This window comes from Nelumbo lutea, chromosome 1, assembly GCF_056320005.1.
Source record: "Nelumbo lutea isolate HS-2025 chromosome 1, American lotus-T2T, whole genome shotgun sequence".
Taxonomy (NCBI): domain Eukaryota; kingdom Viridiplantae; phylum Streptophyta; class Magnoliopsida; order Proteales; family Nelumbonaceae; genus Nelumbo; species Nelumbo lutea.
Window position 1 is genome coordinate 180,695,357 of NC_142684.1, and position 72,089 is coordinate 180,767,445.

A 72,089-nucleotide genomic window follows, 5' to 3' on the forward strand; every position below is an offset into this window, starting at 1 on the left:
AATTTATGCAGGTTTTTTGTATTAGAATAATTGATATTTCTTGTCTATTTCAAATGGAAAAAAAAAAAGCAAGGTTGATATACAATTATTTAAAAAATAAATTAATATTTCTATTATTTAACATGTTTTTTCAAGTTCACACTTGTTTATAATTTATACTTTTATAGTCATTTGAACCTCAATTTAAGTGTTACTGATTTTGGGGATTCATAAGCTTTTCCCTGCCTTCCGCCTGAATACTTGGAACAATGCCAAATAACATTTGGCACTCTGGCAACTACTAAAACTATAAGGCAGTTCAGTTGTCCAGACTGCAAAAAAGAGAGAAGAAAATATTGGGGTTGGCCTTCTCTTAGTCACTTCTGCCCTCATTAGAAAAAAAAAATGTAGGGATGATGCAAATAAAAAATTGGAATGCCGCATGAGATAAAAAAAAAAATAATAATAATAAATTTTTATACGACTGCAATTTTCTATTATGACTGATTGCAAACAAAAAAAGAGGCTTTCCCCAACAAACATGAACAATAATTTATGCAGGTTTTTTGTATTAGAATAATTGATATTTCTTGTCTATTTCAAATGGAAAAAAAAAAAAGCAAGGTTGATATACAATTATTTAAAAAATAAATTAATATTTCTATTATTTAACATGTTTTTTCAAGTTCACACTTGTTTATAATTTATACTTTTATAGTCATTTGAACCTCAATTTAAGTGTTACTGATTTTGGGGATTCATAAGCTTTTCCCTGCCTTCCGCCTGAATACTTGGAACAATGCCAAATAACATTTGGCACTCTGGCAACTACTAAAACTATAAGGCAGTTCAGTTGTCCAGACTGCAAAAAAGAGAGAAGAAAATATTGGGGTTGGCCTTCTCTTAGTCACTTCTGCCCTCATTAGAAAAAAAAAATGTAGGGATGATGCAAATAAAAAATTGGAATGCCGCATGAGATAAAAAAAAAATAATAATAATAAATTTTTATACGACTGCAATTTTCTATTATGACTGATTGCAAACAAAAAAAGAGGCTTTCCCCAACAAACATGAACAATAATTTATGCAGGTTTTTTGTATTAGAATAATTGATATTTCTTGTCTATTTCAAATGGAAAAAAAAAAAAGCAAGGTTGATATACAATTATTTAAAAAATAAATTAATATTTCTATTATTTAACATGTTTTTTCAAGTTCACACTTGTTTATAATTTATACTTTTATAGTCATTTGAACCTCAATTTAAGTGTTACTGATTTTGGGGATTCATAAGCTTTTCCCTGCCTTCCGCCTGAATACTTGGAACAATGCCAAATAACATTTGGCACTCTGGCAACTACTAAAACTATAAGGCAGTTCAGTTGTCCAGACTGCAAAAAAGAGAGAAGAAAATATTGGGGTTGGCCTTCTCTTAGTCACTTCTGCCCTCATTAGAAAAAAAAAATGTAGGGATGATGCAAATAAAAAATTGGAATGCCGCATGAGATAAAAAAAAAATAATAATAATAAATTTTTATACGACTGCAATTTTCTATTATGACTGATTGCAAACAAAAAAAGAGGCTTTCCCCAACAAACATGAACAATAATTTATGCAGGTTTTTTGTATTAGAATAATTGATATTTCTTGTCTATTTCAAATGGAAAAAAAAAAAGCAAGGTTGATATACAATTATTTAAAAAATAAATTAATATTTCTATTATTTAACATGTTTTTTCAAGTTCACACTTGTTTATAATTTATACTTTTATAGTCATTTGAACCTCAATTTAAGTGTTACTGATTTTGGGGATTCATAAGCTTTTCCCTGCCTTCCGCCTGAATACTTGGAACAATGCCAAATAACATTTGGCACTCTGGCAACTACTAAAACTATAAGGCAGTTCAGTTGTCCAGACTGCAAAAAAGAGAGAAGAAAATATTGGGGTTGGCCTTCTCTTAGTCACTTCTGCCCTCATTAGAAAAAAAAAATGTAGGGATGATGCAAATAAAAAATTGGAATGCCGCATGAGATAAAAAAAAAATAATAATAATAAATTTTTATACGACTGCAATTTTCTATTATGACTGATTGCAAACAAAAAAAGAGGCTTTCCCCAACAAACATGAACAATAATTTATGCAGGTTTTTTGTATTAGAATAATTGATATTTCTTGTCTATTTCAAATGGAAAAAAAAAAAGCAAGGTTGATATACAATTATTTAAAAAATAAATTAATATTTCTATTATTTAACATGTTTTTTCAAGTTCACACTTGTTTATAATTTATACTTTTATAGTCATTTGAACCTCAATTTAAGTGTTACTGATTTTGGGGATTCATAAGCTTTTCCCTGCCTTCCGCCTGAATACTTGGAACAATGCCAAATAACATTTGGCACTCTGGCAACTACTAAAACTATAAGGCAGTTCAGTTGTCCAGACTGCAAAAAAGAGAGAAGAAAATATTGGGGTTGGCCTTCTCTTAGTCACTTCTGCCCTCATTAGAAAAAAAAAATGTAGGGATGATGCAAATAAAAAATTGGAATGCCGCATGAGATAAAAAAAAAATAATAATAATAAATTTTTATACGACTGCAATTTTCTATTATGACTGATTGCAAACAAAAAAAGAGGCTTTCCCCAACAAACATGAACAATAATTTATGCAGGTTTTTTGTATTAGAATAATTGATATTTCTTGTCTATTTCAAATGGAAAAAAAAAAAGCAAGGTTGATATACAATTATTTAAAAAATAAATTAATATTTCTATTATTTAACATGTTTTTTCAAGTTCACACTTGTTTATAATTTATACTTTTATAGTCATTTGAACCTCAATTTAAGTGTTACTGATTTTGGGGATTCATAAGCTTTTCCCTGCCTTCCGCCTGAATACTTGGAACAATGCCAAATAACATTTGGCACTCTGGCAACTACTAAAACTATAAGGCAGTTCAGTTGTCCAGACTGCAAAAAAGAGAGAAGAAAATATTGGGGTTGGCCTTCTCTTAGTCACTTCTGCCCTCATTAGAAAAAAAAAATGTAGGGATGATGCAAATAAAAAATTGGAATGCCGCATGAGATAAAAAAAAAATAATAATAATAAATTTTTATACGACTGCAATTTTCTATTATGACTGATTGCAAACAAAAAAAGAGGCTTTCCCCAACAAACATGAACAATAATTTATGCAGGTTTTTTGTATTAGAATAATTGATATTTCTTGTCTATTTCAAATGGAAAAAAAAAAAGCAAGGTTGATATACAATTATTTAAAAAATAAATTAATATTTCTATTATTTAACATGTTTTTTCAAGTTCACACTTGTTTATAATTTATACTTTTATAGTCATTTGAACCTCAATTTAAGTGTTACTGATTTTGGGGATTCATAAGCTTTTCCCTGCCTTCCGCCTGAATACTTGGAACAATGCCAAATAACATTTGGCACTCTGGCAACTACTAAAACTATAAGGCAGTTCAGTTGTCCAGACTGCAAAAAAGAGAGAAGAAAATATTGGGGTTGGCCTTCTCTTAGTCACTTCTGCCCTCATTAGAAAAAAAAAATGTAGGGATGATGCAAATAAAAAATTGGAATGCCGCATGAGATAAAAAAAAAATAATAATAATAAATTTTTATACGACTGCAATTTTCTATTATGACTGATTGCAAACAAAAAAAGAGGCTTTCCCCAACAAACATGAACAATAATTTATGCAGGTTTTTTGTATTAGAATAATTGATATTTCTTGTCTATTTCAAATGGAAAAAAAAAAAGCAAGGTTGATATACAATTATTTAAAAAATAAATTAATATTTCTATTATTTAACATGTTTTTTCAAGTTCACACTTGTTTATAATTTATACTTTTATAGTCATTTGAACCTCAATTTAAGTGTTACTGATTTTGGGGATTCATAAGCTTTTCCCTGCCTTCCGCCTGAATACTTGGAACAATGCCAAATAACATTTGGCACTCTGGCAACTACTAAAACTATAAGGCAGTTCAGTTGTCCAGACTGCAAAAAAGAGAGAAGAAAATATTGGGGTTGGCCTTCTCTTAGTCACTTCTGCCCTCATTAGAAAAAAAAAATGTAGGGATGATGCAAATAAAAAATTGGAATGCCGCATGAGATAAAAAAAAAATAATAATAATAAATTTTTATACGACTGCAATTTTCTATTATGACTGATTGCAAACAAAAAAAGAGGCTTTCCCCAACAAACATGAACAATAATTTATGCAGGTTTTTTGTATTAGAATAATTGATATTTCTTGTCTATTTCAAATGGAAAAAAAAAAAGCAAGGTTGATATACAATTATTTAAAAAATAAATTAATATTTCTATTATTTAACATGTTTTTTCAAGTTCACACTTGTTTATAATTTATACTTTTATAGTCATTTGAACCTCAATTTAAGTGTTACTGATTTTGGGGATTCATAAGCTTTTCCCTGCCTTCCGCCTGAATACTTGGAACAATGCCAAATAACATTTGGCACTCTGGCAACTACTAAAACTATAAGGCAGTTCAGTTGTCCAGACTGCAAAAAAGAGAGAAGAAAATATTGGGGTTGGCCTTCTCTTAGTCACTTCTGCCCTCATTAGAAAAAAAAAATGTAGGGATGATGCAAATAAAAAATTGGAATGCCGCATGAGATAAAAAAAAAATAATAATAATAAATTTTTATACGACTGCAATTTTCTATTATGACTGATTGCAAACAAAAAAAGAGGCTTTCCCCAACAAACATGAACAATAATTTATGCAGGTTTTTTGTATTAGAATAATTGATATTTCTTGTCTATTTCAAATGGAAAAAAAAAAAAGCAAGGTTGATATACAATTATTTAAAAAATAAATTAATATTTCTATTATTTAACATGTTTTTTCAAGTTCACACTTGTTTATAATTTATACTTTTATAGTCATTTGAACCTCAATTTAAGTGTTACTGATTTTGGGGATTCATAAGCTTTTCCCTGCCTTCCGCCTGAATACTTGGAACAATGCCAAATAACATTTGGCACTCTGGCAACTACTAAAACTATAAGGCAGTTCAGTTGTCCAGACTGCAAAAAAGAGAGAAGAAAATATTGGGGTTGGCCTTCTCTTAGTCACTTCTGCCCTCATTAGAAAAAAAAAATGTAGGGATGATGCAAATAAAAAATTGGAATGCCGCATGAGATAAAAAAAAAATAATAATAATAAATTTTTATACGACTGCAATTTTCTATTATGACTGATTGCAAACAAAAAAAGAGGCTTTCCCCAACAAACATGAACAATAATTTATGCAGGTTTTTTGTATTAGAATAATTGATATTTCTTGTCTATTTCAAATGGAAAAAAAAAAAGCAAGGTTGATATACAATTATTTAAAAAATAAATTAATATTTCTATTATTTAACATGTTTTTTCAAGTTCACACTTGTTTATAATTTATACTTTTATAGTCATTTGAACCTCAATTTAAGTGTTACTGATTTTGGGGATTCATAAGCTTTTCCCTGCCTTCCGCCTGAATACTTGGAACAATGCCAAATAACATTTGGCACTCTGGCAACTACTAAAACTATAAGGCAGTTCAGTTGTCCAGACTGCAAAAAAGAGAGAAGAAAATATTGGGGTTGGCCTTCTCTTAGTCACTTCTGCCCTCATTAGAAAAAAAAAATGTAGGGATGATGCAAATAAAAAATTGGAATGCCGCATGAGATAAAAAAAAAAATAATAATAATAAATTTTTATATACAATTCCAAAATTACAGAAGGGACCCAATACTCTCACAAACTCAAAAATGAGGAAATGCGCCCCACCATGATCCATCATTATTGTCACTAATATCACCTATCGAGAATCTCCTGATGATGAAGGTCCCTTGCTACCAAGTACCAATTTGATGCTTCACTTTCTCACCTGAGTCGGAGGGATTTTGCCATAGGTATTTGGTTGCCGCGGTTATTGCGACTGGAAGCGTTCATTCATTAGTAATCTGTTGAAGAAACAAAAGAAATGTGCGGATGTAATCACGAAATGTTGTCCCCCATATAGTTGAATACTCTCGACTTGAACAGCCGAGCTAAATCGGCAATTTCAGTCTCCATCTGCACTTTCTTTTTTGTGCCATCAACATCATATTTTTGGAAACCCCTGCTTTGCCGCGACATCCTGTTTACAACATTTATGGTCAAGCTTGTCACGTCTCTACTGCTTGTTAGTGCTCCTAGGACGGCTGCTGAGTAAGCAGGACTTGATGCCAGTCTATTCAGAAGAATCAGTGCTTCCCGCACGAACAAGGTCCTGTACAGGGCAAAACTCAGACTAATAATCAAATAGACATCAAAACATGAGTTACAGAATACTTGTGAGTTGCCAAAAAGATGTGCAGATGATATCCAAACTGAATACCAAAATGGATTTCAGGCACCTTGCCTGACGCTTGGCATTTAGTGTTTTAAGTTTGATTTGGTACAAAATAGCTTTAAAACATGATCTGGAACTAGAAAGACTGTTCAATCTGTGACCCAGTGACGGCAACAATCGTGTCTGGTCCAAGGTTGACGATAAACAAAAAAAAAAAAACAAAAAACAAAAAAAGCACGGGCGCTCATTTAGGTGTAGACCCCTTACAGGAAAAACTTTGGCTGCTTTGAGAGCTTCCTGCACGACACATTACCATGGGTGTCGGGTACAAAAAAATATTTGCAATTTAGCCAAAACAGATAAATAAGGGATTGAGTGGGATAAATATGTGTCATGCAGGAGGAAACTCCCAGACAGAAAAAGTTTCCGCCCTCTTATAACCTAAAGGCATCAGGCATTGTTGAGTGAGGTCTAAGCAACTGGGGCAAGGCCACTTGGCTCCACCTCACCATAATACCTCAGCTTACAGCCTTTTCAAATCATGTTGCATACTGACAACGTTACAAGTTAGAACATTTTATTTCACATTTTCCTATCTCCAATTTTCAACTTCAAAGTCAATTAGTATTTATTAATATTTTCTATTTTATTTTTTTCCCCCAGACTAGGATGGCTTCAAAGTCAGCTCAAGCATATTTTGAGGGCTTCAGATGACTGGAAAAAATTATTAGGTTCTCTAATCATCCATCAACTGGAGAACCCTGAACTGATGATAACATCTTACCCATAAGAAGATATCCTTCAACTAGGGATGATTCCTAGTAGTTCTTAATCGTTTCAATGTCCTCTTTCCTGGAAGACTTTAGTTTCTTAAAAGAATTTTGTTTTTCAGCATTGTTGGTGTCTGTTGAAACCAATCATTTTCTGATTTATATTTCACGAGTGTTCAATTTGGCTTTAAAAAAACAGTATGTAAAAAGAAATCCTTGGGTGTTAAATTAAGATTACCTCTCTCTGCAGATTTCTGGTAGTTCAGTTGATTCTGATTCCTCTGAGTCCAACTCTGATGCCAAAACTCGAATAATCAACTCTAAAAAATTGATCCTTCTGGACATTCCTGAACCCAACAGGATTTCAAAGCCTAATTTTCCAGAAGATGCAATGAAAGCCAAAATGATGACAGCACGCCTACGAAGCTTTAGCTCCTGTAAATTTCACTCATATGTTCAATTTCAGAGATTGGCAAGCATGGTTGAATGTGGATTCTATTACACGGTATACACACTTATGGAAATGCACAGTATACATCATAGTATCATATATATGCATAATACATGTGAATGCATATAATCAGTAGCTGTATAACTAATTTATTGGCAATTATTTTGAGCACAACCTTATTATACTTGTATCAAGCCCTCAAATAGTACTTTTATCATTTTCTTTCTTTTAATGCTGTTTCTACTCCAAATTCTTCAACTAAAATTGTTTAAAATGTATTATTGCTGTATTGCTTAAAATGTATTATGCTGATTCAGCAAGAGGCTGAATCATTTTTCCCTCTGGGTTGCGGATCAGCAGTTCGACCGTCCAGGTCGAATGGGTCAGCACGTGACATGTCATCATATATAGTATACATAATAGTTAAATATACAAAATTATGTATGATGTTCATAATTATATAATTAAATGTATATAATATTTAGAATATATAATTATATTCTGTATATTATATATATTTATTATTTTAGTTTAAGCTTTTTTATACTAAAATTTAAGATTTGAGGCCAAAAAAAGCATTCTTTGGCAAAAAAAAAGTGCATCAAGGCACCTTGCAATGCATAAACCACGAAAAATTACCCAAAATCAGAAAAAGAATAAAGGTCAACCCAAACCAACCACTGAGCACAAAGTTGTAACCTCCAAAAGTTTTCTGATGACACTATAATCCTAATTGCCAATGGAAGTGTTGATGAGATGAGAACTAGAAAAAGGGTTTCATCTGCAAACTGGATCTGGAAAAGACTTGTGATTTGGTTGATTGGGGCTTCTTGTGTGAGGTAATGAAGAATTTCAGGTTTGGTGATAGATGGTGCAAATGGATTTTAGGGTGCATTAAGACTTGCCATTATTCAATTTGGTGAATGGATCCATGGTGGATCACTTTCCGATGTTAAGAAGTCTTGGACAAGGGAGATCCCCTTTCGCTCTTCCTGTTCACACTGATTACTAATGTTTTTAGAAGACTTGTGACTAGGGCTGATAATAGGAACTTGGTGAGGGATGGAGGGTAGGTAGGACTGAAGTGCCTCTTAGTCTTACCCACTTACAATTTGTTGATGACACTATTTTGTTTTGAACAGATGTCTTAACCTGAAAATTAATTTTGATAAAAGTTGCCTTGTGGGTCTAAATTTGGAAGAGGAGATCACAGAAAGTGCTCAGGTTTTGGGTTGTGAGGTGTCTCAGTGATCGTTGACCTATTTGGGCTTACCGTTGGGGGATATTCCAAGAACAAGTAATTTTTCAAATCCTGTGGATGAAAGGTTCACAAAGAAACTGGTGTCATGGAAGAGGAGGAATCATGCTTATCAGGTTTTGATGAGAGACTTTTCTTTGGTGGGAGCCAGGTAAGGAAAAGGACCATAAGAGTTAGGTGGGAAGTGATTAATAGAAGGAAGAAGTTTGGTGGATTCGGGTTAGGGAACATCCAAAAGAGGAATGATGCCTTGTTAGGAAAATAGCTATAGAGATCACCTCTGGATAGAGACAAGCTGTGGACAAAAGTGATCATCAGTATTCACGAGCTTGCGGCTAATGGCTGCGATTACCAGATTCTGATTAGGGCTTCTAGAGCTTCTCCCTAGAAGTCCATCCATGAAATTTTACCTTCTTTTTGGCCATTTGTTAGGTATAGTCCTTGTTCTGGAAATTGTGTCAAATTTTGAGATCATGTGTGGTTGGATAATTTGCCTTTAAAGGAGCAATTTCCCTCTCTCTATGCCATTTCCAATCATAGAGACAAACCTATTCTCTTCTTTCATAGAGACAAACCTTCTAATTCACCATCTGGTTTTGACTGGGACTTTGAATTTAGGAGAGGGTTTCGTGAATCGGAAATGATGTCACACCTGTCTATTCTCCAACAATTGGATTTGGTCCTTTTTTTATCAATAACAAGAAACTTTATTAAAGATATGAAATATGTGAAGCTTAGGTACAAAGGGGAGGTAAAAAGACTTAACTCCCCACCAAAGAATACAAGGAAAATTCATAAATTAGCCCAAAAAGTCGAAACCCTATCCACCCCTTGCTTTGCTAACCCATCAGCAAAAGAATTAGCAGTCCTTTTCACCCAGTTGTAATGAACCACAATATTCCTTCTCAGCCAGTTAAATTTATTCTTCTCATTGTTATAACTCCATAATCCGCTGCCTCCCTCCTTTAGCCACCTAATCACCACCTCCGAGTCACCTTCAAGAACCAAACATCTGATGTTCAACTCCCTTGCTCTTTGGACACCTTCTAGGGCTGCCAGGATCTCAGCCCTAAGAGAGTCTCCTTCCCCGATTGGGCCTGAGAACATAGCAATAATAGCCCCCACCTCATTCTTGAATACTCCCCCAATCCCAGAAGGCTCTGGGTTCCTTATACAACTACCATCAAAATTCAATTTTATGAACCCAGGAGGAGGAAGGGATCACGAAGGACTACAGGTCCTCTAACAGAGGGCAGAGGAGGCTATCTCCTTCCAATTTCTCACCACATCAGCCACAGAATAATCTGAGAGCAATTCCATAGTTTTCAACCAATGTGCCACCCTTAACAGGATTAGATCTAATAAGTTTCAAATGGTTCTTTCCTTATCAGAAAATATTCGTGAGTTTCTTTCTTCCCATAGAGACCAACACACTGCAGCCCTAATGCTTCTCCACATAGTCTTCCCTCTCTTCTTCGGCCATCTGAAAAAAGATGGAGAGAACAAGCTTTGGACACTCCCAGGGGGAATCCAAACACACCCAAAAAGGGAAAAGACCCACTCCCAAACTGATTTAGCAACCGAACAAGTGACCATAAGGTGGTAACCAGTTTCCCCATCAGGGTCTCTTCTTCTGAAGTAGGTCATTTGTGTTAATTCTTTCCAAGAAAGTTTCCCAACAAAAACTACCAACCCGAGGAGAAATGGGCCTACTCCAAATTTCTTTAACCAGGAAAGACAACCCAATGGGATCAGAAGGCTGAGTTAAAATCTCGAAAAATGAGGCACAAGAGAAAACACCTAAAGAGGAGGGAACCCAAAATCTGGTGTCCTCCTTAATGGAATCCAAGAAGACATTTTCAAGGATGGCTAACAAAGACAAAATGTGGTCCAAGTTTGTGACCCTAATTTCCCTTCTCAGCCCTAGGTTCCACCCAAACCCTGAAGGAGAGTCTGAGGGGGTTAAGAAGGAAAAAATTGGTTCATTTTTCAAATCAGAAAGAGCATACAAAGAGGGGAATTGGTCCATTAGAGGTGATGCCCTGACCCAAAGTTGTTCCCAAAATTTTATTTTATTACCGGAGTAAAGGTCATACCTAATACAAGGGGAGAATACTGGAAGCAGTTTGTGTATGGCTGACCAAGGAGAAGTGGTTGTAGTCCTTGCCAAGATTCCAGGTTCCCAACCATTGTCTTCCAACCCATGTATACTAGCCACAATCTTTGTCCACAACTTGTCTCTTTCCAACGGAAACCTCCATAGCCATTTCCCCAATAATGCCATGTTCCTCTTCCTAAGATTCCCAATCCCAAGACCTCCTAGCTTTTTACCTCTAGTTACCACCTCCCAACCCACCGTATGGTCCCGTTTCTCCTCTCCAGGCTCCCACAAGAAATCCCTCATAAGCTTTTCCAATGTGTTAGAGACCTCTGTGGGGATCTTAAACACAAATAGGAAGTACACAGGAAGATTAGCTAGGGTTGATCTAATCAAAGTGATTCTCCCCCCCAAGGAAAGATAGTTTTTCCTCCAAGAGGCAAGCCTTTTCCCAAATCTCTTCACCACCGGGTTCCAAAAGCTTACTTTCTTAGGGTTATCCCCCAGGGGGAGGCCTAAGTAAGCCATCGACCAATCCAAGGTTGCACACCCTAAGACATCTACATACTCTCTAAGCTCCCTCTCCTCCAAATTCACACCCGCCAAACTACTTTTATCCAAATTCACCTTCAGATTGGATACCCGCTCAAAGAGTTGTATTGCCAACTTTAGGTTCCGAATCCACTCAATGTCCCCACCTTCACATAAAAGGACAGTGTCATCTGCGAACTGTAGATGAATAAGAGGTATAACCTCCCTTCCTACTCTCCATCCTTTTATTAAATTCCTTGAATATGCTCTTTAAATCAATCTCCCAAGTACATCAGCAATCAGAGAGAATAGGAAAGGGGATAGTGGATCACCTTGTCTTATTCCTCTCGAGGCAGGGAAGAAATCCACCACAGTTCCATTCACCAAGATTGAGTAGTGGCAACTTCTAATACAACCCTAAATCCAATTACACCAATTGTCTCCAAAGCCAAAATTTTTCAACACCTCCAACAAGAAGGACCAATCAACCAAGTCATAAGCCTTCTCCAAGTCCAGTTTACACACCACTCCTTTCTTCTTGGATTTCCTAAAACTCTCTAGACTTTCATTTGCAATCAAGATTTGATTAGTAATTTGTCTTCCCATCACAAAAGCACATTGGTTAGGTGCAATTATAGAAGGAAGAACCTTCTTTAACCTTAGAGACAACACTTTTGCGATTATTTTGTACAAACTGTTCACCAAACTAATAGGTCTGAAGTCCCTTGGTTGTGAAGCCTCTTTCTTCTTAGGAACTAGAGCAATGAAAGCGGAGTTCAAGCCTGGGTTAATTATTCCCCTTCTGTGAAACTCCTCAAACACTGACCCAATATCTTCCTCCATAATACCCCAACAATCTTGATAAAAAGCCATTGTGAACCCATCCAGACTTGGAGCTTTTGTTCTATCCATTGAAAAGATTGCTTCCTTTATCTACTCCAAATCATATCTCCTTTCTAACCACTCTCTGTTTTTTGGACTTAGAGTCGGCCAATCTAAAACCTCCAACCAGATACTTTCATTTAAAGGTCTTCTGAAAATAAATTTGAAATGGCCAACAAAGGTTTCTGCTATTTCTACCGGGTGGGAAATAATTGTTCCTTCGACTTCCAACTTTGAAATGAAATTCTTCCTTCTTCTACCGTTTGCCACTAGGTGAAAGAACCCGGTGTTTCTATCCCCCTCCTTCAACCACTTGCACCTAGATTTCTGCCTCCAACTTATTTCCTCCTTAATCAAAAGATCCTCCAATTGCTTCCTTACACTCCATCTCCTTTCTCTGTCTTCTTCACCAAAAATACCCCTTCCTTCCTATCCAACTCTTCTATCTGCTCTACCAACACTTGTTTCCTTTCCTCAACTCTCCCAAACTCCAACCTGTTCCACTCCTTTATTTGGGATTTTAAGAACTGAAGCTTTTTATGAAACCTCATTCCTTCCCATTGTACTGGCGGATTATAGTGCTGCCACCATTCCTTGATTTTCTCAATGAAGCCCGGGGGGTCAACCACATGTTTTCAAACCTAAACGGGGCAGGACCATCACCTCTCAAATCCTCCTTACACATTACCATAGGCCAGTGGTCTGAGGTAAGCCTCAAGAGCACCCTAAGGTTAAGTTACCCCAATGTGCCTCCCAATCTATAGAAAAGAGAAACCTGTCCAGCTTAGAGCAAATTGGGCTTGATTGGAGGTTGGACCAGGTGAAGGTATTGTTAAGCATTGGGAGTTCTTTAAGCTCAAACGAATCCACAAGCTGATTGAAGCTCCTCATACTTGTTGTGACTCTCTGTCTAGGGTTGTTGGTTTCCTCTGTGAGTCTCACTACATTAAAATCCCCTCCCAAACACCATGGTCCTTCCCAAAGGCCCCTAATATCACTCAACTCTTCCCACAGCTTCTTTCTCTACCTATAGTCATTGGGCCCATAAACATTTGTTAGAAACCATTCGAAACCATCTTCCACTTGCCTAAACTTCAAAGAAACAGAATGATCCCCTATCAACTCCTCCAGTCCTATAAGCACGTCTTCTTTCAACAAAGTCACTACCACCTGAGACCCCCACAACGGAGCAGCCGCCCACTTAATCCCCTTAGCTCTCCAGACACTTCTCGCCCACCTACAATCAAAATCCATTCTTTTAGATTCCTGAAGTAATACCACATCTGGATTGAACTTCTTAAACACCTCTTTGATTGTTGCTCTCTTTCTAGCACTACCTAGCCCCCTCACATTCCAACTTATGATTCTCATCACAATTTTGCAAGAATCTACCCTATCACCACCAAAATCTACTTGGGCCCTTTCCTTCTGGCCCCTCTGGCCCCAAACTTCTTATCCCCCTCAATATCACTTTTTAATCTCTCAACCTCACTCAATTTTCTTTTCTCTTACTTTCTATCCTCCTTTTTTCGTAGAAATGCTTTTAAATCATTTTGGTTCTTTAGTTTACACCCCTCTCCTCATTCCTTTTCTCTTTCTCTCCACTAGGCACTCTTTCTGTACCATTTGTACCCTCCCTTTGCAAATCATTCCTCTCCACTTCACCCATTATCCTCTCAATGATACCCCATATCCTTTTATCCCTGCCCTGTAATCCTACTATTGTCTCCCCCTCCTCCCCTTGTAATCTCATTGCAGCTTCCTATCCATGGGCCTTTGACTCTTGGTTGGAAAAGGAATCAGGAACAATGGACACAGAACACTCATCAGTAGCACAAGCTGAATTTACAGAGTTGTCAGAGTTACCTGGTTCCAACTGAGGGTTGTCGAAAAGGGGCAGAGGAGGGTGGTTGATTTTCAAACCCTGTAAAGAACAATTGGAGTTTTTCGTCTCCTCGAGTTGGAGGGAACTATTCCCCGTCAACTGGTTTACACAAATACCTTTTTTTTTACCCGTTTGTCCACATCTCTGTGATGTACTCTTGTTCAAATCTGGGTAAGCATGACCTACCACCTTAACAGCTACTTGCAAGGGGTCGAACTTTGTTTAAGTTTACCCTGTTCAAGTTTACCAGAGTCTCCAAATCTGTCTTCAGTACACCCATCGGATTTTCAAGAAAGAGTTGCTCTAAGTTAACTCATCTCTGATCTGTCCTGCTTGGGAATCTTCCTGTGTAGAGCCATCCAAACTTGCACAGTCATCTGAAATCCCCTCTTTTCTGGAATAAGTAAGACGGACGTTTCCTTCTACAGTCGAATAGAGCTTGTCCCGCCCCACGTGATGACTTAAGTCGTCACGTGGTCCACTACAAGTGGTGAGTGGACCAAAAGATGGCTCGGCCAATCTTACACCCGGTTCAGAAGTGGTGGCCCTGTTAAGATGTGCCAAGTTACAATCTCTTCTGGCCACGTCAGCATGGGAAGAGCCACCTAAAACTCTTGAATTTAATTAAAAAAATTGAATTAATTGCTTTCAAAGGAAGGCTTCGAGAGGTGGGAAAGCCCTGCAACTGTTCATTTTCTCTAATTACTCTATCACGCGCAACAGGTTGCTTCTCTACTCCTTGGGTGCCACATGTGCTCCATCCCGCTGCCATGTCATCATCCCCTACCTCTGGTCGTCTCCCCCAACTTCCGCCGCCAGCCAAACCTTATACCAGGCTCCATCTGAAAGAATTTCGAGAGCACGAGGCAAGCTCTCCGGCTTCATCCCTGCAACTCTGATCTCCGCAGCACGCAAGCTTCTCAAGTTCAGCTCCAGAAGAACACCCCCTAGGGCTCTAACAATTCTTCCTAAGGTCTGTTCATTCCAGATATTAAAAGGGAGTCATAAGAGTTTGATCCAGAAGTTGCAGTCCTTTAGCACAACTTCGTTGCACAACGGAACCCATTTTTGTATTTGTATCAGTCCTCCATCTACTTGGACTGTATTGAAACTCGGTTTTTCATCACCTGTATCGAGGATGGCTTTCTTTTCATCAAACGGTAGAACTAATGTATCAACTTCTAAACCCAGTCTTTCTGCAACTACATCTAGCACTTTTGTCCAATCCCTTACAACCCTATCAGCCATTAACACCATTCTGTGTTCCCATTTGCCTCTCCCTACTTCAAGTGCTAACTTTCGGATACCAAACGAACTTGCTATAAAAGTCTCTTGACAGCAGGGACTTTGCTTCTTGCTCTGCTCCGGGGTACCACAGCTTAAAGGAGCATCTTCAACCAATCTGTTATCCAATCCTCCTACAGCCTTCCTTTCAAATTCCAGGAGAAAGGCCTGGATATTATTGGTGAAGGAAGTCCAGCTTTGACCCCTCAGACCTTCCGGTATGCATAATACTTGTTTCTTGTTAGTACCAAAGTACTCTGTTACCATGATAAACCATCCTCTCTCATTCCTTCTCAGAACCGATTCATAACTTTTCCCACAACATACCACTGAGTTTTTCCACCCTTCTACCTTGATAGAGTTTACTGTTCCATCAACAAAGCCTTTCAGCCAGTAGCAAGCCTCCTCTGGTAATAATAGTGTGGCCCTACTACCTTCCCTGATTTTCAGATAAGCCTTACCTCTTGTCCCTCCCTGTTCGAACAGAAAGTGTTTAGCTTCAATGCCCAGCTCCAATCTCCACTTCCCCACCGACCGGAAGTTTCTCTCCTCCCGTTCCATTCTCCTTAACATACCCAAGAAAGTGAAGAGATCTGTCATTCCATCGTGTTCAGTTGAATTGGGTCTTTTTGATCACTCTAAAAGGGATAGTCGAATTTGGAGTCTTTCCTCTTCTGGATCACTTTCATGTGCCTCTTTCTTTTCAGCCTTAGTTCAGCCAAAGGATAGTTTGGGGAGGTTTGAAGCAAGCCTACCCCTCCTCATGTAAGCGCTTTTCACTGGGAAGCCTTTCTGGAGAGATTTAACACCTTTGACCTACTTCAAAGAAAAAAACCTAATTGGTTTCTCATTGTTTAGGTGTAGGTGGAACCCCCCAGGCCCCCACCAAATGTTCGAAGCTTATTTGCCTCTATCTTTGTTAATTGGCCAAAGAAGAGGGGAAGTTCCTTATGGTGATGTACAAGGGCAGTTGTGTGTTGGACAGCATGGGAAGAAAGGAATCAAAGGATCTTTCTTGATTAGGAGAGAAGTAGGGATACCCTAATTGAAGTCATTACAATTAGGGTGATCCACTGGATGAAGCCTCTTGATATTTTTGAGGGAGTCCATGCAGATGCCTTGATGAGGAATTGGAAGGTAGTTGTTGACTCAATGCCTAGCAAGGTTGTGGCTAAACCAATATGGTCTCCACCATGTGGTTTTGTTAAGCTGAATTTTGATGGGAGTAGTGAAGGAAATCTGGGTCCCTCAGGTATTTAGAAATGAGGAAGGAAGAATCATTGCTGCCTACTCGGGATCAATTGGTGCTAGAGATTCTTTGAGGGCTGAAATAATGGTTGTGCTGGAAGGACTTAAAAAGGCTAAAGATCTGAATATCCAGAAGAGAGGAATTCTGGAGGACTCATAGTTATTGAATGGCTGCAAAAGGAAGAGGAGGCTGGATGGTGTTATATAAATGAGAAAAGGTGTAAATGGCTATCTCAAGGAACGAAAATCAATGTGCAATGGGTGAAAAGGAACGTTAATTCCCTTGCTGATACATTAGCAAAGCAGGGGGTGGGAAGGGATCATCTATTTTGGGATGTATCGTAATTATATTGTTTGTACTTGGGAGAGCTAAGAGAGTTTACCTCTCCTCTTTCCTCTCCGTACACTTTCTTTATTAATTTAATAATTCAGTTTCCATTATTCATCCAAAAAATGTTTTCTTACAAATCATAATTTGTAACTCATGACCAACCAACCAGGTCAAGTGGGTCAACATTTTAACTGGGTCAAACAGGTTTTGACCTAATAGTTTAACCACCCGGACCAAAATTAACGCTGTGTGATGGTTCAAATGGTTTGACCACCCAAATCAATGACGGTTTGAAAATACTGCCCATAACAGAAAAATGTATTAGAAATATCAACACCATAAAGTATTCTTCGAAAAAAAATATCAACACCATAAAGTATATATAACATCCCAATATGACACCAAAACTACCGCTGTATATTGTTTAACTACCTCTCCTTTTTCAACTGCAATCACTTCACCCCAAACAAATTCACAGAATTTGGCAGCAAGCAAGAAAATCATTATCAGCTACAACAGTCATACATAGCTGGTTATATCCCTGTCTCCCAAACCAACATCCATGTCTACCACTGTCTACATGTAGCAGGCCTACCAGCCTACTGCAGATGAGTAACAACTTTAGAATTGAAGTATTGCCATATTCTCTTAGAAGGTACACTTTTATGAATAAAGTTATAACCATGGTGCCTTTGAAGCAATAAAATAAGAAGCTAAACTGGTACAAATGGGTAAAGTAGAATATCCAATGACATCTTTCTGTCATAATGCATACCTGTTCACCATTTCCACTGCATGTTAAGCAATCACTCAAGCCGTCCAGGATACTACTAAATCCTTGAAAAGCTGAAGCATCTTTTGTACCATAAACTGGTGACCCAGCACCATCGTTGTCTTTACAAGCAGAACAGAACATCATCAAAAGGTTTGGACCTTCAATAGAGCACAAGTAAAGCCAAATGACATGTCAGTGACCTGGTTGTATATTTTACGAGGACAGAGTGAGTGAGATTAGCAGATAGTTGGGGTAAAACTAATTATTTAAAACATTAAATTGGAGGAAACTAATACAAAGTGCCATCAATTCATTTGATGAGGATCTGCTACATGTTGGAAACCAAGAGGATCTGTATGGAGTTGGTCCTTGAAAGCAGTTTAAAAGGATTAACAAGGATAATCCCTTTTCAAGCAAAGTGCAGAACTTGCAATTGTTGGAGTCTAAGAACAAGATACAAAAGAAATGGAAGCAGTTGAAGAATGTGTATTCTAATAAACAAAGCAGGTGCTTTATCCTATTTCATTGGCTTCATGTTACAAATGGCATGGTTCTAATGCTAACCTTCTCACCCATCAACCAAGCAATTTATTCTGTTAAGAGTGCTATACTAATAGAAACTATAAGTGGAAAATGGACTCTGATCAAGTCCATTGCAAGACTTCTATGTCATTGACGACTCTAAAGCAGTCGGTATATTCATGCTCCTCTTGTCATATTTTACTTCAATTACTAGAGTAAGCCCATTCTTGCCCAGTGTTTTTCTTCTTTCTCAAACACATAATACATACGTATATACATATACAATCCATAGAGAACATTGATTATATAGGAATTTTTCCTTGAGAAGAGGCAAAGTATAACTTTCATTAAAATGGGAAATAAAACCCCAAAATACACATCATCAAAGTTTAACAGTGAGGGATTGTACAACCAGAAACTAAATATACTTCACTTCAAATGTAGTTTGTGTAATTTTACCAAACAGTATTCTTATTTTTCTGATTTTTTGATAAAATATTCTTATTTTCTGATCAATATTCATAAATGGGAAGCTCTGCAACTGCAAGAATCCAATCTACACTGCATCAGATGACTTCTTCTTTTCTGGTCATCACATGCGCATAAATGCATCCAACCATCTTGGGTCCAAAATCATCAAGCAAAGGTGGCACAAAAACCACCTCTTAGTACTCGTGGGATTTTCCTTAACATAGACTGCTCCCTACGGTCTCAATTAGACCTGTTCATGGGTCAGGCTCAGGGTTAGCTTTTGACAAATTTTGAATGGGCCAGACCCAAAACCCAAGCCCGAAGCAGTGTAAAATGTTCATGGGCCAAGCCCAAAGCAACCCATGAACATGTCTAGTTTCAATCACCCACCCACATGAACCCTGCACCACCAAGGTCCTGGTTCTCATGAAGGGCACACCCTACGTGGGATTCATCACCTCAAACCAGTGTTTTAAAAGTCATGCCTAAGCGCAGAGGCAAGGCACATTTCAGGTTTTGTGCCTCGCCTCAGGCCAGGTGCCAGGCAGCCCAGTCTGAGCGCCTTATGTATGTATTCAAATTTTTTTGTTTAATTCTCTAAATATTCAGTTTATAGATAGTTATTATCATGTATAACAGTTATTTTTTTATTTTTTTACACTTGTTGCATACCATATAGTAAAAAAATATAAGAAAAGTAATGGGAAATGAATCAAAAATTCCCAAAAAAGCAAAAGAAGTCTGATTGTCGAACTCCAGTCCAAGTCTCCATGCACAAACCTTCTTGATCATCCAGATTCAATCCATTCTTCAATCTTCCAGTGGCACATTCAATCAGAAATAGGTAACTTCTTCTTTCTTTCTTTCTCTTTTATTTTCTTCTAACTGTTTTGCACTGAAAACAGGGGCTCCACCCCTTCTTCTTTCTTTCTTTCTTTCTTTTTTTTTTCATCTTTACTGTTCTCCACTGAAAACAGGGGCTCCGCCCCTTCTTCTTCCTTTTTCTTTCTTTCTTTTTTACTTTTGTTCTTCACGGTTTTGCACTGAAAACAGGGGCTCCGCCTCTTCTTCCTCCTTATTTCATTCTTTCTATTTTTTTCTTCACTGTTTTGCACTGAAAACAGGGGCTTTGGCCCTTCTTCTTCTTCCTCTTTCTTTCTTACTTTCTTTTTTTTTTTCATTCTTCACTGTTTTGCACCAAAAACAGGGGCTCCGCCACTGATAAAAGGGGCTCCACCCCTTCATTTTTTTTCTTCCACAGTTCCACTGGTCTGCAGTTTGCACTGAAAACAGGGGCTCCACGGCTCCAGCCCTCTTCTTCTTCCTCCCTATTTTCTTTATTTCTTTTTTAGTTTTATTTCTTTATTTCTTTCTTAGTTTTTATTTTCATCTTTCCACTGTATCCTTCATCAGTTTTACACCAAAAACAGTGGTGCAAGTTCCATTTATTTTTCTTTCTTTCTTCCAATGATTTTATCATTTTACACTTTTTTTTTATTTCTGCTACTGATTTTATTCTTTTTTTCTCTAATTTTTATACTAAAACATTGATTCTGTCTTAGACTCATAATAGGTTTTACTGTGGTGTGGTCTTGAAGTCTTGGGGATTCACATCACATTCAGTTCAGGTAAATACACTAATTTTCTATAGATCTGCTGTATCTCTGTATAGTTTTTTTATCTTTTTCAATATAATTATACTTGTAACTTAATAGTTATGTTAATAGGTTTACTGTGTTTAATTTTGATACTACGTTATTTTAATTATTCAATTGTTTAGAACTTTAGACTTTAGAATAGAAATTAGAACTTTAGATGGCATTGTCATACTCATATCTTAACTATTAACTCTTAGAAATTTAGATTTTATTGTTTTTGTACTTTTTTCTGATTTTTTTTTAATTTTTACATATTTTTTCTATTTTTATGCATTTCTGAAAAAATTTGTGCGCCTTTTTGAAAAAGGCACGCGCCTTTCGTGCCTTTTTCAAAAAGGCACGCGCCTCGCCTTGCGTCTTGCACCTCAGGCACAAATTGGCCCCTGCGCCTTGCGCTTTTGAACACTTTTTCAAACCCAGATAATTGCCTTATTACAAAAAAAAAAAAAAAGGCTCCACTAAAATACAAATTCAAAAGCCCAGTCAAGGAATAGGTAAAGTATTTGCACTATTAAAAAAATTCCTTGAACCAGATTAAGCCACAGAGTCAGACAATTGGTTCAATTCTCTTGGGATCCATCTGTAACTACAGCCAAGGGACACACGTCTCACTCATTTCATGGAGAAGATGAGCCAACCCCAAACTTATTAGCCAAGCCAATCACATCCCTGGAATCACCTTCTACTATCAAAGATACAGCATGTTGTGGAGCAAGGTTTTGGGCAGTCAAGAAACATGTCCAAAACAATGGGTGTAGCATTCCTCTCTATCATCTTGGATAAGGAAAAGTTTTTCCCCTGTTTCATATCAATACAATTAAAGATTAATAATAAAAAATGTGTAGCAGAAATTCAGATGGATGAGTGAGAAAACTATAAAGGTTGGTGAAGAAAGGAGAGGAAGGCAGAGGTGAAGAGTGAGGGAGGAAGTTAAGGAGGGGGTTTCAGAGGGGGGAGAAGCTGAAGCAAGGAAGTGTGGATTTAAAGAAGATTGTTGACAGATGGAGGCCGACGGTTTTTCACTGGCTAGAAAATGGAGAAAGACATTGATAGTGGAAAGGAAAGACTTTCTTTTGGAGGAGATTTATTATCAGAAAGAGTAACGATAAAAATAAGAGAAGGAAGAAGAGGCTCAATACTGCTTATGAGTGGAGCTGTTCCTTGGTTTCAAAGCTTTCTGGACGGAGCAATCCATGTAAGCTGGTGCGAAAAATGGTGTAGTATTTTCAGACAGCTATGGAGGGAATACCATGTTGAGAGAAGGAGAAATGATAAAGGATGGTTTGTTCCTCTGGAAGAAAGGTTCGAAAAAAAAGAAGAAACAAACAATAATCATCCCTGAAGGTGACAAATTACAGGGCTGGATCATGATGGCTAATGCACTCCATGGAAGACTTGCTAAGTTGGAGTCAGGGACGGTGAAGTATAAGGTAGATAGAGTTGATAATGGATTGAGCAAGGAGGAAATGACAGAAAGAAGGAAAAGATTAGAAAAGTTGGGCCTAGACGAGCCTGTGGAAAGCCAAGATCAACCAACGGTGGCTTTCACAATTTCAGAACCAAAACTCTCACTGGTAGGAGAGAAAGGAATCTGGGAGAAGAGACTGGTAATCTCAACAAAGACAGAGGTTAAAGATTGGAAAGGGTTATTAGAGGAGGTGTCGGAGAAACTAAGGCTCCCTGGGATTGTTATTCTAATCCCATTCAATGAAAAGAGAGCACTGCTTGATGTGGGGGAGGCAACGGTTGACTTCACCACAGTGGAAACAAAGGAAGGAACTGTAGTGATTGAAAATTGGTGTCCTTTGGCTAACTCAGTAAGTCCTGTTGTTGGAAACTTCAGATTGAAAATCCTGGGTTTACCTTTTCACCTATGGTGGAGAACCATTTTGGAGAAATTAGTCATGGCGATGGGCGGTGTTCTTCTCTCGTATAAAACTTCAGAACTGAGAGCAGTTCACTTAAAGATCGCTGGTTTAATGGCTGAAGCTGTGCCAAGAACGATCAACATCTGTGCAGATAGATACTGGCACAAGGTTTGGGTCGCTTCAGAAGTTGAAGCGTTGCAATGGTGTGTGAGGCAGAAGCTTGAGGATGACAATGAGTTGGCAAGATGGATAACACTTGGCAGGAACAAAGATAAGTTGCTTAGCCACGTCAGCAATAGGAGAGAAGTTCCTTTTGGAGAAAAGGCGAAGATTGTTTTGGGAACTGAAAAGTCTTGCGCAGAAAATACAGCAGTAATTAATGAAAAGTTCTCAAGTAATTTTGAAATTAAAAAAAAAAGGTTAATAGCCGGTTTGTCCTATGCAGATCTAATAAAAAGGGGAATACGGTCAGATATAGGGAGGGGTTCAAGTAAAGCCGGGTTTGGAGTTAAATTAGCCCACTCTGACCCAACCGGTTTGATAGTGGCTCTGTGCGAGCCAAACATTGAGGCCCAGGGTGCTAATGCCGACTCAGGTGACTCTTTAAGTAGTCACGTGAGTCGGGCTCCTAAATCTTTGATGGTAGACCGTATTGCTGGTCTATCATCGTCCCAACTTCTGCTGCACTCGAAAGAACGCAGGATGCGCGCAGAGAGTAAGCCTATAGTGAGGCAGCAGCTTCAGTGGCTTCCAGTCGCCAAATCCGATGAGGGGGAACAAGGAATCTCTGGTGAAGACAGGCCTAACCCAAGATACTCCAAAACAGGGAGAGATGAGTTGGAAGAAGAAGGCGCAGGTTGGGTAAGTTGCAACTCTTCAGAGGACGATGCTGAGACAGACTTGGAAGCTGAAAATCAAGTTAAGGATGGGATAGAAATGCTGGAAGACACCTTCAACACTGACATTCTTTTTGCTGAGAATGTGGAAGACGCTTCATCTATGCTAAGACCCGCCGTTGAGAAGGGGGGAAGACTTTACCTCCACGCTGAGAATCCCTGCTGATGGTGAGCTGACAAATGATGCTACGTGCTACTTGGAGGCTGGGGGGTATAACCGAACCTTGGGAAGGAAACAATCAAACAAGATAACGAACAGGGGGCTGGGAATAAATGAGATGGAAATGACTGAACACCAGAATTCAGACTTTGATATATCAGGAGGGGATGAACGACAGAGCCCCAGAAGTACCAGCAAGGGTGAATCATGCCTAGGGTGTGACCAGCATAAGCATACTCTGCCACCGAATTGTGAAACCCAGATTGTTGTTGAACAACCTCTTCTTTCAGACCCAGGTATGTTTGTGGTTTTGGGTTTTGAAACTAATCCTTACTCTGCTCTTGATGGTTGTCTCCCAGATTCCAGGCCTGCCTCACTGCCAATTTCTAAGAAGATAGAGGAGGAATGGAACAGGAAGGGGTGTACGGGGGGCATAGAGAGGACGAAAATAAAGGCGCTGAAAAAGGAATTGAAAGAGAGGATTCCTCAGCTGAATTTGTAAGAAAGCTAGGCTGCAAGATTAAAAATCTGAATGAGCTGAAAGTGCATCTGAAGAATAAGAAAGAGGAAAGGAAGTCAGAAAAAGAAGGTTAAGTGAGGTTGAGAGGCTGAAAAAGGATGTAGAAGGGGACAAGGAATTTAGTGAGAGGAGGGTAGGGGAAGGGAAGGAGAAGATTAAGGGAAAAGTTTAGGGGTGGGGTGGATTTTTTCCGGTACAACGAAGATTGTGAGTTGGAGTGTGAGAGGATTGGGGAAAGCAAGTAAGAGAGCACTAATAAAGGAGGTCCTAAGAAAGAAAACCCAGAAATTTTTTTAATCCAGGAATCTAAACTCATGACTTTTGACAAGAGTTGGGCTAGAAGTGTGTGGAGGACAAACGGTCTCAGCTGGGCTATGAACCCTTCTTGGGGCTCATCAGGAGGATTAGTCACTATTAGACCTGTTCATGGGCTGGGTCGGGCCGGGCTTTCACTTTGTATTAACAGATTTTTCTATGCCCGAGCCTAAGCCCAGCCCGACCATCGGGCCTACAACTTGGGCCCGAGCCAAGCCCTCATAAAAAGCCCGAAGCCTGGGCCTGGGCCCAAGCCCGAAATTTAGCCCATGTTGTTACTACTGCTGAAGCGGCTGAATAGAGAGAGAGAGAGAGAGAGAGAGAGAAATTATAAAGAAAAAATAAAAAAATGTATATATTAAATTATAAATATATATTATTTCAATAAATATTATATTATTTATATATTTTATATAATATAAAATAAATATTATGTATTTTATAAAATATGTAATGTTGAGTCAGGCCGGGCTGGGCTCGAGCCGGACTTTTTTGACAAATCCCGAGCCCGGCCTATAACACAGTCGGGCTTACTGTGTTAGGCCTGAGGTCAAGCCCGCAGGCCTAATCACATGACCAAGCCCGAGTGGGGTGCGGGCCGGGCCAGGCCATCGGGCTACTCAGCCCATTAATAGGTCTAGTCACTATGTGGAAGAATGAAGTGGTAGAGGGAGTTGAAGAATTAGTCGGAAAATTCTCAGTGTCTGTTAAATTCAAACAAGTGGGAGATGGGTTTGAATGGATCTTAAATAATGTTTATGGCCCCACCAGATACAAACAAAGGAAGGAACTGTGGGAAGAATTGGAAGATATTAGAGGATTATGGGATAGACCTTGGTCCCTAGGAGGGGATTTCAATGTGATTAGATTCAATGAGTTTATAAATGTTTTTGAACTCAAGGAACTTGAACTCCAACATAACAGATTCACATGGTCAAACCTCCAAGTTGATCCAATTTGTTCCAAATTAGACAGATTCCTTTTCACTGCAGATTGGGAAGAGCATTGGAGAGACATGGTGTCAAGGGCCCTTCCAAGAGTAACTTCTGATCATTGGCCAATCTCACTCTTCAAGTCTGAATTTAGAAATAGAGGACCTTCCCCATTCAGATTTGAGAATATGTGGTTGCTTCATCCGGATTTTAAAGAGAATGTGAAGAAATGGTGGAATGCAAGTAACTCGGAGGTGAATTGGGCAAGTATGAGATTCCATTGGAAGTTAAAAGAGCTTAAAGGTAAAATTAAAGAGTGGAACATTCTTCACCTTGGGAGATCAGAAGAAAAGAAGCAACAGTTGATTAACCAGTTAGAGGAGCTAGATGCAAAGGAAAACCAAGGCTGCTTTGGGGAAAGAGATAGAGAGTTGAGGTGGGAATTGAGGAAAAATCTGAAGGATCTACTTTTTAAAGAAAAGATCAGTTAGAAGCAAAAATCCATACACGAATGGGTGAAGGAGGGAGACAAGAACACAAAATTCTTCCATGCTATAGCTAATGGTAGAAGGAATAAGAATTGCATTTCTAAATTGGAGATTGATGGTATAACTTTTAACCCAACAAAATGAGATTGAAGGGGCTTTTGTGAATCATTTCAAATCTATTTTCAAGAGACCCTTAAATGAGAGATTAAGGATTGAAGGTTTGGATTCGCCCAGGCTCCCTGGTGAGCTAATTGATTGGTTGGAAAGAGAGTTTGAGGTGGAGGAAATAAGGGATGCCATATTCTCTATACATAGAGCTAAAGCCCCAGGACCCGATGGTTTTACGATGGCTTTTTATCAAGACTACTAGGAGATTATTAGGGATGACATCCAAAAGGTGTTCTCGGAATTCTTTGAAAGAGGAGTGATTAACCAACCCTGGTCTGAACTCTACTTTCATTGCATTAGTCCCAAAAAAGGAGGGTGCTTGCCACTCGAAGGAGTTCAGACCCATCAGCTTGGTTAATAGCCTATACAAAATCATTGCCAAGGTTCTCTCACGCAAAATTAGAGAGGTTCTCCCCACAATTGTCTCCCCTAACCAAGGTGCATTGTGAAGAATATGCAAATTGTGGATCAAATACTAATAGCAAACGAGAGTGTGGAAGATTTCAAAAGAAATGGGAAGAAAGGGTTGGTATGTAAATTGGATATAGAAAAGGCTTATGACCTGGATGATTGGTCTGTGTTGTTCAAAGTGCTTGGGTCCTTTGGTTTTGGGCAAAGGTGGTGTAAGTGGATAAAAGGGTGCATTCGGACTTGTCACTATTCCATTTTGGTGAATGGTAGGGTGGTGGACCATTTACCAGCTACTAGGGGTATTAGGCAAGGGGACCCCCTATCCCCCTTTCTTTTTACCCTGATTGCTGAAGTTTTGGGGAGGATTATGGAGAGGGCAGATTCTAAGGGTCTGGTAAGTGGTTGGAAAGTTGGAAGGGATGGAATTCAGATCACTCATTTACAGTTTGCGGATGACACGATTCTGTTTTGTGGAGGGGAGGAGATAAGGTGGGTTAGAAACTTAAAACGGGTGATTAATGTCTTTGAACATGTGACCAACCTCAAAGTCAACTTTGATAAGAATTGTATGATTGGTGTTAATATGAGGGCCGAAGAGGTGGCAGAAAGGGCCCAAATATTGGGATGCAAGATTGCACAGTGGCCTCTGAAATATCTGGGACTTCCCTTAGGGGATAATCCTAGTAGAAAGGACTTTTGGAATCCAGTGATTGAGAAATTCACAAAAAAGATAGCTTCATGGAAGAAAAACCATCTACCTTTGGGTGGTAGGATAACATTGATTAAAACAACCTTGGCGAACCTCCCGATATATTTTCTGTGTTTAAGATTCCTGAGGAAGTGTGTAGGGTGTTGGAGAAATTCATGAGAGATTTCCTATGGGAACCTGGGGGGGAGAAAAGGGATCATAGAGTCAGGTGGGATTTGATAAATAGAGCTTAAAAGGATGGTGGTCTTGGCTTAGGTAACTTGCAGAAGAAGAATGAAGCCTTGTTGGGGAAATGGTTATGGAGACTGGCAAAAGAAAAGGATAATTTGTGGGCTAAAATAATCCTAAGTATTCATCTAGGGCTACAAGAGCTTCCCCCTAGAAATCCATTCATACTATTCTTCCACCTTTCCTTCCTTTTATCAGGTATGACCTTTGCTCTAGTACTTCTGTAAGATTTTGGGAACACATTTGGGTGGGTAACTCACCTTTGAAAGAGCAGTTTCCTTCTTTGTTCTCTCCCTCAAGGTTTAAAAATGAACTTGTTGCTGCTTTCCTAACCTATTCTACTTCTGGCCCTGTTTGGAACTTGGGCTTTCGGAGGCCTCTTAGTAGGGCTGTTCATGGGTTTTCATGTGCGAAAATCAAAACCAACCCGAACCGTACCGACTTAGTAGTTAGTAGTTAGTTCCTAGTTAGTAGTTACAACCTACTTAGTTCCTACTTAACTAAGTTGTCTCTATCCTAGTTACAACCTAACTTAATTTCTAGTCTTCTAGTTAGGAATGACATTAATGGCAAGTATTGTAAGACAACTAGACAAGGAATTCTTTTGGAAAAGTTTAAAGAAAAGAATCAAAGGATCCTAGTTTCTATGGTCTTTTACACCAAATAGGCAACCAATTACAATTAGAATTAGGTGTCATTTTTTACTTAGATTAGAAGGTCTTCTATTTTCTTAATAACTTGATTGGGGGGTGCTCCTGCTTCACAAAATTATTGACCTGTTTTCTCTTAATTTATGTGCATTCCTTGCTGGATGATGTTGCTAACTACTTCTTTGACGCCCAATCTACCAATTTATTACCATGGTTGAACTTAGAGCCGAAACCGACCCAAACCGACCCAAACCGACCCAACCCAACTCAAACCGACCAGCTCGGTTTTGCTTAACACAAGGTCGATTTTGGTTTCAATTTCAGGTAACCCGACCCAACCCAACCCGTGAACAGCCCTACCTCTTAGAGACTCTGAATTGGATTCCATTTCTAATTTGATTAAGATTTTGGAGGAAGTAGTTGTTGACCCCTCTAGATTGGACAGTAGGATTTGGGCTCCTACTCCTTCGGGTATTTTTTCTTGCTCTTCCTTCTTCAAGGAATTAACCCATTCCCGTTCAGCCCTTGATCCTCCTTTCCCACCTCCGGAAGTTTGGGGTAGACCAATTCCTCCCAGAGTAGGTGCTTTATGCTGGGAAGCTATCCTAGGAAAGTGTAACACTTGTGACTTACTTGAAAAGAAAAAGCCAAGATGGTGTTTATCCCCACACTGGTGTATCTTATGTAAGAGGAATGGTGAGAGCTGTTATCACTTATTTGTTTCCTGTCTTTTTGTTTCAGAAATCTGGTGTTGGTTTTTCTCTCTTTTTGGTTGCAGGTGGCCCACTCCCCCAAGTGTACTAAGCTTGTTTAACTATGTCCCAGTGAGGGGTTTAAAAAAGAGAGGTAAGATCTTGTGGAGATGTGTAGGAGCAGCTGTATGTTGGTCAGTGTGGGAGGAAAGAAATCAATGAACCTTCCAGGAAAAAAAAAGGAACAAAGAAGCCATCATTGATTTAATCTACATTAGGGTGGTTCATTGGGTCAAGTCTAAGGAGCTTTTTGAAGGTATCTCAGCAGGAGACATCATTAGAAATTGGAAAGAAGTTGCATGGTCTGCTCAGCTGTTTAATGCTACTGTTCCAACTTGGTCTCCTCCAACTATGGGGTTCACTAAATTGAATTTTGATGATAGCAGCAAAGGGAACCCAGACCTTTCAGGTATTGGAGGAGTGTTCAGGGATGAAGAAGGTCGAATTATGGCTATGTTTTCAGGGCCTATAGGCTGGGGGTATTCTCTTAGAGCTGAAATTTCAGCAGTATTAGAAGGAATTAAAAGAGCCAAACAGCTGGATTTTAGGATGCTGTTGGTGGAGGGTGATTCTAAACTGGCTGCAGAAGGAAGAAGTTAATTTATGGAAGTTCTCGAAAGAAAAAAAAAATCCAGCTCACTCAAGACATGCAAATTCAGTTTCAGTGGTCCAAGAGGAGCGCCAATTCTTTTGCAGATTATCTAGCTAAACAAGGGGTGGGAAGAACTAGTTTCTTTTGGGCTGTATTGTAATGTGATGTTTTTTGGGTGGGGTAAGAGATTTTACCCCCCTTCTTGTTGTATCTTATCCATATCCTTTTAATTAATAAAAGTTTCTGCTATTGATCAAAAAAAAAAAAAACTAGAAAGATTTTTTTTCGAAGATGTTAAGGTAAAATTTTATTGCTGAAATGACAATAGAAGTAGCACCGATTGGTGATAAAATGAGAGAAAGTAAACCAGGATGGTTTGGTCAAACACAGAGAAGGTCATATACAGAACCAATGAGAAAAACTGATTTTTTACAAGTTGAAGGCTCGAGAAGAGCTAGGAGCATACCAAAAAGAACATGGTTTGAAATAGTAAGAAATGACTTGAGGGCCCATAATTTAACAAAGGATATGGCACTGAACAGAGTGGAATGGCCAAAACAGGGTTTATGTAGCCAACCCCATATAGCTGGGACAAGGCCTAGTTGAGTTGAGTTGAGTATATTATAAATCAGTGGATCTTTTAAGGACACTGATCATTCCTAAGATGACCTTGCCAACCCATGGATAATCAACTAGAATTGAATAAAAAAAAACCAAAGTCAACCAATCTGATGAAACCAAAGCATGTGAACCTACAATTTAAGAGAAGAAATAGAAGCTGCAGAGCTTGCTTTTGCACACAAAATCCAGCTTCCTTCCTCAGCAACCGTGGCAAACTTTCAAACAGCTTTTCAAAACCAAACCTGTTGCAAGGTATTCGTTAGGACAGAAGAAAAAATAATGCAAAATGCCTGGAGACATCTAATGAAAAATGATTCCACTGAACTTACTTTTCTCTTTCTAAATATGGATTACTTCTCATAAGAACCAGGTTCATGATAGATATTGCTTCCACTCGTATACATTCTTCTGTGTTCTCCATAGCAATCTGATGCATCAGCCCAAAGAGTGAAACCCAGTTTATACGTGAAAGAAACGTGACATTGGCAGGATTTTCATGCTCCTTGTATAGAGTTTCAACATTGAATAATCTTGTACTAGATGAGATATAATTTGAAAAGAAAGTTTCATCCCCTTTTTCACCAAACTGGCCTCCACTATCCACCCTCCCGGATACACAGGGCTCCAAAATTTTCATACGATGCATGCCTTCGACCATAACATTGTCCCTGAGTAGAGTACACTGAAAGATCAAATCAAAGTTTATAAGCATCTAATCAAAGTTCATAAGCATCTACATTTAAAAATAGGTGAAAATATTGGGAGCATAAATCCATCAAAGCAGCATAACCACAAAATAAGGCTGATCACAAGTCCAAAAGGAAATTCTTCAGTCAAAAAAGAAAACTAGAAAAATTACACAATAGAAAATGGTACCAAATATAATTTTAAAAATTACAATATACATAAAGCAGCATAAGGCAATTAGTCGGCTCCTGATTTTTTAAGGAACAATGTTATCCATTCAACTTAGTACTTTAGTAGTATTCAATTAGTCAGCTCCTTATTTATAACAATTATCCTTTTCATAAATTAGTTTTATAATTTTCCCACATCTCTTCTCAGATTCTGAAGCAATCCCCTTCAACCTTTGTATTGATAGGTCACCTTTTTAATAACTATTACACTTTTTATGGTAGATACTAATGGTTTAGTGTATAAGATTATAAAAAAAAGGGGCCTTCCAATGTTAAGGGCTTACAAGTAATTTTAAAAACTAAGAAAAACAAAAAGGACAATGAATGCATAGCATGAATTCATTCCTCATTGACTACTTCTACAACTAAGGGCATGAGTGGAAAAATTTGTGATGCATCATAATAAGCTACCCATACACCTAAATGAAATTGACTACAGCTAAGTTTGGGAGTGCTTATTTGAAAAATAAGTGCTTCTTTAATAAATGTTTAAAAGTAGGTGCTAATTATAAGCACTCATGAGCGTTTGGTGAAACAAACTTATTTCAATCAGGGGTAATATAGGTATTTTCAAAATGACATGGTGGGCCAAGACAGGCCAGAAATGAAATAAGCACTTAAAAATAAGCCTAAAATTTGGACCCACTTATTTGGGCTTATTTCCCAAACACAAATAAGCACTTATTGGTGTCGTCCTCATCCAAAACAAGTGCTTATTTTTAAGCACTTCCAAACTTGGACTATGTCTAACCTGAAAGGGAAGAAGAAACCCATTATAAATTTGTATGGGAAAATGAGAACACAGACTGAACACTAAGCCATGTAGTAATCATCATTACAATCCTTTCAAATCCAAAGAAATCTATTGTAAGCTATTCTGGGAGTGTTTAGAAACTTCAAAGCTCACCTTGGATATTTTTTTGGTAATAAAATAAAAAATTATTAAAAGAAAAAAAAGAATTACGAGGAAGGTGACCAGAAGTCACCTGAAAGAAAGACACAAAAGAGTTCCAAACCCACCCAAGCACCATCAAATTATAGCCCAACCAAACATGAACCAGATTACCAGAATAACAAATACCAAGTTTCCCAACAACCACACCAAAACACAATCACACCCCACAATCAGTCTTCACAACAATGAAACTCAAGCAAAACAAACCTACTTAACAAATACGAAGAACACATGAAATAAAAACCCAACAGGTACTTCCCATCCAACATTCCAAATCGAACAAGACAAGCAACAAATCATTTTACTTCTTTTGGATTTTCCTGTATTTCAGCATCTTCTTATTTGGTCAAAACTCAAATAGCCTTCCTTCTAGTCTACCAAAGACATTTGACAGGCTGATGCTTTTTTCAACTTTTGAATCTTCTAACTGCAAGAATACCCTTCCTGAGTTCCATTACATCCTTAGTCTTCTCATTAACCCTGAAAGACTTTCTACATAGTTAACAACAGTCTCCCTCGAAGGTAATGGACAATTCTCTTCCAATTCTTTTGTTCTTTTGGATGAATATTCTCTTCCAATTCTTTAAACATCTTCTGAACAAATTCCTCTCCTCCTACTACAAGTAGTCCCATCGATTTGAACACTTCTACTACTAATTTTACAAGCTTTCCCAGGCAAAAAGAAAATGTTTAAGGCTCTACATAAGCTTTAAATAACGAAATGGACAAGGATGGAAATCTTAAGCTAACCAGTATAAATTTATGATTATTAATTCATTCATGGTGCAAATAACCTCTAATAACGAAAACTGTACATCTTTGACAATCACTGCCTAAATCTCAATCTCACAAGCAATACTTATTTCTACGGTAACTAATCCAACCAAGAAACAAAGGAGGAAAAGTGGGGGAAATACATCTAAATGAGTACTTTAGCATCAAAACTTTAGCATTCTTCACTTTAAGCATCAAAACTAATACTCAACAAGATATTGGAAAACATCAGACAAACGAGTAGTCTCAAGTTCTACCTTCCATCATATCTGTCTGATTTCAACATGTATTGCAAGAGAACGTGTAAGATGTGCAGAGATCTATGTCCAATAACAGCCTGCACCACAATGGAGTAATATATTTAAAACTGGAAAACAGAATGATAGAGAAAGAATTGACATTACAACAGGCATGAATACTCCAAGGAAAAGACAAAAAACAGACGCTAAAGAATTAAATAATAGTTATGATCGAGTCATTTTCATTACACTCAATTGACAAGGCAACAACTAGGCAATAAGGCACCAATGGAGGATTGCTTAGCATAAGTGCCTTTGAGGGATTATATACTAGTTTCTTTTCATAATTTTCTCATTTTGTTAGGGCTCAGTAAAAACAAATGTTAGTGTAAGTTATCTTGAAGCCTCGTAGACTTCAAAACCTGAACCAATAAGCAAGGAAGAACCAAAGAACTTCTTCTTCCTAGGACAAAAGGGGCTTAGCCCCAATATTTTCTAAATTTTCCTTTCTCTCTTCTTTTTCTTCTCAATAATACACTGATTTCTATATTTTAAAAATTCTTACTTTTTTATGAAGATTTTAGAAGATTACAAGTTAAAGATAGTCGCTGGTTGCTGTGGAACTTAAGGAATTACACTAGAATTCATGGTCTTTTTTTTCAAAACATCCATTGCCTAGGCAACTAGGTGACAATGCACCCCCCCCCCAACTAGCCTCACCTTGGTGCCATGAAAACTATTTATACTGTCAGATTTATTAGCTCAAGAGAAAGGACTTTTTTCATACCATAAAAGCGGCACTACAGTTAATGAAAATGAAATCAATATTCACGTCACGGAATGACAAGGGTGCAAATTAAGGGGGTGAGGATATATATATATATGATTAACACGCCAGACAATATTCATTGAAATAGATTCTTTTGCATAAACAAACAAGATCAACACTGTTTTACAAGGCGTGCCTCTGTAGTTTGCAAAGAGCAAGAACATCTAGCAATGAAATGATGTGAGTAGAAAGAGTTTTCCTTTAGGAAAAACTACAATTAAAATGGATACATATAGAATCAAGTGATGGGATACACTGATTTGACGGTGCTAATCACCATATATGTGCATATATATCCAGGTAATTAACATATTACTGAACACTATTCAGCTACCTAAATAGATGCAAATCAGACATCACTAAAAAGAAGTTTTGATAAAGATAAAACTACAAAACAGAAAATTACAAATTACAAATAAAGAAATTTGGTGAGCAGATTATTTTTCTTGTAGGCAGCCTAAAAGAATTGTAATATGTTATGGATCTTGAAATCCACTTTGCTCTTTTCATCATCCTCTCTTAAGGTGTTGTACTGCAAAGAGAATGCCCCCATCTCCAGCCTCAATAAGGATTTTTTTTTTGAAAAAGGTAAGGTAAATTTATTAATAGAAATCAGAACCATACAAAGGACCTCCCAGAAGGGAGCAAAGAATGAGAACAGCCTCTCAATAAGGAATTATGGAATGTCCCTATTCCTCCAAAAAGGTACAATTGTGGAATATTCCTGTTCGTTGAAAGTTATGTACCTTTTGCTTGGTGGTAGCTAATAGGAAATTGACAAAGAAGACCCTATATGGAAAAAGTGAGGCATGGTCTCTGCATACCCCCATGCCACTGCTGCTTTTTTGGATCAACAACATGAAAACATATTAAATTGATGATAAAAAGTAATGGCATAAAAATACCCCCCAGCAACCACACTATTCTCTTTTTTGTTTTATGTTTATGTCTCATATTGATCAAAAATATGTCAATATGCCATGGTTACATATTTACTCCTTTACTCTTAGATGTTTTCTGCAGAACTCAAAATGGCTGAAAAGAACAGTCCGTGGAATTCAAACCAACATCAACTGTTCCACATAATCATAAATGTATAAAAATCAAGATTTAGACTTGCAAATTTCTTATCAGTCATTTAGATCCTTCTCTTATCAGCAACCAGATGAAAGTGACTTAATTAACAAGGCATAGATGAGAAGAGAGATAAACGCCCTACCATCTAAAAGAACAATTGAGGAAAACAAAGTGGTAAACAGTAAATACTGACTAACACCCATGGGTGTTAAGTTGTTGGTTCATTTTAAGTGTGGTACCTTTTGAGAAAGCTGGACCTCAAACTTCTTTCTTTAAAAGATAAGAGAGGTGCCCAAGCCTAGTGGTTCCAGAACTGGAAATATAGGTTAAGAAACAACTTTCCCTTTTTAAAACCGTATGGAAAAAAATAAAACATAGAATGGAAGCCTCCTTCAAATAATAGAATGAAGATGAATTTTGATAGGAGCTCCCTGGGAAACCCAGGAATGTCAAGAACTGGGGAATGAAAAAACTCCAGTTCCTGAAATTCCTGGTTTTCCCAGGGAGCTCTACTCCCTCTTCTTCCAGTATTTTTTACATCCTTGAAGAATCTGAGGAGTTTTTTCCTTTTAATTAATTAGTGAATGTAGTGCTACTGTATTCATAAAAAAAATTGTAGTGCTACTGCTTCAGAAAACAAATAGGAGATACATCAAAGATTCTTGCCATGCAAAATGTGCTTAAATATTGGAATACCACATCCAAAAGACCCACCATTCCGTTCTACAAACTCCAAATATGAAAACAGATTTTTATCACTCACATTTTGAAGAACACAGAGGTCTAGTAGTGCTTCATATACAGAATCCAAATGCACCAACCTATTGCTGAGCTGTAACATGGATAAGAAACACATTAATCAAAGAATTATAAAAATCAAACCAAATAAGCAAAATATAGTTCATGCCAACAGTAATTTTAACAAATACATTTAGGACAACAATGCAGCCTCATTTGATGAAATGCATATCCTTTTCATCAGTCTAGCCTTTCCAATAAACCAAAGGATGAGGGCAAAAGGATATTGTCACTAGAAATGCCTTGGCTCCAGCAACAACAAATCAATATCCACCATGTTGCAAAACTATAGATTATAGGACTCAAATGCTGTGGACAACTTTGGACTTATGAACCAACAATTTTACATTTCCACACTAGCTGATGAGAGGACTTTCATGAGCACGAACATATTAAGCAAACTGATGCATGGTTACATATAGACATATGTAAACAATGATGTCCCAATAGCAGCGGTACTAGCAGCAGTACAAGGTATACAAATGGATAGTCAAATAGGAGTGAACAATTCGTTAGTAGGAGACTCCAAGGTAGTAGTGGGCTGGCTGAATAGCCCAGGGATCTGTTAAAGAAAGTTAAATGGATGACAAGAAATATGACTGTTAGGTTCCAGTGGGTTAGCAGATCAGCAAATGTAATGGCCGATTCTCTGGCCAAGCAAGGGGTGTCAAGGGGTGATCTGTTTTGGGCTACTTTGTAATTTGTATCTAAGGTTTGGGCATGTTTAGTGTTTATGATTCAGTCCTTGGGGGAGGTAACATCTCGTGCCTCTTCCTAGGCTTCTTGTATTTCCGATATTTATTTCAATAAAATTACTCTCATTTATCAAAAAAAAAATGATGTCCCAATAGTTTTCCATTTCTTAACATGGAACAAATGTAACTCCATAAGATTATTTGCACCAAAATATACTCAAAATAAATTCTTTTTTTCAGATTGGTCACTATAGATACTATATTAATATAGAATAGGACACAATGCAAGCCATGAAGAAGGCAAGCAAGATTACATCTTGTAAACTGCAATGAAGTTGATGACCTCACCAAAAAAGGGAGCACCTAAACCCTCAAGCCCTTGAAATTACCATCCCCTACCCAGCTCAGTCTAAAATGCATAGTTGCAATTTTTCTTTTGTTCATGGATAGAATTTTCATATGCATTGAAATGTTTGATTGAAAGAAATTTTTACTTTTTCTTTTAGTAGATTCATGAAAAAAATATTGTATGCAAAAAATACCAAACAATTGAAAAACCAGCATCTTGTCACCACCCACTAAATGATCCCATCCAAAGTTGCAGCATACCTTACAACTCTGAATCAACTAATCACAATTCCCCAAAACCAGACTTAATAAAAACATGCATGCCTCTTCAACCCCTACCCCTGTTTTCTCCTCTTCCTGTCTCGGGTTTATTCCACCTGTCCTTACACTAAAGAGCTTCTTCCACCTATGCCAATCATCTACTAAAGACAGGATGTTCATTTACCCTATAATTGTCCTTCTCAACATATTGGTGATCCTTATCCTTTTCATCCAGCTTCATAAAGCATTCATAAGCTATTCTTAACCCTCCCAAGAAGCCAACCTCAACTTGATGCTTAATTCTGCTGTTGCAATTGTTCCAGTTGGCTTCAATGACTTAAATGTTTCCCCTTTATGATGAAACTAACAGGCAATATTATTAAGTAAACCACCAAAGAAGCCAACATGGCCACAAACCATTTTCTGGATATGAATGAATTAAACCTTGCCCCTTATTGCCTTCCAAGGTTGCTCTTGAAGCATCAAACAACAACTTCAAGGACCAGTTTTTTTTTTTTTCGGTATACAAGGAAATGTAGGATCAAAATTTTAGACAAACTTGCAAACCTACAAATTTATACCATGAGAATAGTAGTAGCATAACAAGATCATGCCAATCAAAATAACATGTTTAGGCAATCAATTTCTGCCAAAAAGTGGAAGTGGACTCTGTACTGTGGCTCGGTTGAATATCCATCTAGAAGAACCCCAAGGGAGTAAATATTATACCACAGTTGATATACTTGACAAAAAAGGCATTGAGAGGACCTTTTCTATGTGAGAGCGCTGTCTTTAATTTTTTATATTTTGTGCAGATTTGTGCCACCTTCTTTTTTGCAATAGAATACAATAAGTTATTACTTTTCCTTAAAAACTAAATAAAAAATAAATATTACATACAATAGCAAGCATAAAGATGCATCTCACTAGCACAAAGGTATATATACAGGCATCATTTAACTAAGCACCTTTGCTAACATTGAATAGAACCAAGACACTTTTGCAGCTTCAATGGATTGAGCAGACTTGATAGAATCATGTAAGGCAGTATCAAAGAAGCTTTTATCTACTAGAGTTTCCTGAGTTAATTTGGAGGACAAGTTCATGCCCGTGCAACTAAAAAGGATGTGAAGGTCTTCTGAGCATGTTGAAAACAACCTAGAGAGCAGGTTTCTTCCTGATCCTTGCTCATTCGCAGTATCCCAGATGGAACACAACTTGCTTGAAAGATCATGATGTCTACCAAACATCAGATGAGGAGTACAAGCATCAAATGTCTCTGTCTGGACTCCTACAGCTTTACAGCTCATTTGTGCTAACAAAAAAAAATCCAAATAGCAAATATGTTAGAACTATATCTTACAACACTTAGCATGAGGCAAGGTGTTTCACCAGCCTAAAATGTAAGGCCTAAGCTGCGTGTGCATGTCTGCCAAAAACAATGTATTTAATTATACAAGTTTATGCTTCATTGGCTTTGTGTCTTCTATCAGGTTAAGGTTATCATGCATAAACCATGTGGAGGCACAAGTAAAACATAATTTCTATTTTCCTTTTAGGGCATTCATATTTTTGTTGAAACCAATTTACATGTCCACAAGGTGCCAGATCTAACCAGAAGCTTGGAAATGTAGGCAACCCACATAAAGCTTATGCCCAAGGTTCAAAATATTGATACATATCGGAGGCTTCCCGATACGCCCTTAGAGGGGGTGTTTCGGGGTCTCAACTGGTTCAGGGGGTGGATGGACCTTAAACCAACCCCTCGGAACCAGATTTGAAAAAAATAAAGAAAGTAACAGCTACCGATACGCCAATAGGCATATCGGGTATATCAATATTTTGAACCTTGCATATGCCTCATCAACATGCCATGCTTCATACCTGGACATCAAGGCACCTCAGCTAGGCCTTGCCTAGAGACATGCCTTGATACCTCCAAGCTCCAACATCTTCACAAAAAAATAGAAGAAAAACAAAAATATCAAGTGATGAAATAACAGGATAGAAGAAACACCAAACTACAAACACATTTTGAATCCAACTCTTACCATTAATGATCCGATGACCATTTAAGTCAATTGAAGAATTTGCAGAGTGATATTGTAAAGAAATGCGAGGATTGTCCTCAACAGGAGCTCCACATTCCCTGCCATTGCAGCATTCTCAACCATGACTTTCCAGAAAATATGGGCAACTAAGTTATCATGATACAAATAAGAAATATCAATGGACACCCTAAAAAAGACTAACAAGATTCACATGGGTCAAAACTCAAAATACAATAAGAATGATATGCCTCAACTACTGAAAATATAGGTGAAGTGGTGAACAAGAAATAAGCCACAATCAAGTGCAATATAAGAACAAGAATTCTCCTGAGGACTCTTGCTTCTTTTTCTTAATGTGCAATTAAATTAAGTATGCCAACTTGCCCAGCTTATTTGATTAAGAAATTGTTTTTCTAAAAAGAGAACTGTTAATTCCTGCTTTCTTTCTCCATTATTATTCATTCCCATGGAGAGGGGATAACTAAATAAACTTCACTTGAATCCCCACAAAAAGTAATCACCTCTTGAGACCACAATACCAATCAATTGATGACTCCATACCATTTGTCTGAACATAAATACAAATTTACATAATTTCAGCCTGTCTCTACTTCATCTGGATACTGGTTGTCAATCTGACCAGAGAACATCTTCAAAATATTTGGTCAATCCTAAAGATGCCATCAGGTTGGATAAGACATTTCACTTATAGGGTTTAATGCATCTCATTTACAACTGAGAAATTACAAACTGGGAACAGAGAAGTAGTAAAAACAGCATGAAAAACAATAGCTCCATATAAGCACATGGATGGTGCAAAACCACTAGACCATAAAATACCCCAAAACGCAAAGGAATTGGGACAACAGCAACTGGTTATCTAAAATCTCAAAATAATTGCCCCATATATACCCTCACTAGATCTTAGGAAGAATGCCAAAGACAGGCCACTACCATTAAAATCATTGCCAAAGTTCACTCAATAAACACAAATATACATTTACACTTCAAAAATTACAATAATAAAGGAGGTAGAAATGTCATGTAAGTTACCTTTTCCTTAACATCAAATTTCTTAAGCTCAATTGAATTCTAGAAAATAAAAGTTAATGTTATGAAACATCTAAGGTGATGTTTGGTATCGATAATGATTCCCCCTTTCCGGTTATCCAGAAATCGGTGATTTTTGAAAAATCACCAAAATTTGTTATTTGGTATCATTTATGCCATGTAATCTGATTTTTAAGAAATAGCCTTTGAGTCTGTTTGGTACTGATTTTCAAGGGCCAATTATTTTTGTATATGAGTTATTATTCAATGCCATGTCATCCTCAAAAAATCAGAATCAGCTAAAAATCAGGAAACTACCAAAAAAGGTGATCCTTGAAAAGGGCTGATTTCAATAATCGATATTTGGCAGATTTTCCGAAAATCACCAAAATCAGCCAATCAAACAGAAATTTCAACACTGGTTCCTCTAATGCTGATATGGCTCTGACATGGCAGTGATTTTCAAGAAATCATCATCAATGCCAAACATCACCTAAAAGTTTGTTGAAGTCACCAATTGAAAAGGAATTGCAGTTTCACTCACACATTTGTGCTCTTCAAATGGTCAATCTCAGCATCCTTTGCCTCAATCTGTGAAACAAGAGAAATAAGCTGCTTTTCTTTTTTATCCCTGTCCTTCTGAAGCTCCACACATTCTTGTTCCTAAAAATGCATGATCATTTAATTCACAAACCCTTGATGAGAATGTAAATCCTTAAGCAGCTTAGCTAATTAGAAAAGGTATAGAATCAATAACAATGCAATAAGGTAAGAATTTGATGCATAGCTGATCAAAAAAGGAAAAAAAAAAAGAACTCGACACATAGAAGAGACCACAAAGCTATAGCCTTTTCTACAAAATTTTTTTAAGTACAAGAAAATGTTATGGATAGGCTTTGCCAACTTCATAGAAAAGGAAGTTCATAGAAGTCAGGAAAAAAAAAAACATTCTGCCATTTCAATCTATCAAGGTTCATTCACTAATTAAATCAAAACACTTGTAATCTTCTCAGTACTGCAACCCATGCCCTTTTTGGCCTTCCCCTTGTCCTTTCAGAGACTTCAACGGGAACTAATTAACTCATTTCATCTGTTCCAAAATTAGTCTTTTTTACATAACTAAACAATTCCAGTTGGGATTTCTCTTAGTTTACCTCTTACCAGAGATACTTTTTGTAGTTGCAGTATTTTTTATGCCATCCCCCTAACTTGCCACCAAATTATGTAGCTTCAAATCCTTATCTCAGACACAACAGTTTTATGTGCATGCTTCTATATGGTTATCAAATACTTTCTCTGTAAAGCACGGCCTATCAACAATATATTTAAATGCTCAATCATTTAGAAGTCAGTGATAATATTGGTTCTTGCAGTCCCTCGGTAAATGAGAAACATCATTGACCTTATTATGCTATTCAAGAATTTAGATGATTGTTTTGATGCACGTGGCATTCTTTGGAAATGGAAATGCAACTCAAATGTTGCTAACACAAATAGAAATGATAGAAAACTGGGAAATAACATCCCAAGTAGGAAAGGTTTCATTTTTTCATCTTTTTCATTCCTCCATCCCTCCTTCTATTTTAAGGTTTGAGATACATAAACCTCTCGCATTTCTAGACCAAGAGACAGCTTACATTTGACCAGGTAGTGTGTACTACATCCCACTTCCATTTCACAGCGACCATTTGGCATGGTTCTCCACAATGAAGTGGAGTTTAACCTTTCCAAAGAAATTACGGTACTTGATTCTATGATGCCAAAGAAATTATAGTCCTAGCTCCTATGATGCAAATGCTAAGACTCTAATTATCAGACAGAAGCTTCATAAAAGATGGCTCTCCAAGTCCATGTTAGCTATATTTTCGGAACAGGTAAAGATGCTTAAAAGTGTAGTGTTTATGCGGACAAGGATCAAAAGCTCGTCCATCCATGACACCGATCTTGTTCAACTGAACCGCTCGCTTTACGTCTAAAACTGATGGATGCATCTCCATTTCCCATAAAGACCTAGACCTAAGAAATAAAAGAAAGCACGCATCCAACTTTAGGCAGTTTGTGAATCTTGTGAATCTCAAGAATGAAGACGAATAAAAATAATTTGGTATTTCAGAAAAGAAAAGTGAGCAAGAAACTTTATCCAAAGATCAAATACGAAGCATTTTACACATAAATATCAATCGGGTTGTTGAACATTATGCATAAGGAGATCATAGAGCAACATACCAAGTTAGCTAGCTGCTTCGAAACACGCCCCAGTTCTCTCTGTCATTCAAATAAAGGCAATAGCGAATGTCAGTTACAGCTATGCTCCATTATCATATAAACCTCATTTTGGCTCGCGATCCATAAATCAGAATCAGCGCTTGATGCGAATCTTAGAAGCAATAATTTTTCTATATAAAACCAATAGAAGCAAAAGAAACAAATCACAAAGAAAGCGATAAAGAGACAGTTCATTTCAGAAGATAAAAAGTGGAGAAAGAAAAGATAAGTACTATTTGATTGGAACCCTACCTTCAATCTGTTGATTTCGAAATCTTTCTCCTTCGCAGCCCAAAGAGCAGCAGGAGACTGAGGAGCAACGACTGATGTGATTTTGGTAATGGCTGAGGGTTGGAGGTGATGTTGGTCCGGAAGCCTCTGAGAGAACTCTCGAGGAGGGGAGAAGCTCAAGAAATCTTGGTGAGCAGGGTAAAATGGTGGTGGATGGAAAGCCACCGTACTGAGCTGAGACAGCTGCTGCTGCTGGTGGTGATGGTGGTCCTGGTAGTTCTGAGTAGGGTTTGTGGAAGACATGGCCATGAGACCTTCTTCCACACGAATAGCTTGATCCAGGAACGTCTCGTCCCAGTCGTCGAACTCCTCGAAACTCATCGCTTCCTCTCTCTCTCTCTCTCTCTCTCTCTCTCTCTCTCGTTCGCTGTCAAACCGGCGGGAGATTGATTGAGATTTGAAGAGTGTTATGCTTAATTGCTTCTTTTTCTTATGCACATGTACTCACTTAGATGTTTGCGTTCGCGTTATCTTCACAAGTAAAGGATATTGAATTGTTGACGATGAGATGAAAGGATCGGACTCTGCTTGTAGGCCTTGTGTGATTGCCTCCGGATTGGAATCTTTTGCTTTTAAGGACATAAATGATATAACATACTACGAAACGGTCTGATCTACCGGATTTGGCTACTGAGCCAGCGGCGAGACCGAATCGCTCCTCACACCGACCTCACAGAATGATCCAACCGCACATCGGAAACATTTTTCTTATTATTGGATGATACTCCCTCGCAATAGACCGGATCTGCTCCTCACACCTGGTGCTTCACAGGCGCCTCACACGCACATCCTACCATACATTGGAAACATCTCCCGTGAATATTAAGTATTATTCATGGGAGATGTTACCAATGCACCGTGGATGTGTATGTGAGGCGCCCATTTGTGAGGAGCAGATCCCGTCTCCTCCTAATACACAATGGGATGTATCCGTGAGATTGGTGTGAGGAGTAAATCCCAATTCATCGACGTGGGTTGCAACGGAATTGGAAAATCCTCTATACAGAGTAACGGGATCTGCTCCTCACAAATGGAAATTGGATTCAGTCATAGCAAAGTCCATTCAAACAACCATCATAGCCTTGTATTAGGAATATCTCCCCATAAAATAAAACATATACATACGGAGATGTTCCCAATGCAAGGTTGTAAAGACTGTTCGAACAGGCCTTGCACTGATTGAAGCTGATCTCTCACAAATGGATACATCTCCCATGAATAAAAACCAAAAAATACGGGAAATATTCCCAATGCATGATAGTATGTGTGTGTGAGGAGCAGATCCATTCTCCTATGCATCCTACATAGAGCGCTCCCACTCTGGTTCTACTCCTAAAACCAACATCACAGTCACATCGCACCGTGTGTTGTACCATAATGTGGCTAATACATACTATGAAGTATGTTAGAGCACTCTATGAGCAATCCTGGGATTCCCACTCAACCAGATGAAAAAAAAAGTAAAGTACTTAAATCACCCCTATGTTTTAATAAATCTACACTATTTTTAAAAAGCATTAATAGGACGAATATAAATTTATTGATCAAAATAGGACAAATAGGATAATTTATCATTGATACTAAATGAGTTGAAAATAGTTAATTTTAGGATAAAATACAAAAACCTCTCCTAAAATTCTAACAATCATAAGAACCTCCCATTATAGTTTTACTTTAACAAAAACAATCCCCTAAACTTTTAAAAAAATTGACAAAAAACTCACTGGTCGAGATGGAAACCATTAAAATTATAAAAGTGCCCTTAATTAATTGTCAAGGTGTCATTAAAATGTTTCAAAATACTGGAATTGTAAAAATTTCAAAATACTGGTTTCTAATTTAGGTTTAAAGAAGCTTATTCAACAGTTATTTTCCGATAACCGAATATCAGTGGCTGAAATAGGTGGTAGTTGTGACATTACAAGAACGATTTTTGCTGGCAATATGACAACTACATAAGCCATGAAAATGCTAGCTAGGTTTTTAGCCGACAAGCTTGCAAAGGGGACGGGTGAAGAGAGAAAGAAGGCTACTTATGAGATCCGATTACTTGCAAAATCAAGCATATTCAATGATTATTTCTTAGCAGATGCAGGCACAACTAAGAATTAAAGTATCGGTATTAGGTATCGTATCAGACAACTTGGATACGGATACACTTGGGAAATGCTTGAATACGAATGAAAAATATGAAAATGTTTGGATAAGCTAAGGAAATGCATATAAATTCAATAGTTATATTAATAACTTAAAGTTTAATATCAAAATAACTATAAATAACGTATAAATACATAGGGATTGTATATTTTAATGGTATATCTGAAGAAATATATTATTATTGATATAACGACAAGCATTAATATTATATAAATTTATTGATAATGCATCAATTTTATTTTTATTAAAATCCAAGGCACAAAAATTATGCAAACATTATATTTGGATTATTATATCAATTATTTATTTTACTATTTCAAAATTTAACATTAACAAAAAAATCAACCAAAAATAAAATTGCAAATTTTTGGTAAATAATATTTTCACTTTTGTTAACTAAATATTTTTATATAAAATGTAAATGAAATTTTGAAGATTCATATCATAAAAAATTTCATAAATTTTGATTACAAAAATAATTATTCATTATTAATATTTTTATTTTTATGATTTTTTTAAAATAAAAAAACTAAATTTTATTTAAATGTATTTTAGTGGATTTGATAGATTCAATTTATATTATATTCTCAAATATTTTGTAAACAATATTTTATCTTTGTAATAATAAATAATATTTTTATTTGTATAAATATATTGAAATTAAAAACCATTTATATATATGTGGGTTTGATAAATTATTTATTTTATTGATTTATAAAATAATAATTTTGAATATAATTCTTGTTAATTTGACTTGGAGTTATTGAACTTTTTTTTTGTGTCAATGAGTTATCGAATAGTGTATAGATTAAATATAATATATTAATTGTAATAAAACATAATTTATTTCACTTATTATCACGAAATGGAAGTTGGCCCGATGGTTAATATCCTTACACTCTTGGATGTTGCACGACTCAAGTATGAGGGATTGAATCACGTTAAGACCATTTTTTCTAGTGAAAGCTATGAAGTTTTTGTGCAATACGTGTGTTCGATACGCCCCATATCGGGCGTATCATGTCGATTTTTTAATCCTTGGGCACAATATTTGAATTATTAAAGCTTCTATCCACAACTGACCCATCAATATAAGAGAATGCCACGGGCAGTCCTATTGAACATTTCAAAAGATTTTTGACATATAGTAGTTGTTACACTTTGTTTATCTTGCTTTAGCTGAGGAGTACACAAAATTGATTAAGTAGATGCCAAATGCAACCTCTTCCTTGGTAGAGCTGATGTGGGGTGGAACAACTCGTGAGAAGAATAATGCTTGTGAGTAGAAAACAAATCACCGTTGTTAAGAGTTGTAGCGGCGGTCAAACGAAATAGAGTAAAGGGAAAACAGAAAGAAGAAGAATGAAGAATAGGAAGAGAGGGAGAGATAGAAAAAAAATGAAGAAAATGGGAGAGGGGAGAGAAGAAGAGTGGAGAGAAAGAGAGAGCTTTAAGGAGGTTGTCGGTGCTAGTTGTCAAAACTCTGTTTGTTGCCGTTGTAAAGAAGATGAACAATGCCAATCGGTTGCTCTAGCTCGATGGAAGAGAAGGGGGTAGTGGGGACGAAGAAGAGAGATGGAAAAAGAAGAAATTAAGGACATAAACCAAGGGGGGGAGATTGGGGGAAAGGATTTCACGTCATTCCCTCGTTAGGTCATTTTGCTTCGAAATGAAGGGGAAGCAGGGGCAATTCCAATATTTTGAAATCTTTTAATGATGCATAAACAATTAATTAAGGGCACTTTCATAATTTTAATGGTTTTCCGTTTGGGTTAGTGACAGAAGGCAGGTTTTGTTGAGTTCTTTAAAAGTTAAGGGGAGTTTTTTATTAAAGTGAAACTATAGGGGAAGTTTTTATGATTATCATAAATTTATGGGAGGTTTTTGTACATTACCCTTAATTTTAAGATATTACATTCAATTCTCTCTCATTAAATCAAACATTTAAGGTATGAAGTTGCATTCACTTTCACTGAATCACATATTTAATGCATATTTGTTTCTTCTCATTATTAAATTCTATTAATTAAATCTATGCATAATAAATTAATAATTACAATAACATAAAAACTTATATTTTAAAATCTACCCAAATAAATAATATTTTCATCTAGGTGGTGATAAGAAATTAAACCATTTTGGGTCAAATACGCCAATCTATGTTGCCATGATTAAATAATAAAACTCTAAAATAGATAAAGTGTAAAAAATATAGAAATAAAAAAAAACTGAAAACATTTTTAACATGGATAATGATGTGCTATGAGGAGCAAATATAGATTCATTTGAATCTTTTTGCCAACAAAAAATCCACGCTAACACATTACAACATGATCTTTGTCCACACATCACGTAGAACTTGATCTATGTTCGCACATTATGCGTAGGATCCACCACAAGACTATGCACATGATATGCGGGCATAGATCACGTCATAAAGTTTGGGGACCAAAGTGACACTTAAAAAAGTCATTTTAAAATTCTTCATTCATTCATAAAAAAAAATTTATTGTGATGGATTTTTGTTGGCAAGAGACCACAACTAGGCAAACCCCCATGCAAGGTGGTAGATTCAAAAGGAACTCTTCAAAGAACTAAAGACACAAGTTATTTGCCATTTGGCTTGTGTTGCACTTGAAACATTGATGGAGGCAGGGGTGGAGCCATGAAATTTTTATAAGGGGGCCAAAACCTAAATGAAATATAGATGGACCCATAGGGGAGCCAACCACTGAGGTGGACAGTGGGGGGAGGGGGAGTTTTACATAAAAAAACTATATTACTATGAAGATTTTATGAACCATAGGGGGGGCCATGGCTCCCCTGGGTCCTCCCCTAGCTCTACCCTTGGATGGAGGTATGGGTGTTTACAGTCCGGTTTGGTTCAGTATAGAGAGGATCTTAGACCAAACCAGTAATTTTTTTTAACAATAAATTCTCAAACCAAATTGGACCATTTTAGAAAACCTAAATAACATGTATACATATATAAATAACAAATATAATTCAAATATCAAATTGAAATGTTAACAAGTGTCGCTTATTATTACTATTATATGAATTACATTCACACTTTGGTGAACATAAATAATTCTTTGGGCATCAAATTACAAGTTAAAAATTGAAACAAACAACAATAATGTATGAAATGTTAAATAAATATATACATATACATATATGTTTAAATATATGTATTATATACTAGTAAAAGTGTACGCACGTTTCACGTGGCGATATCAAATGATGATGATGATGATAGCAAGTCAGCAACCAAACGATCTTAATAGTTAAACCATTAACCTATTTAACCAGGAAAATGGACTATGATTAAGACATTAATTAATTTTTTCTTTGCATTTTAGCCATTTCTATCATTACTAACAATAATTCTTATTTTCAAACATATTTTTGTTTATTATGAAGAATATATAATATTAATGCATGTTCAAAATTTCCTATAAAATTTATATTTATATTTTTATTATTTAATTTATGAGATAATAAAAATTACTTATTTATCAACAGGTAATGCAATTCCAATATATTGTTTGAACATTGGATTTTATATTGCGATCAAATCAATTATTTATATATATTATATATTATTTATTTATAATATATATGGTATTTATTATTTATTTATAAATATGTTATTTATATTGCATTTTTTTTTTACTTTTTATATGATGGAAATAGTTGAAAAAATACTTTTTTTTGTTTTTTATTTCAACAGTTATATTTTTATTTTTCTTTTAATAATTTATTACTTTTTGTTTAAATATTAAATTAGATCATATCAGATTTGAATATTCGACATCTTGATCGGATTTGGATTCAAATCAATATTTATGAGATCTAGTCAAATCTTTGGATCAGATCATATTTGAATATACCTTAGTTCAAATATGATTTGATCTATTAGCATCCCTACCAAACCATTTGCTTATGATGACCTAGTTAATTAAATTATTGAATCATTTTACATAATTAAATTATTGAATCATTTGACATAATTTAATCTATCCCATTTTTATCATTAATCACACTTTTTTATATGATGAATATATAATATTATAGAATGTACCCAAAATTATAGACAAATTTTTACATTTTCTAGAATTATGTATTTTATTATTTAATAATAACATCCACTTGACATGGATAGATTAAATTATGTATTCCATTTTTTTTTCATCATCGATAAAAGTAATTCTTATTTTCATATTTATTTTTGTTTAATATGGTGAATATATAACAATAGAATTGTATCAAAATGCTTTATACAAAATTTATATTTTTATTTGAGTTTATATATGTATGTATGTATGTATGTATGTATTTAATATTCGTTGCTTAATTATGATATCATAGATTGATCCATTTAACCCGAAATGTTAGATCATTGACCTACCTACCATTTAGATATGGAAATGGTTTCATTTTCAAATTGGGTTTAAAATTTGCATTTCATTTATATCATTGACAAAATCATTATTATTTATCATACTTATTTTTGTTTATATTACTAGTATATAATATTATAGATGTGCCCAAAATTGTTTCATATTATTTGTACTATTCTATTTAAAAAAAAATATTTTTAATTATACATAATGAATTAACCTATTTGACCTGAAATGTTAAACCACTAACCCACCCCTAGATATGAAATGGTTTAATTTACCATTGGTTTTAAGTTGTATATTTGACGTCCTTCATTAATAAAATTATGTCTATTTTATCATAGTTATTTTTTAATATGACAAATATATAAAATAGAAATGTGTCAATTTTTTTTTAAAATTTCTATATTTTTCTTTGTATTTTTTATATTTTAAATTTATATTATTTATTCATGACATCATGAAAATTTCCACTTGACCCAAATGATTGAAGTACTTATCCATGACTTAGATGAAAAATATGGTTTCATTTATAGGTTTATTTTAAAAATACAAAATTTCATTCTATTAATAATTATTGTGTATGGATTTATTAGTGGAATTTAATGATGACAAACAAAATTATTTTTTATATTTCTAAATTTGTATTATTTATTTATGACATCGTGAAATTATCCATTTGACCCAAATGGTTGAACTATTTACCCTCCACCTAAAAAACATGATTTCATTTCTATGTTTATTTTAAAAATATAAACTTTTATTCTATTAATAATTATTGTGTATGGGTTTATTAGTGGAATTTAATAATGATAAACAAAAGTATAAATGTTGGATTCAATGAAAGAGAATGTGATTTATTCAATGACTTAAATGTGAGACTTAATGAGAGGTAACTGAATGTACTTAATGATATTCTTTTAATTACATTTTATGTCATTTTAATGGAGATGAACTAAATTCACGAGGAGGGGTATTTCAGTAAAGAAAAATTCCAGAAGCCAATACCTTTTCATTCGCAATTTTATAAGTAGTATAGATTATATACATTAATAAATATGTCATTAAAAATTCAGTTTAACAGTTTACCGGTTTGTTTAGTTTCTAAAAATTAGAAAACCAAACCAAAAAGTTACATTTAAGAAAGGGTAAATTTCTTAAATTACCCATAAAGTTTAGGAAATTGACTAATTCCATCACACTCGATCACATATGACATCACATTACCACTTTTTTTTTTCAAAAATTTAAAAAATACCATTCGCAATCTTTCTCACACACTCTCTCCTCACCTCCTTCACACACGATTAGGGGTGAGCAAAAAAACCGAAAAACCAACCGAAATTGAATAGAAAAATCGATTAACCAATATAGAAAATTGGTGGTTAACCGAACTTACCAGTATACACATATTCTATATATTTTCTATATATTTATGTATATTTATAAATTTTATTATATATTTATATATATTTTATAATATATATTATAAAATTGAAAAACTAAAAAATCGATGAACCGAACCGATGATTAATCGAACTGGTCAACCGGTTAACCAACTAATTTTGGTTCAATATCGATTATCAGTTTTCCAAAAATTGATAATAGCGGTTCGGTCATAAAAAACCCCACGGTTCGGTTAACCTAACCGTGAGCACCCCTAACACTATCGACTATCGACGAAGCCATTGGTGCCACTACAACCTTAGGCACTGGTTTTTTCTCTCTCATCTCTAGTTCTAGTTCTCCCCGATCTCTCTCTCTCCAACTGGGGTTTGGCACAATTGTCATCGGACTCCAACTAGAGTGCGCCGTTGCCTTTCTATAGAGCCTATTCGGACTAGGAGGTCTGACGATTGGGGACGTTCTTGGAAGCAAACCTAAAGAGACTATAGCAAAGCTTGTTGAGGGGCATTTCGGCAAGGGAAAACCCTTAAAGGCCATTAGACAACAACTTGAGAGCATCGTTGTAGATCTTGTCAAGCTCCTTGGTGGGAGTAGCAACAAGATAAAGGAAGCATGATGCTCTTCCTGCTACTTATGCTCTGCCTATAAATATTTATTCTAGTCTTGTTGGGGTCGTTTGTTGCTATGGTGTCGTTCATCACCAAGGAGACATTGGGATTCACAAGGGTGTTCGTTTTGGTGAGGTTGAGCAACTAGTTGTCAAATGAATGCAGCATACCCATAACCAGTTGCTACGATGAAGGCAGAATGCCTAGAACAGTCGAAGAGATTAAGTGCATGGGATGCCTCAAGATTGCCTTCTGATTAGTTGAGGAATAAACCATTTAATTGCTTAATCTTTTTCCTGAGATCGTAAGAAGCAATGGAGAATTCTTTAAGAAAGAAAAGATCAACCGCTTGGGTGCTTGTTTTGCTTGAGATTGAGAACATAACAAATTTGAGTGGCAGTTGTTACTATGATGCAGTGAAGATCGAGTGCAGGGGCAGATGATGATTTAGGAGCCTAAATGTTGAACTGGTATAAGTGTGTGGAGGGAAAAACAGATATGAGGAAATGGTGAGAAATCATTGGGAATTTGATGAAAAACATAATGAATGTCATTACTATGAGATCTCCTCCATGTCTGATTGGAGTTCAAGAGTTGAAGATGACTTGAGAATGACGCCAACTAGAAATAAGAAGGGCAGAAGATGAGAGAAAAGGGAATGAGGAAATAAAGTAAAAACGAAAAGAGGGAAAGAGGGAGAAGAGGAGAGAGGGGGAAGATCAAACCAAAACCACTGCCTCTTGGTGTCAGGAGGAAGAAGTGAACAATGGTGTGAATAGTTGATTTCCGGGGGCCCAATTGTACATAACCCTAGTTTGATCGATCTCCTCGTCTCCGCTCGTTCACTGGCTCTACCCTTGTCCGATGTCAAACCCCAATTGTGACTATGGGACTTGTAACCAGCACTGGCATTTAGCATGTAATCAGTCGACTCCCCCTTTCGCTATGGCCTGATTCAACTCATGACACCCTTTCTTTAACGTAAGGGCAAAGATGACTTTTGTGTGTATTTGCTACGATTTAAAGATGACGGCAATTTTCAAAAACAGTAGGGGTATCTTAGTATAATACTGAATAGAAAGAGTAGAGTTAATCAATTTTCTAAACTCTAGGGGTAGTTTAAGAAATTTATCCTTTATGATTCATATAAATTGTAAAGTTGGGTTAGTTTTGCATTGAAAATTTTACCTTTTTACCAAATAAACTTTTAACTTTAATGGATGCAAACATGAATTTCAATAAAGCATTACAATGACCCTCCTATACTATGGGGTCTATGACAAAGACCCCCTATACTTGGTTTTGTGACAAAGACCCCCCTATACTATGATCATGAGACAAAGACTCCCCTTGACCGTTAAGTCAGATGACGGAATGTGTTAAACTATCAAAGTACCCCACTAAACTTTTTCTATTTTCTTTTTTTTTTTTGCCTTTTTTTCTCTTAAAACTTATTTAACCTATTGTTTTCCCTTTCTTCTCTTCTTTTCCCCTCCCTCACCGTTCTCTTTCATTCTTTCTCTCTCCCAACTCTCCGAAATGAAAGGAGGGAGGATGTCTGCCCATATCACCGAGAAGATCACCCAACTTCAAGCTCTTAGAAAGCTTAGCCTACATGACAACGTTATCATAGAGGCGAGAGGGGATCTAAAGTTAATTGCTTGAGATACAGAAGCATTTGGCATTTGGATAAAGCTGAACCCATTCAAATTTAGCCATTACTTCATCCAGTGTTTCACCAACATTGGCTTCGATCCTTTCCCAGGGCGCCTGTTGGATCATCATGTATGTGTAAAGGATTCCCAAATAAAATCAAAAGGTCTACATGATCGAGAATCCATTAAAAATTTTGATGCCTCAGAACCCAGAAATCTGAAGTGAGTACATCAACAGTTGAAAAGGCAAAGCTTATCCTCTATCACCAGATAGATGCTTATAGTCTCCAGAGTCATCAACCGTGGTTTTGAACGATGAATTTTATCATTGCCAGTGCTCATATTGGTCTACCACTTGACAAATTTTATGTTGAACCCAATAGATCAAAGGCTATGTTACATTCCATGCATATATAACATTTCTCATGTTTGACTTTAAGACTAACATCCAATAGTAACAACCCTTGAAAATCTTTGCGCTGGTTCTATTTTTGCGCTTGGCATTTATAATTTTGGACTAGTGATATTCATGTTAGAGCCATTCCTGGTAGCTTAGTGCAGGTGATGACAGGCAAGTACATATGTTATAAGGACCCATAACCCCTAAGGACCAAGAACTACAGAACTACATGCAGATTCATAGATGCAGACCCAAGCTTGGTATCCCCTTTCCCCACAATTAACTTTGTCTTTCTATTCACCCATGTTCTCGCTAACTGGTCTAGAAGGCTGTTGGCATATCTAGGTATTCTATCTGAATGAGAAGTTCATCTTGGAAGCCAAAGCCTTTTGCTCCAGGACCTTCCGTCCTTAATGGAAACCGACTAACTACTCATTAACAAATAACAATCCCCTTCAACTATCAACCCAGTCCAATATGAAGAATAATTATGTTTAGCAATAGTGTCTGAATTTTGAAAGAGGGCGAAGGGCAAGAAGTCTTTTCCTTATTGGGTATGAACAACTTAGCAGAATGGTCCATTAATGACCATCGACTCCTAGAGGTCCTAGGTTACTAGAGGGTGTAGCAACCACCAGCTAGCGTTTAGTCCTTATTCTTCACAGTCCCAGATCAAGTGCCCCTCCTAGTCTCTCAACATTTTGTTATCTTTTTGAAGCATAACAGACAACCAGCAAAGATCCTTTCAGAATAGGTTTTTGGTGTTTTTATATTCCTGATGCATGCATAGTGTGGAGGTAGAATTCTCTGATGAAAGAACCATAGAAATGTGATAACTGAGAATGGAGAATGGAGATCCCGACGCTGTTAAGGGTAAGGGCAAGAAGAGAGATCGGGGGAGAGAGAGGAGTGAGAGGGAGAGAGAGAAATGTGAAGGAACGAAAGGGTAGTATAAAAAGGTCGGGGAAGATGATCAGTGTTTTTCTCATCTAATTATTACAAGGATAGCATGGGGATTAAAGAATATTGTAACGACCTTTTTGGACGAAAGGCTAATGGAAGGAGGTCTTTGTCTCACGGTCATAGTATAGGGGGGTCTTTGTCGCAAAACAAAGTACAAGGGGGGTTTTTTGTCACAAACCCCATAGTACAAGGGGGTCTTTGTAATTTACCCATTTTTTTTTTTAATCTGAAGCCCACTTGAATGCAAATTTACTTATTTTTTACTGATATACTTTTACATCTTATTATCAATGTAAATATGCATTGGTCTGTCATTTGTCAATACATAAATGTAACACAGGCAAAAGTGAACCAGAATGCAAATTTACCCTGAACCGGGATTTACACTCCATTTGCATTGTTTCCAAACGCAGCCTTAAAAAATTCTCAAACCAAACCAAACTGTTTCAAGGCTAAACCAGACCAAACCACCAGTTACAGTTTGATTCAATGCGATTTAGCAGTTTAGACCATATAATGGACACCCCTAAATAGAGGTTTGAATTATTTGAAATGTTCTTACCTTGTTGGACATGTTTGTTACTTTATTGGAGGGGTCCTGATTCCAGACACTTGGTAAGAGCGCAAATGCAAAATCTACATGAATTTGTACTCATTGGTTTTGCAGGTAATAAGGATACGTCTTACTGAAAATGAGTGACTTTTATTTTTCTCTAACACTTTTGCATCAAAATGGGAAGCAACTCTGCAGGAGGTCAATGTAAAATAGGAAATTTGTCTTTGTACCCATTACAACCAAATACAATAAAACGTATCAATGCAAAACTGAACCAAGTTTGCATTATGGTTTTTGATCAAATTTGTATTTATACCAATACGTGCTTTGCACTCTAACCGTAGCCTTAGGTGTAAAAGTACTGAAGAGCTTGCTCTGGCTCTCTATCAGATGACATGCAACAGACATCACAATTGTTACTTCCTCATTTGTGCTTTTAATTTAATCCAAGTCAACTGGTGAATCCAATACCAAGAATAGACTCTAGTTTTAGCAGTCCAAGAGGACTCTGCCACCCAAACAATATTCGGTATCCGTGAATCAGGTGACAGTTTTGATTTATCCAACCATTCAGCAGGAAGCAGTAAACCACACTAACAAAAACATACTATTGTACTATCAAAAGAAAATCTCATTCTCAATTGCTGCAAGAAATGTAGAAAACTAAGAAATAGAGAAATTTGAAATAATGTAGCCGATAATACAGCAATACAACCCCTTCCCCATGATTTATTGATGAATCATAACAAGATGTAAATCATTACAAGAAAAATATCCTGAACAGCACTATCCAGAGATGCCCACCATTTCATCTACTCTTACATGTTCATACAAGCATTTGGTCAAAATGGATTCCACCTTTGCCAAACTTAGGAAACTCCCAACAGATTTTGGATGTCCTTCTGCAACATTCAGGGAAAAAGGACCATCAGACAAAGCATATAATTTTGTTTGACAGATATACAAAATAGCTAATAAAGCTTGAAGTTTGAACCTCAATTTTAAGAGGGGAGGTGATTGGAGCGTATCTTTCAACAACATTTCCATCTTTGTCTACTAAAAACTTTGTAAAGTTCCACTTGATTCTGTTCCCAAGTATCCCACCTTTCTGTGATTTTAAGAATGTATAAATGGGTGACACGTTGTTCCCATTCACCTCTACCTACAATACCCAGAACCATGGAATGAGAATACTAGCATGAAAGCTTTTCCAGGAGCTCAGCAAATCCGCTTGAATTTTCAGCAGTCAAAATTTCCTGCCTAGGAGGCATAGATTCCATTGATAAGCTCAATGTGATTATCCTAGTCATACATATCAACATGAGAGGTGGCACCAATGAGTGGTTTGGAAAAGAGGAATAAGCATATAAACACCTTGGATGCTTGATAAGCAGATCCTGAAAAAATGGTCTTTGTTTAATAACCTCTGATATAGTTACAGATTAGTTGAATTTTCTTTCTGATTTTTTGTTGTTCAATTCACCAGGTTACCTTATCAAAGATGGGAAATTCAGCTTTGTATATTGTGCATGCAAACTCCTGAATTTCATCATTATTTCCTGGCTCTTGACCAGCAAACTGGTTGCAAGGAAATGCTAGGATCTCAAGTCCTGTCAAGAAATAGCAGCAATAGTGGTAATACCCAGACATGACACTTTCCAAAATGTAATAATAGAAATAGCATAATTATACAACAGGAATGGTCAACAGACCTTGGTTTTTGTATTTTTCATATAAAATGTTCAGTTCCTTGTAGTTTGAATCTGTAAGGCCACTAACCAAACATGAAGAAAGCATAAAATAAGAAATTTAATACAAAAATAAGCTGTCTATGATTTAATTAGAAAATACCATCAATAATAAAAAAATGAACAATTTTAACGAGAAGGCCATAACTCATGGGACAAAATTAAGTCCTGATTATTTCGGCTTTAAACAATCAGGCTTGGCATAAATCAGGGTAATTTTGGTGGTGGAGTTGGATTAAAAGATCTCAGTTTCATCTTTAAATGGCTCTCAGTCTAAAATTACATGGTTTTGCTGGGCTTTATTAGATGATATTAAAAAAGTTGCTTCTCAGTAAGACTATACATGTTTTGTTTATGTTATTATGTAAATAGCAGGTTTAACAAAGTTGCTCATTTGGTGGCTTACAAAGTTAAGAAGTTTAACTTTGAATCCTTTTGGTGCAATGCTCTGCCAAGTTAGCTTACTGAATGTATAAACATTTATACTTTTTTTTAGTCATCAAAACAAAAGATTTTGATTATTTCAAACACCCTCTTCTAACTTTCTAAGTTTAAGAGGCTTGGGCTCTGTCCTCAATTGGATAGATAAGATTCACAGAGTTATCCAAGTTTGAGAGGTTCTCTACATGTAATTTAGAAACCTGGAAATTATATTACAAAGGAAGATAGCAAATATAAGGATCTTAAGCTTCCTTTTACTTGTCCCCTTTTTTGTGGTGGGGAATGGGGGTTGAGGGTTTCTTTAATTCTTTTGGTCTCTGAGGTCAAAAGACAAACATGTAGATCCTTTTAAACACCATACTATTTGGAAAATGCAAATATTTATTCATCATTGTTTCAGAAATTCAGGTTATGGAGAAAGAATTTGTAGCAACATATCAATAATTAGAAGCCAGGTTATGGTCATGAGAAATAAAATTAGATCAGACCAAATACCACTTTGAAGCAACATTGACTATAAGAAGAACTTTTCCCCTGTAGGTGCTCAAGCTTACATCATTCCCACGAATATCCTAGATTAAAAACATGTAGCCATTAAATTAAAGAAAAAAAAAAACTGGCAAAAAGAGGAAAAAGGTTAAGCATCATTGTCATCCATGCCTTATCCCAACTATATAGGGTCGGCTAAGCAAAACAGGAAAGTGATCACTGATCAGTAATATGGGGGAGTTGAAGCAGAAAGGAAGATAAACGTGACTTTGAAAACAAATAAAAATAAGGCTGAAATGGATCCATCCGGATCTAAAACAAAAATGAAACAAAATAAAGGTTAATCAACAAAGAGAATCTATAAAAGCATCACAGCCCAAAGAAACAAGTAACTTTATTGGCTGATATATCCAGAGAGATGCTGAAATAAGCGTGAGCACTGAACAAAGACGAGAACAATCAAGAGTTCAACCCAATAACGTGGATTAACACACGCGAAGAGAAGGAGCAAACGCTTACCTTGACTGTGAAATCGTAAATGGAGTTGGGCAACCCTTCTGCCATGTTTTGGGGTGTAGTAGGTGGTTGACTGTAGAAGTAGAACAAGAGAGAAAACCAATTCATGAAGGTCAACATTTCGAACTTTAGTGAATTGAAAACAAAAAGAAAAAACAAAGAAATTTCAAGAAAGATGGTGATTTAAGAGAAATAAAAACCAAAACGAGAGACCGACGGTGAGGAGAGGATTCGTCGCACTGGCCACGAATTCAGACAGCTTAAGCGCAACTGCGCGGCGCGAGTACAAGTGTACAACAGCACAACTAACCATTTCAATCATTTAACAGAATTGCAAACGGATCGGGTCGAATACGGTTATACGTAAATCCGAGTTCAATTCACTATTATAGAATCAAATATTCAAATTTCGGATAATAAAAGCTGTTGAATAGCATTATAAATCAAGGGTTTTTATGTGAAAATCCCTTTCATTTATCTACCAACTGTTGGTGGTTCATTTGGTAGGAATTTAACATGTGGTCCAACGGTATATTTATTGCTTTTTAATGCTAAAACTAACCCAACTAACCAATCAACCATATTAACTGATTTTAATATAGCGGTGATAAATTCATAATTTTAGGGATGGCAATTTTCCCATCAGGCCGTAAAAGCGGCCCAGCCCCATCCCAAGCAGGATGCTTTTTTCCAATCTTAAATGGCAGCAGAGGGGAGGTAGGGAACATAATTTTGTTTTGAATCAGGGATAGGTAGAAGGATGAGATTTACATATAATTCCGGAAATCTGTCCAAAATCTAATAGTAAATTAGTTAAATATCTCTAGATTTAATATTGATTTTTTAAAATATATCTATTTTTTTTTTCAAATTTCTAAAATCCTACTATCCCATAATTTCATTTATAAAGTATCCCTAAATTGTAATAATCCAATTCTTAAAATAATTATAAATTTTCATAATACTATTTTAAAAATATTTACAAATTAGATTATTTTTGTATGATATTTCTCTCTTTTTCTCCTTTCTCCCTTCTCCCTTGCTCTTTTCTAGCTCTTTCATTAGGCCATGTGGCATATCTCCTCTCCCTTTCCATTTGTCTATCTAATAAACCCCCACCAATTCACAATTCACAAACGTGATGGATTGATAAATGTTCCAAAATCCACCATTCACCATCTTAAAGGATTAGGAAATTTTCCAATAAACAAAAACACGTCTCATATTACATGGGCTTTCTTTTCGTTGTTAACTTATAACTTTATCTCCTATTTTCATGGTTTTTTTTTTCCCAACCCCACCTTAACTTAAGATCTTACCTTTTAACAATTTATAATCATGATGTAGAAATAAATTATCCAAAAACGTATACCTCTTTAATCCCTTATTGATGGAAAAACAAGAAAACGTATACCTCCCATCTTTATGGAAGATTGGAAAGACAGAGGACATCTCCTGTATTTGCATTTACCATTCATGAGGAGATATTCCCAATGTATAGCTGTAGTGTCATGTGAATAGGATTCTTGTAAGTAGGAGATCTGACTTCAGACAATAGAGAGAGAATAAAAAGTTTTGCATGGACAGTCATATAGCACCACCCATTTGACAAATTCACATCTGTGCCCCACAACATATTCCAACCATGTATTAGAAACATCTCCAGCCAGAACTCCCATTTGGGATTAGAGGAATAGACATACATTTTACAACATTTTTGTTCACCCAAACGTATTTGTTGGTTGGAGATGGCCAGTTGTAAGTAGCAAAGATGAGTCTTCTCAGTCTTCTTTGTACCTTGATCATGTTAAAAAAAAAAGAATTACCCTTTTAGGCCGAGTTTAGAAGGAGTACAATTGTAAATATGTAGAGTGCAAAACCTTATATTTTGTATGTATTTATGCTGTATATATTGCATTTGTACTGCTTCCAAACTGAGCCTTGAATTTCAGTTGCAGAATAGGCGAATAAAGCCCAAGAAGAAATAGGGTTTTGCAAGAGAGACTAGGGAGTCAGTGACCGTGAGACAAAAGATGAAAGAAATGCACTTGAGAGGTGATAAATACAAAAATGTGGTTGAAGATAAGGCTGTGTTTGGTTGCAATGCAAATAAATTTGCATTAATGCAAAACCATGTCAATGAGAATGATTTGAGTGTAAATTCTAACCTATTTTTAATAATAAACTAGTGAGGGGCGCCCGTGCTCAGCACGTGAAAGTAATATCGAGTAAGTGGGAGAATAAAAAAGAAAAAATAGAAATTGTAGTTGTGGAATCTGAATCCGGGTCTCTAATGTAATGAACCAATTAATCTATGAAAAATATATATTACATAATAAATAGAAGAAATACAAATTTTATAAATCTTGCAAAGTTATTAAACATATAACTCCCAAAAGAAATACAAATTTTATATGTATCATAATGGAATCATATAAACTCATTTCACTAAAAAATGATTAAAAATTCTAATTCATCGATTTTGAAAAACCCACCACCTTTCTCAATTGTCACTTGCCAAAAAAACTCAGGAAGGACAGTGTATAGTAAACACTACGCTCACACCATCCATCGGCTCAAATAGAGAGAAACGTAAAGATAAACCAACAAACACCAACGGAGACAGCGAAACTGTTACCCAACTTTCTTTTATGTTAACCCCTTTATAGTCATAGCAGCAGACAAACTGTTGGTTGATCAGCTGATTATGAATCTGTATGTCGCTTATCATCCCCTGTCTCCCTCATACTGTAATGCCATATTGCCATGAACCGGTCCTTCCTTTTTCAGCCAACCCACCAATACTTTGGAGTCCTCTTCCACTATCAATCGTTAAGAGATTTTGCTAGCCTTGGCCCCCCCAAAGTCTGTAACTCCCCCCCCCCCCCCCCCCCAACCCACCACCACACCTGAATATCCGGGGTTCCTGTACTTCAACGGTCAAAATTCGTGGAGGCTTCCATTATGAGATGAGTAGAGACCTTGCTGATCAAGATTTTGCCACCCAATTAGAAACTTTCATAATGATGGCCCTCTATAGAAAATGCCTTCCATGGAACTTTCCTTTGGTATATTTTCAATACAAAGTAACAAGAAACTGAAAATATGGAACATGCCAACATGGATCAGACCTAATAAATTTTATAGGTCTTGTTTGTCAAAAAACCAGAACCTAGATGGCACCTAGGAACCTGTCTAAGGACTTGGGAAACCAGGCAGTACCCTGTTCCCTAGTAAGGCTCTCACCTTGCTGGCGGCCTTTGGTTTAACACCTAGGCTGTTAGCTGTATAAAGACAGAAGCTCATCGAAACATTGTGATTGGAAATGCTATCAATTAGAAAACCCATTTAGATTAGTTTTTCAGTTTCCAGACGCGTGAAATAGCTTTCCTGTTCAATAGTTAATGTGTACGACACCACTTGTATGATTATTCAAATTTTATATCTCCATCTCATCCTGTTTATGGGACCATTACTTTGTATTATTTTCAGGTTGACAAGTGTGAAAATATGGCTTTAAGTCTGAGAGCAGCCAGGTTAGGTCTGCATCCAGTCCACCCTTCCCAATACCCCAGATAGCTGAGGCCAACATCGGGTAATGGCCTTTCATCTCATCTTGCTTACAATGTATGCTTTTCTGTTTCAAGTCTGAGAGCAGCCACATTGTGTTACATAATATTGCAACTTCCCAACTCTGTATTATTCTCTTAATATTTCTCTTTTAATAAAATTCTCTGTAACTAATAAAAAATGTGTTTTTCAGTTTTCTTTCATAGAATGTAAAACAAACTTTTCTGTCCACTTAGCAAGGTTTGCATTATACTTGGAATCCAAACTTTGTATTTCTGTCTACTTCTATCCATTCCTCTCCTAAAAGCTTACTTGTAGAAATCAAAAAGCTCTTTCTTCCTTCCTCAAGGAAACCTCAGCTTCAATTAAAAGAAAGAAAAAACACAAAACTCAAATTAACTCATTTACACTTTCATGCAAATTATACCAGTGCAAATGAAATTTTGCAGTACACCAAAAAAAATTTGGGTTCAACATCCAGCTAACAATCCAACCCAAACACCCGAGTCCATTTAAATTATGAAGTGTGTTAGTCCATTCAGTTTTGCAATGTGATTCCCAAGGGCAATGCTTCCTGAGTTGACATGAGTCAAGTTGAAATTCCCCCAACCTGTGTTTTTTACAGATCATGCCACCTTAGACCTATTTTTTAGAAATATTATTCTATCATTTAGAACAAAATGAGATGTAAAAACATTTTGGTATATTTTGGTACAGGCTTATATGTGAAAACACTCTGGATCTGTTGGATTAATAGGGGGTATGCATCTATTAATGACTCCAGTTGCACCACTAATTGCTGCATCAACAAAATCAGATGTAACCTTATATAGAGAGCCCTATCATGCAAGATCCTGCAACAAAAATTATCTTGATAATTAATGAAAACCACTGACGCCACTTGTAATTGACAAAACACTTTGGGGGGGGGGGATATAATGTCAAGAAAGTTATCAATAAATAGTTAAAACTAAAAATCCATGGATGATGAGAACATCGGGTAGACATGAAATGGATGCATAACAGAAAAATGTTAAAACTACACCTTTCCTGAGGAGTCGTATGAGGAACTCCCAACAAGACTGTAGTTCCTCATTCCAGTCCCTCTGCATGCCAATTAGCTCACTGCCATATGAAAGGGTCAGGGCATCCTCTGCTCTGGCCACATCATGTTTGTGATCTGCAATAGAAAGAACCCATAAACCTGAATTTAAGAACATCGAAAAAATTGAAATGGACAAAAAGAAACTATAGCTTTCTAACATCACTTGGAGATAGAGGCGTAGATCCGATAACTTTTGCAGTATAAGACAACAGATAAATCTGCAACAATTACCATTAAAACATAAGCATATACCTTTTTCCTAAATTAATTAACATTGAAAAAAACATTGTTGATTAGAAAGATGGTCATTAATAAAAGAAAATTTACATTCCTTGTTTGTTTTTGTCATGTATGCAACATTCCATATCATGCCAAGTCATCCAGTTTCAAAAAAATAGTTTCAAATTCTGATGCTTAAATCCTTTGAATTTGATAAATCATTATGCTCAGAATTATTGTACTTAACAGAGAATATCTATCCTGTCCTTCAATGCTGCATCAGAAAATCATTAAAATCTCTTTGGTACAACATTTCTTCCCCACCCAAATTAAAGAAAATTAAAAAAAAAAGGGTTAATTGATCATGTCCTTATTCAAGCACTTCTTTGAGTACAAGGAAGAAAAAAGAATTTTATTACAGTAAATGACATCGTAAGTTTTTGTAATATGTCAAAAGATTTTGCAATATAACATGCAGCAATCATCCTCACTTAATTTGCCTACATGGATTAAAGCCATAACGCAAACCAACAGATTTTACGGAAAAACCTCTATAAGAAAGATGTGGTTTCAAACCTGACAACTAAAATATCAAAGGTATTACTTCAATAGTCGTCATTACTCGTATTGTCAAACGAAGGTAGGACAAAAAGGAAATACGGATAACAACCTCAGATTGCTCGCTGTTTCTTCTACAAGAAAACCAACTAAAAATGAACAGGGTAATGTTCGAGAAAAGCCTCTTGGTTGAAAGTAAAATGGACCACCAGAAAAAAACACAATACCTCGTTCAATCATTAAAACCCTATTTTAAGCTTTAAGGAAGATAGAATCCCTATTTTAACCCTATCTCAGCATCAAGTTAGAAGCAAAAATAAATAAAAAATAAAGATAGATACATGAACTGAGATTGAATCCATATTTTAGGTTTCAAGAAGAAGAAAAAAAAAAGATTAGTGAAGCACCTGAATACAGCATTTGGTTGATTACGATGAAGAAGAAAACACCTACAATAAATAAATAAAAAAAAAGCCTGAGAAGCGTGTTCAAATAAAATAGTTGTAGAACAGCACAAACATGGAAAATGAAAATCTTCAAATTGAATTTCTTCATTGTAATATTAGAAAAGAAACCCCGAAGGAACAAACTTTCAACAATCCATTCAGGAGAAGTTCAAGCTCTGAAAAATCTTCATTCTTCTTCTTCTTCATTGCTTTTCTCTTACTCTCTTTCTCTGTGTGTTTCTATTTTGTTTGCTCTCCTCTTTCCTCGTTCCTCGTTTCACCGATCTATCCTTTGAACTGAAAACCCGTCTATATCATTTTTTTCTGAACCCAGAAGTTCACTGGCAAACAAATGATCCGTCGCAGGATCAGCAGGAGGTAACCCCGCCACCCCAGCACCACCACCGCCACTACAGAAAAGTCCTTGCACCCTCTTCAAGTAAAGCCAGTACTTCTGGTAATGATACTGAATAATCTTCTTTATACTTCAGAAATTAGTACGGGCGAATAATACTGAATAATTGGGAGATTAAAAAATAAAGAAAATTGATAGCAATTATATTGACAATCCTAATTCTTGATTCTTAATAGAAATAATATAGAATAAAGAAAAAATAGTTTATATATAAAGAGGTATTCGTTTAAATAAGATTAATACAAATTTATGAAGGATAAAGAAGATTATTCATCGGAAAAAAAAGAATTACAGCCTAATATTTCCATTTGTGTAGGTCTCATCCTCACCCCTATGACATTGAAACAACTACAACCTAATATTTCCATAAAAGAATATATTAACAATATAACTCACAAAAATTTTAAAATGGTTCTCAAAGAGGGTAAAGAATACAACAATCTAAAACATACTTATTTGTCATTTGAACATTTCAATCAAATGATTCAAAAGAGAATTTGAACATTTCAATCAACTGATTCAAAAGAGAAGTGAATCTCTATATAATTTCTATAGGACAATGTGCATTTTTCGAGATATAGAATATCTCGAAAGAGTCGTGGCTCCACCAATCTGTTGCTAACAACAATTACCTCCTATGTACAAAAAACGGTCCAAATATTTAGATTAACAAATGGCAATTGAGATCCATAGTTTAAAAATAGGTTACCTATATTTATTTTGTATGAGTATATGCCCAAAGATTTTTCAAAGGTCTCTCTCTTTCTCTCTCTTATACGCATAAGAGGCATTCCCAATCTCTCTTCCTCAACCCTATTATAAAGATAAAAAAGTCTTCTTAGAGGAAACAACATGAGTCTTTTTGCAACTAAATTCCCAATATCTAAGAAACAATTTTATTGATATTGGTGAAGGCATTTGGTCCCCTCCTTGTTTACCCCATTCAACATGAGTCTCTTCTCCATGTTATAGCAGTGTTGGGTAATCAAGATATCAGCAGTTGAGACCGTTTGTTCTCTGGTGAAGAGCTTACTATAGTTTCCAATTGCAACTTTTTTAGCTCCTGGATCCTCCACATCAAATTAATCCATCTTCCATTAAGACCATGTAGATGGGAGCACCACCCCCCTCCCCCAAGGAAAAAAAAAAGGCCCTGGCAGGTGTGGCTCCTAAATATGGATGGGTTATTCTTGGGCAGTTCTATTATCCAACATAAATTTCAAGGTACTCTTCAGGGCAATAAGCAATAGCATATTCCCCATTCATTCAAGTACTTCTAATTGGGACCACCTTCTTCCCAATTCCCATTGATGGTTATATTTTCAAATGCAGGAAGATAAGCTTGTTGAAAAGCATGGAGAAACATGGATGGTTTCTACATGCTTGTCTTTGTAGTGATTGTTTTAGAGAAGATGGAAAATGATTTTCCGTGGAATGGTCCTGGCAATCAGAAGTTCCACCATGTGGCATGGTCACAGGCAAGAAGAAAGCAAGCGAAGAGATGGGCGCCAGGTCATTAAGTGCTACGAATAAAGCCTGAAGAACAAGAGCATCTACGGAGGAAAGTTTTCTGTGGTAAATATGGTTTTCCTCAGTTTAGGTGTTGCTCATGCCAGGCAACAATCCCCCATGGCAGCAATTTGCGGAAAGGAACAATGCAAGTTTAGGGACAGTTCCTCAAACACATGACATCTAAAGCTGGTGAAGGCTCTCACATTCTGTTCTGGACAGATTCTTGGTATGGTGATGGACCTCCTGCTGAAGCCTACAAGAATCTGCTCCATATTGGTGCAGAAAAATTCGCAATGGTGACTGTTATGAAGTAGAGGCTGGCCAGGTGGTGTGGACCCAAGACTGAGATGGAACATAAATGATTGAGAGGTAGCCACCCTGCTCTCCTTGTGAAAAGAAGCATGACACAAGAATCTGGAAGCTTACTAAAATGAAGGTTTCTTCATCGAGTTCCTTCTAGAATTCCATAATTGGCCCCCTTTAGGACTCTTCCCTTGAAGGTTATCTGGAAGGCCCATGTCCCGTCCAAGGTACCATTCTTCTTGTATACCGCAGTTTTGGACAGAATGCTAACAATCAATCACCTGATCTTTTTTTGCTAAGTTCAATCACCTGATCTCTAAAGGCATGATGCTGACCAAGATGTGTTGCCTACATCAGTAAGATAGTGAATAAGATCCCTAGTTTCTGATTCATTGCAAGGTGACTTATGAGGTTTAGTGTCACTTCAGCTGGCTCTTTAGAAGCCCTTGGCTGATCCCAGGAAATCAAATACTGTTGCTTTCATGGCTTTCAAAAGGATATTTTAAAATAAGTACAATCCTTTGGAACCTTCTACTCTTCACAATATTTTCATGAATCTGGAAGAACAGGAACAGTATTATCTTTGATCTTAAAAGCAGCACACAGAGGTTTTAATTGGGAGATTTAAGAACCATTGATTAGGTGGTCACTTATTTCTAGACTTTTATGAATATTCTAATGATCACATCGGATAATAGATGAATGATTTTCTCTTCATGGAGACATTAATGGGGATTAACTGTTGTATCTCTTTGTCACAGTTCTAGCTCGGCATCTATGCCAAGTTGTACTTTGAGGGCTGATCCTCTTGTCTACCTTGTTTATTCTTATTAATAAATTCTCCATTTAATACTCTAGAATACAAAGTAGCTAAAAGCCTAAAACACTTGTAACCTGTTTTAAGTTTAGTAAATAAAATTACTTTTCCAATCAAAAAAATTACTGCCAAATTTAGGTTGAAACACAGAAAGCAAAGGCATTTGCTTCAAATAGCAGCAGCAAACTTGTGTAGATTAATATTTAGATGCCTAGACCTTAATAAAATTGAAAGAAAGAAAAAAGATGGTTTCCATCAAAACATGAGAGACGTAAAGATAATTTTCTTCGCAAAACCAACAGAAAACAGGGCTATAAGAAAATTTATTGGTAAAACATAACTACTTATCCATGGATTGAGATAAATGAGATGCCCAAAAAGAATTAGCAACAGTCAACAATAGAAGAGCTTTAGGTTTATAACTTTACATTCCGACTCCTTTTAAAGCACAATGGAAGGAAACACATTTAGAAAAGTTATTCTAACACTAAAGGTTGGGCTAGATAAAGTGCCGTTGCTAAAGACACATGAAGGCATTACCTGCTCCTTCCAAATCAGCAGTGATAGTGCCAAGCTTTACTTGCAAGGAGTTTCTTTGTAGTGTTTAAAAGGTAAGAGATATTGCCATTCATGGACCGATAATATCTCTTGCTTCTTAGGTCCCGTTCATTTTTTTGGTCAGTTTTTTCAGGAAACACTTATTTAATACCTGATAAGTATTTCCTAAAAAAAACTTACCCGAATAAGTAACTTATCGAAAAGATAAACAGGACCTAAGAGGCAAGAGATATTGCCGGTCCATGAATGGTTTTCGTCTTTTTGTTTGCGTATGCAAGGAGACAAAAGGGTGGGAATTTGCAAAAATGTGTTAACATATGATAAAACCCTTTCTGAAATTAGGGTGATTCCATCGGGTTTAATATAACCCGAATAAGATGAATCAATGGGAATCCATTGAAGTTGATCCATGATTTATATGGTCCCATGTAACTTTTATTACTTGGATCCACCAATTTTTTCAGACCCATCAATTTCACAAATGATGGATTGTTGTAATTCTTATTTTTCTGCTAACGACATTTTTTTACTACTTTTATTACTTAGATCCACAAATTATTCAGACCCATCAATTTTATTATCATTTTAGTATTTTCTGTTAATATTTTATTATCATTTTTTGGGCCTTGAATCAAAATTTTAACACTTTAAAATTAAATTTAATATTTATTAATTCTGAATCAATTTCAAATCCATTAAAAATAGTTGCATTAATAAATTTTAAAATTAATTACTTAAGAAGAAAATAACATCTATTTTAAAATAAAAAATTCATTAATTATTAATTTTAAAATTATTTATTAAATATTTTAAAAATAAATTAATCATTTTAATTTTAATCCCATTTAAAATAAGTATATAAATAAAAATTTAAAAATAATTAAATTAAGATTAATTTCTTATTTTAAGTGAATTTAATTAAAATAAAAATCTTACATTTGATTAAAATTTTATTAGCTTTTATAAAATTTTCAATTAAGTTAAAATCAATTTCATTTAATAAAACTCGTACACCACACAAGGCCCTCTTAGCTTACATATATATTATTTAGAAAAAAAATGTATGCTATTGAAAAAGACATGATACCAAAAGAGCTTTGACCAATCAACTCGCACGAAGTGAAATTTGATAAATACCACCTGTTGTTGATTGTTCCAGTGCATGAATGGTAAACCCATCTTGTCTTAACCAACTAATCTTTGAATATATTAAGGTAAACTAGTGGGGCCCCCTGCGATGCACGGGATCACACTCCTTGTCCTTCACCCCGTTGTCAAGAAATTCTACCCCATCCCTGCCCCATCCGTGGTGGTGGGGCAGGTTCAAGGTGAGGCACCCATTCCCTGTTAGGGATGGGGAATCTCCAAATTTTCCCCACTCGAGGCAACCACCTAAGAATAATCTAATTTAATTTGTGGATATTTTAATAAAATAGTATTATGGGAATTTGGGGGTATTTTAGGATTGGATTATGACAATTTAAGGGTATTTTATAAATGGCATTGTGGGATCCTAGGATTATAAGAATATGATGAAAACTTAGAGATATTTTAAGAAATCAATGTTGAATCTATTGACATTTACTAATTTACCATCGGGTTTGGGGAATGATATGCAAACCCTGTCCCTGATTTGGAGCAAAAATATTTTCCCTGTCCCACTTTGTTTCTTCCCCATCACTATTTAAAATTCGAGAAAACTTGTCCCATTTGGGGTTTGCATACAATTAATTTAATGTTTTAATTAAGCTTTAGGTTTTTCAGAATTTTCAGATTTTTTAATTACTTTTATGTTTTTCATTATTATTCATTAATTTTTGCATATGAGTATTTTTCAATAATTTTTAGTATTTTCATCATTTTTTTTGTATATTAGTCACTACAAAATTAATTTGCATTTGCTTTTAGTAAAAATAAATTAAATAACTAAATATATATAGTAGTTAATAAAAAATACAACTAATTTTCAATAATTTCTGGCTTGGGTATTATTTTAATAATATAAATACTAATAAATGTCAACATGTCAAGAAAGGATGGGGAATCTTCCATAATAACCATCCAAGCCATAAATAGGTTGAGGTCAAAAAATTTCTAATAGTAAATTGGTATTTATATTGAATATCTGTCCAATTTAATATGAATAAATTGTTTAACCGTTAATTTATATTAACTTTAATATAAAATATTATTAATTTTTAATGATTTTTAATTATTTTTAGTATTTTAATTATGTTTAAGATTTTCAGAAATTTTCAGATTTTTTAATTAATTGTTGGTATTTTAAAACTATCAATTAATATTTTTATTAGCGTTTATTAAGGTTTCAACTCATAAGTTATCTAATAATATTATTAAAACTATCAATTAATGTTTTTATATTTAAATTTATTATTTTTATTGGCGTTTATTAAGTTGGATTTTTAAGTGGAATTGAAGCACATTTTTAATATTTACTAAGTTTTGTTAATATTTTATTTTTAGTGAAAGTTTAGTGGACTTTTAAATTAATAATTTTTTATTGTTTATCCTCAAACTATTTATATTATTTGATTTATATCATGGTTTTCAAAACCAGACCGAACCAAAAAAAGGAACCGATCAAATTAGCAAACCGCTAACCTAGGCGGTCAAACTGTTTGACCGTTCAACATTTTTGACTTTTTTTCTTTTTTTTTTTTGTTAGAATGGGCTGTCTGTTCAATTCGATTGGATCGTTTGGCCCGAGAACCAGACCTCTAACTAGTTTGTTGTATGATTAGGTTTTAAAAACTTTGATTTATATTGGGGTTTTTAGTAGATAAGGCAACTTTTTGCCTTGAATATCAATAAAAGATAATATTTTTATAAAATAACTAAAATAAGGTTACTTTTTTAGGTTTTTTTTTTTTTGAAAAATATCAAGGCAATGACACTGTTCATCGCCTTCCTCTTCCTCTGTGATTATTTTTAATAGGTGGTTGGACAATACACGCTGCCAGGTGCGGAGCTAGTGCGTGATAAACCGGTGACAAGCCAGGATGCGACGGCGAAGCTAGTGCGTACAAGCCAGGATGCGACGACGATCAGAGTGACAAGCCAGTGCAGATACGATACAAGCCAGGATGCCCAGAATGTTCTGTTGTCATTCTGGATGGGGCGAGGCAGCAGCTGTTACAAAGGCCGCTAGACTTGCTCACTAAGATGGGCGGAACAGCAACCGATCATCGGAAGCTGAGCATATAAAAGACGTCGCCGGGAGAACGCCGCCTGTGTCATGCTCTGGTGGCCTCTGTAACAGGCCTGGCGAAACAGATCTGGCGGCCTCCTCGGGAGAAATTAAGCCCTTCCTGTCAAGACCGGAACAGAAACCGCCTGTTCATCGTCTTGCCTGTTACAGAGGCCGCCAGAGCTCTCAAAATAAGGCCGCCTGTTACATAGGCTTGGGGGGGAGAGGTTCTACAGATCTGGCGGCCTCCTCCGGAGCAATTAAGCCCCTGATGAGAGCTCTCAAGACCGGAACAGCAACCACGAAGGAGAACGCCAACTGTGCCCTACTCCGCCTCTCGCATGAACAGTATATTCGAATGAATACGGAGGAGGAAGACAATGAATAGTGTCATTAATATTTTCCAAAAAATGTTGTTATTTTATAAAAATATTATTCTTTATTGGTATTCAGGGCAAAAAGTTGCCCTGCTAGAAACCTTTATATTACTATTACAACTACTCTAATATAACAATAACATGCATTAAAATAAGAGGCATTTGAAAATCAAATGTCTCTCTTTCTCTCTCTCTTAAATGTAATAATATGTATTAAAATAATAGACTTTAGAAAACCCAAAGGTCTCTCTAATAGTATGCAACTTTATTAATCTAACTAAGATAAGTAATGATTATCATTTTAATTAAGCTTTAGGATTTTTAGAATTTTCAGATTTTAATTAATTTATTGTGTTTTTTCATTATTATTTAGTAATTTTTGCATGATGGTTTTTTTAATAATTTTCATAATTTTCATAATTTATTTTTGCAAATTAGTCACTACAAAATTAATTTGCACTTGCTTTTTGTAAAAATAAATTAAAAAACTAAATAAATACCATAGTTAATAAAAACATAGCTAATTTTCAATATTTTTAATAATTTATGGCTTGGGTATTTTTTTAATAATTTTTTATATTTTTTAATAATAAAATACTATAATTATACTTTTAATTATTTTCAATAAATACCATTATTAATATAAAATATTGTTAATTTTTAATATTTTTAATTGTTTTTAGCATTTTAAATATGTTTAGGTTTTTCAGAATTTTTTGGATTTTTAATTAATTGTTGGTATTTTAAAACTATCAATTAATATTTTTATATTTAAATTTCTTATTTTTATCAGCGTTTATTAAGTTGGATTTTTAAGTGGAATTGAAACACATTTTTAATATTTACTAAGTTTTGTTAATATTTATTTATAGTGAAAGTTTAGTGATTTTTGAAATTAATAATTTTTTGATTATTTAACCTTAACCTATTTATATTATTTGATTTATATCATGGTTTTCAAAACCGGACCAGACCAGAAAAATTGGGAACCGGTCAAGTGACCTGTTCCGTTTTACCCCAAAACCGTTATTTTGCCAAAAACCATTGATTTGGTCAACAAACCATTGACCTGGGCAGTCAAACCGTTTGAACCATTCAACGGTTTTGGCCTTTTTTATTTTTTAAATTTATTTAATTTTTTGTTAGAATGGGACACCTATTCCATTCGAACGGTCATACAATTCAACCTCGGAACCAGACCTCTGACTGATTCGGTTTTAAAAACCTTGATTTATATTATTACTAATCTCCCCCTCTCTCTCTTTTCTCTCTCTC

At 35.9% G+C, this 72,089-nt stretch overlaps 2 protein-coding genes and 1 long non-coding RNA gene across 7 annotated transcripts; all 3 read right to left on the reverse strand.

The window, feature by feature from the left end:
* Positions 1-5,689: 5,689 nt before the first annotated feature.
* SUV2 (protein dimerization) lies at positions 5,690-42,847 on the reverse strand. The gene is made up of 12 exons (XM_088961158.1): positions 42,345-42,847; positions 42,054-42,092; positions 40,372-40,490; positions 38,778-38,875; positions 37,695-38,041; positions 35,388-35,456; positions 32,737-32,816; positions 30,163-30,501; positions 29,969-30,075; positions 17,873-18,030; positions 7,368-7,564; positions 5,690-6,296 (listed from the first exon to the last, which is right to left on the reverse strand). The coding sequence occupies exons 1-12, from the start codon at positions 42,702-42,704 to the stop codon at positions 6,023-6,025; spliced, it is 2,187 nt and encodes a 728-aa protein (XP_088817284.1). The 5' UTR covers positions 42,705-42,847; the 3' UTR covers positions 5,690-6,022.
* Positions 42,848-55,142: 12,295 nt separating this feature from the next.
* Positions 55,143-58,074, reverse strand: LOC148879594 (putative glutathione peroxidase 2). Of its 4 annotated transcripts, none has more exons than XR_016104291.1 (7): positions 57,927-58,073; positions 57,730-57,799; positions 57,217-57,293; positions 56,245-56,306; positions 56,024-56,142; positions 55,527-55,929; positions 55,143-55,434 (listed from the first exon to the last, which is right to left on the reverse strand). XR_016104291.1 is itself a non-coding variant. In XM_088961161.1 (7 exons), exons 2-7 carry the CDS (start codon positions 57,772-57,774, stop codon positions 55,402-55,404), a joined length of 504 nt encoding a protein of 167 aa, XP_088817287.1. In that variant the 5' UTR covers positions 57,775-57,799; positions 57,944-58,074; the 3' UTR covers positions 55,143-55,401. The 4 variants fall into 4 exon arrangements, 3 of the variants coding, with proteins under 3 accessions (XP_088817287.1, XP_088817286.1, XP_088817288.1); XM_088961161.1 differs by having other exon boundaries at positions 55,527-55,694; positions 57,944-58,074; XM_088961160.1 differs by having other exon boundaries at positions 55,527-55,694; positions 57,927-58,061.
* A 3,704-nt stretch (positions 58,075-61,778) lies between these two features.
* LOC148879595 (uncharacterized) lies at positions 61,779-64,079 on the reverse strand. 2 transcript variants are annotated; one of them, XR_016104292.1, is made up of 5 exons: positions 63,769-64,040; positions 63,586-63,627; positions 62,560-62,619; positions 62,342-62,476; positions 61,779-62,150 (listed from the first exon to the last, which is right to left on the reverse strand). It is a non-coding gene; the product is annotated as an uncharacterized LOC148879595 (long non-coding RNA). The 2 variants fall into 2 exon arrangements; XR_016104293.1 differs by lacking the exon at positions 62,560-62,619 and having other exon boundaries at positions 63,769-64,079.
* Positions 64,080-72,089: the final 8,010 nt, after the last annotated feature.

Excerpts from the sequence above, each read along its gene's own strand:
- LOC148879594 (XM_088961160.1), bottom strand. The coding sequence starts at position 58,048 with ATGATTGAAATGGTTAGTTGTGCTGTTGTACACTTGTACTCGCGCCGC. Across the intron at positions 56,143-56,244 it reads TGAAAAATACAAAAACCAAG|GACTTGAGATCCTAGCATTT; the intron begins GTCTGTTGACCA and ends ATTTCTTGACAG. Across the intron at positions 55,695-56,023 it reads AATTTCCCATCTTTGATAAG|GTAGAGGTGAATGGGAACAA; the intron begins GTAACCTGGTGA and ends TGGGTATTGTAG.
- SUV2 (XM_088961158.1), bottom strand. The coding sequence starts at position 42,704 with ATGAGTTTCGAGGAGTTCGACGACTGGGACGAGACGTTCCTGGATCAA. Across the intron at positions 35,457-37,694 it reads TCTATTCAATGTTAGCAAAG|CTCAGCAATAGGTTGGTGCA; the intron begins GTGCTTAGTTAA and ends TCCATGTTACAG. Across the intron at positions 18,031-29,968 it reads TCTATTTCTTCTCTTAAATT|GTCCAAACCTTTTGATGATG; the intron begins GTAGGTTCACAT and ends GCTCTATTGAAG.